Source organism: Zea mays, chromosome 6, assembly GCF_902167145.1.
Source record: "Zea mays cultivar B73 chromosome 6, Zm-B73-REFERENCE-NAM-5.0, whole genome shotgun sequence".
NCBI classification, from domain to species: Eukaryota; Viridiplantae; Streptophyta; class Magnoliopsida; order Poales; family Poaceae; genus Zea; species Zea mays.
In genome coordinates, this window is record NC_050101.1 from 170553947 (window position 1) to 170625524 (window position 71578).

General features: G+C 49.9%; 2 protein-coding genes and 1 pseudogene across 2 annotated transcripts; 1 reads left to right on the plus strand and 2 right to left on the minus strand.

The window, feature by feature from the left end:
- Positions 1-19428: 19428 nt before the first annotated feature.
- Positions 19429-35919, minus strand: LOC109940583 (meiotic recombination protein DMC1 homolog B). The gene is made up of 8 exons (XM_023300427.1): positions 35853-35919; positions 35194-35270; positions 34761-34872; positions 34417-34494; positions 20372-20429; positions 20197-20282; positions 19937-20103; positions 19429-19473 (listed from the first exon to the last, which is right to left on the minus strand). Exons 1-8 carry the CDS (start codon positions 35917-35919, stop codon positions 19429-19431), a joined length of 690 nt encoding a protein of 229 aa, XP_023156195.1.
- A 2865-nt stretch (positions 35920-38784) lies between these two features.
- On the minus strand, positions 38785-40114 carry LOC100283251 (seed specific protein Bn15D17A). Its single transcript, NM_001156153.2, has one exon. It carries the CDS (start codon positions 39994-39996, stop codon positions 39034-39036), a length of 963 nt encoding a protein of 320 aa, NP_001149625.2. The 5' UTR covers positions 39997-40114; the 3' UTR covers positions 38785-39033.
- A 27311-nt stretch (positions 40115-67425) lies between these two features.
- On the plus strand, positions 67426-68132 carry LOC103630613 (F-box/LRR-repeat protein 12-like; annotated as a pseudogene).
- The last annotated feature ends 3446 nt before the right edge of the window (positions 68133-71578 follow it).

Consider the following 71578-nt stretch of genomic DNA (forward strand, 5'->3'; position numbering starts at 1 on the left):
GACCTTGGAGCGTGTTGGAGAAAACTCCGCCCGCGATGGCTGAGGACGCAACTGGGGAGCGTTGCCTTTAAATGGAGGGTGACCCCTTGAAAGGCAACCATGTCTTCGCGCTCCCCTCATGCATCGCGTCTTTCCACCTTCCGAGCCCCCGGATGGGGGACACTCGCAGTTCTTCCGCCTTGTCGTTGGAGGAACGCAACTTCGCGGAAGTTGGTACCTTTCAGCCATCGTTCGGCTTCAAGGATTTTCATCAGGCAGCCCAACCGCATCCCCTCGCCGGTGGTCACCCAAGACGGTGACCACCAGCTCCTGGGTGGGGAGAAGCAAGCCGGGCTGTGATCTTGGTCCCGCCCTCAGCCTCAAGGATCTTCATCATCCTTGCTGGGGCGGAGAGCGAGGTGAGCCGGGGCTCTATCTCCCGCACGGGTCGGCTGGCCACCTCCTTTTCCAGCTTCTGGTGGTGGAAACCATCCTCCAGCTCTGCGGAGGAGGCGTCCTCCAGCCATGCCGGGGAAGGCGAACTGTTGCTGCCCAGCTAGGATGCAACATTCCGTCCTCCTCCTCGCTTTCGTGGCGAGGACGAGAGCGAGGACCTGCCGGTGCGCTTTGGAGCGGCCCACGCTCGCCGGTGCGGCGTTGGTGGAGAGGCGGACGCTGCCGTCGGTGCTGACGTGGTGGCAGCTGGAGGAAGCTTCCCCATCGTCGAGGCCGTCAGCGTCGTCTACGGACCGACCTCCGGCTCTTTGGCTTTAATGTCTGGTTCGCGTCCCTTGAGTAGGGACGCGAACGAGAGCCTTCCGGTGGCTGCGTCCGTCCTGGGACCATGGCTGCTGCTGCAGAGGTCGCTGGCGAGTCGCCCGGAGCTTGTCGCCCGGCAGGCTCCCCGGTGTGGAGGCTGTTTATACCCGCGGGGACGGAACCGGAGTTCCGCTTGTAATGACACCTTGAGTGCCGGTGTCTGTTCATTGTGGCTGTCGGGGCCTGAACATGTATGTATTTTCGGCACGGAGCCGTGTTTTTTCCTCATTTCGAGCACTAGGACTCGCCTGTCGGCTAACTGAACCGCTTAACCAAGTGTGAGTTGCCTCGTGCGAAGGTGACGAGTGAGGTATCTATATCCCGGAGGTGTAGGAGTCCCTCGGCTCGGTCGGCCTTGCCGCCCGAGGCTTCTCTTGCTTAGTTAAAGGAAATCCTCGGCCGCTCTTCGATGAGCCGAAGCCGGAGGCAGCGGTGTCAGTGTGGACAGAGGCAGAGTTGGCTCGAAAAGAAGACTCCGTCGGCCGGAGCCTGGCCGGGCCGTCCACCGGCGGGACCGACGCCGGAGTCGAGTTGTCGAGGCCACGAGCCGGGCTGACGTCCTCGGGGGACAGCTGGCTGAGGCTTCGGGGTGGCCGGCCGAGCCGTCTGCTCGGGCCGGATTCCTGGAGAAGACCCTGGCGGCGATGGCCCGGGCGCGGTGCTGATGTCGTCCTCCGGAGTGGAGATCTTCCGACCGCGTTGCCGTCCGAGGCTCGGTCGGACTTTGCCGAAGGTGTAGTTGACGCCGAGGGTGCTGCTGCTCCCCCTCCGTCAAGGTCCGAGCCTGCAGGATCGATTTATCTTGTAGCGTGCGTATGTTTTATGCGGCCGCCGAGGCCCAAACATAATGTCGTCGTGTTGTAAAGCTACGTTTCTTTTCCTCTTGTTTCGAGTGTCTGGACTTATTTGTCGGTAACAAAATTGTTTGTCCGAGCGAGAGTTACTTTTCACGGAAGGTGATGAGTGAGGTATCCGTATCCCGGAGGCGTAGGAGTCCCTCGGCTCGGTCGACCTTGCCGCTTACGTGTACTCTTACTCGTCCGTAGGATTCTGCTATCGATATAGTCGAGAAGGCCCGAAAAATTGTTTCGGCAGAAGAGTTTTCGAGCGTGAAGACTTGTTCGGTCCGCGAAGTCACCTATCCGAGCGTGAGTTACTTATCGCAGAAGGTGATGAGTGAGGTATCCGTATCCCGGAGGCGTAGGAGTCCCTCGGCTCGGTCAGCCTTGGCTGCTTACGTGTACTCCGTCGTTTTCAGGATCCCACTTTCGAAGTAGTCGAAAAGCACGAAAGACATTCTGACAGAAAAGATCTTTTCCGAGGAAAATTTTGACGCGGAGGGGGTTCCCCCCTTCTAGCCCCCGAGGGAGGGTCGGGCTTTGCCGAGGCAAGGCTGACCCTTCCTTGATGGTTAGACTTTGTGTGTGAACGAAGTGTACGAACGACTTGAAAGCATCTTAAGGGTAGAAGCGACGTAGCTGTCGGATGTTCCAGGCGTTGCTGTAGACCTCGCCTTGACTGTTGGCTAGCTTGTACGTCCCGGGCTTCAGAACCTTGGCGATGACGAACGGCCCTTCCCAGGGAGGCGTGAGCTTGTGCCGCCCTCGGGCGTCTTGCCGCAGCCGAAGCACCAAGTCGCCCACCTGGAGGTCTCGGGACCGAACCCCTCGGGCGTGGTAGCGTCGCAGGGACTGCTGGTACCGCGCCGAGTGTAGTAAGGCCATGTCCCGAGCCTCTTCTAGCTGGTCCAGTGAGTCTTCTCGGTTAGCTCGATTGCTTTGGTCGTCGTAGGCCCTCGTCCTTGGGGAACCGTATTCTAAGTCTGTGGGCAAGATGGCCTCGGCCCCATAGACTAGAAAGAACGGTGTGAAGCCCGTGGCTCGGCTCGGCGTTGTCCTCAGACTCCAGACCACCGAGGGGAGCTCCTTCATCCATCGCTTGCCGAATTTGTTGAGGTCGTTGTAGATCCGCGGCTTGAGCCCTTGTAGAATCATGCCGTTGGCACGCTCTACTTGCCCATTCGTCATGGGGTGAGCCACGGCGGCCCAGTCCACCCGGATGTGGTGATCCTCGCAGAAGTCCAGGAACTTTCTGCCGGTGAACTGGGTGCCGTTGTCGGTGATGATGGAGTTTGGGACCCCAAAGTGATGGATGATGTTGGTGAAGAACGCCACCGCCTGTTCGGACCTGATGCTGTTTAGGGGTCGGACCTCGATCCACTTGGAGAATTTGTCGATGGCGACCAGCAGGTGCGTGTAGCCCCCGGGTGCCTTCTGCAAGGGGCTGACGAGGTCCAGCCCCCACACAACAAACGGCCAGGTGATGGGTATCGTATGCAGGGCCTGAGCGGGCAAGTGTGTCCTCGCATAGAACTGACACCCTTGGCAGGTGCGGACAATTCTAGTGGCGTCGGCCACCACGGTCGGCCAGTAGAAACCTTGTCGGAAGGCGTTTCCAACAAGGGCTCGAGGCGCTGCGTGATGACCGCAAGCCCCCGAGTGTATTTCTTGTAAGAGCTCCTGGCCTTCGGCGATGGATATGCATCGCTGGAGGATGCCTGAGGGGCTGCGGTGGTAGAGCTCCTTCCCGTCCCCCAGCAAAACGAACGACTTGGCGCGCCGTGCCAACCGCCGAGCTTCGGCTCGGTCGAGGGGTAGCTCTCCTCGGTGGAGATATTGCAGGTACGAGGTCTGCCAGTTTCGATTAGGCGTGACCCCACTCCGCTCCTCTTCGACGCGCAGTGCCTCACCCTCGGGGGCCGAGGGTGCCTCGGGCCGAGCCGAGGGTACCTCGGACTGGGCCGAGGGTGCCTCGGGCTGAGCCGAGGCCTTCTCGGGCTCGGGTGCATCGTCGGTCTTGACGGAGGGTTGATGCAGGTCTCGGGAGAAGACGTCCGAGGGAACCGTTGTCCGCCCCGAGGCTATCTTAGCCAGCTCGTCCGCAGTCTCGTTGTATCGTTGGGCGATGTGGTTGAGCTCGAGCCCGTAGAACTTGTCTTCCAGGCGCCGAACCTCATCGCAGTAGGCTTCCATCTTTGAGTCGCGGCAGTGGGAGTTCTTCATGACTTGGTCGATGACGAGCTGCGAGTCACCGCGAGCGTCGAGGCGTCGGACCCCTAGCTCGATGGCGATGCGCAACCCATTGACCAGAGCCTCGTACTCAGCCACATTGTTGGACGCTGGGAAGTGGAGGCGTAGCACGTAGCGTAGGTGCTTCCCGAGGGGCGAGATGAAGAGCAGGCCCGCGCCTGCCCCTGTCTTCATCAGCGACCCGTCGAAAAACATGGTCCAGAGTTCCGGTTGGATCGGAGCTGTTGGGAGCTGGGTATCGACCCATTCAGCCACAAAGTCCGCCAAGACTTGGGACTTGATGGCCTTCCGAGGGGCGAACGAGATTGTCTCGCCCATGATTTCCACCACCCACTTTGCAATCCTACCCGAGGCCTCTTGGCACTGGATGATCTCCCCCAGGGGGAAGGATGACACCACAGTCACCGGATGAGACTCGAAGTAGTGTCGCAACTTCCGCCGTGTCAGGATCACCGCGTACAACAACTTCTGAATTTGTGGGTAGCGGATCTTGGTCTCGGACAGTACCTCACTGATGAAGTAGACTGGCCTCTGGACGGGCAATGCATGCGCCTCTTCTCGTCTCTCAACCACGATCGCGGCGCTGACCACCTGAGTGGTAGCGGCGACATAGATCAAGAGGGCTTCTCCGGCCGCGGGGGGCACCAAGATGGGCACGTTCGAGAGGAGCGCCTTCAGGTTCCCGAGGGCTTCCTCGGCCTCAGTGGTCCAAGTGAAGCACTCGGCCTTTCTTAAGAGGCGGTACAGAGGCAGGCCTCTTTCGCCGAGGCGCGAGATGAAACGGCTCAGAGCCGCAAGGCATCCCATGACCCTCTATACGCCTTTCAAGTCCTTGATGGGCCCCATGTCGGTGATGGCCGCGATTTTCTCCGGGTTGGCCTCGATGCCCCGCTCGGAGATGATGAACCCCAAGAGCATGCCTCGGGGGACTCCGAAGACGCACTTCTCGGGATTGAGCTTTATGCCTTTCGCCTTGAGACACCGGAATGTTGTTTCAAGGCCGGAAAGGAGGTCGAAGGCTTTCCTCGTCTTGACTACGATGTCATCGACGTAGGCCTCGACCATTCGACCAATGTGTTCGCCGAACACGTGGTTCATGCACCTTTGGTATGTCGCACCCGCATTCCTCAAACCGAACGACATGGTAACATAGCAGTACATGTCGAAAGGTGTGATGATAGAAGTCGCGAGCTGGTCGGACTCTTTCATCCTGATTTGGTGATACCCTGAGTAGGCATCGAGGAAAGACAGGGTTTCGCACCCAGCAGTGGAATCCACGATTTGATCGATGCGAGGCAGAGGGTAGGGAACTTTCGGACATGCTTTGTTTAGACCAGTGTAGTCTACACACATCCGCCATTTCCCTCCTTTCTTTCTCACAAGCACAGGGTTGGCAAGCCATTCGGGATGGAATACCTCTTTGATGAACCATGCCACCATTAGCTTGTGGATCTCCTCGCCTATGGCTCTGCGCTTTTCTTCGTCGAATCGGCGCAGAGGCTGCTTCACGGGTCGGGCTCCAGCTCGGATATCCAGCGAGTGCTCGACGACATCCCTCGGTATGCCGGGCATGTCCGAGGTACTCCACGCGAAAACGTCGGGGTTTGTGCGGAGAAAGTCGACGAGCACTGCTTCCTATTTGGGATCGAGCTCGGAGCCGATCTGGATCTGCTTGGAGGCGTTGTTGCTGGGGTCGAGAGGGATGGACTTAACCGTCTCCGCTGGCTCAAAGTTGCCGGCATGGCGCTTCACGTCTGGCGCCTCCTTGGAGAGGCTCTCCAGGTCGGCGATGAGGGCCTCGGATTCGGCGAGGGCCTCGGCGTACTCCACGCACTCCACGTCGCATTCGTACGCGTGTCGGTACGTGGGGCCGACGGTGATGACCCCGTTGGGGCCCGACATCTTGAGCTTGAGGTAGGTGTAGTTGGGGACGACCATGAACTTGGCGTAGCATGGCCTCCCCAACACCGCGTGGTAGGTTCCTCGGAACCCGACCACCTCGAACGTGAGGGTTTCCCTTCGGAAGTTGGAGGGAGTCCCGAAGCAGACGGGTAGATCGAGTTGTCCGAGGGGCTGGACGCGTTTCCCGGGGATGATCCCGTGGAAAGGCGTCGCGCCTGCCCGGACCGAGGACAGATCGATCCGTAGGAGCCCGAGGGTCTCGGCGTAGATGATGTTGAGGCTGCTGCCTCCGTCCATGAGGACCTTGGTGAGCCTGACGTTGCCGATGACGGGGTCGACAACGAGCGGGTATTTCCCCGGGCTCGGCACGCGGTCGGGATGGTCGCCCTGGTCGAAGGTGATGGGCTCATCGGACCAGTCTAGGTAGACTAGCGCCGCCACCTTTATCGAGCAGACCTCCCGACGCTCTTGCTTGCGGTGCCGAGCCGAGGCGTTCGCCACTTGCCCACCATAGATCATGAAGCAGTCGTGGACCTCGGGGAACTCCCCTGCCTTGTGATCTTCCTTCTTATCGTCGTCGCGGGCCCTGCCACCCTCCGCAGGTGGCCCGACCTTGTGAAAGTGGCGCCGAAGCATGGCGCACTCCTCAAGGGTGTGCTTGACGGGCCCTTGATGATAGGGGCATGGCTCCTTGAGCATCTTGTCGAAGAGATTGGCGCCTTCGGGAGGTTTCCGAGGGTTCTTGTACTCAGCGGCGGCGACAAGGTCCGCGTCGGCGGCGTCGCGTTTCGCGTGCGACTTCTTCTTGCCTTTCTTCTTGGTGCCGCGCTGAGTGGTCGCCTCGGGGACATCTTTCGGCTGGCGGCCCTGGGGCTGCTTATCCTTCCGGAAGATGGCCTCAACCGCCTCTTGGCCAGAGGCGAACTTGGTGGCGATGTCCATCAGCTCGCTCGCCCTGGTGGGGGTCTTGCGACCCAGCTTGCTCACCAGGTCGCGGCAGGTGGTGCCGGCGAGGAATGTGCCGATGACAACCGAGTCGGTGTCGTTGGGCAGCTCGGTGCGCTGCTTTGAGAATCGCCGGATGTAGTCCCGGAGAGACTCTCCCGGCTGCTGGCGGCAGCTTCGGAGATCCCAGGAGTTCCCAGGGCGCACGTACGTTCCCTGGAAGTTGCCGGCGAAGGCTTGGACCAGGTCGTCCCAGTTGGAGATCTGCCCCGGAGGCAGGTGCTCCAGCAAGGCTCGAGCGGTGTCGGAGAGGAACAGGGGGAGATTGCGGATGATGAGGTTGTCATCGTCCGTTCCACCCAGGTGGCAGGCCAGCCGGTAGTCCGCGAGCCACTGTTCCGGCCTCGTCTCCCCCGAGTACTTTTTGATAGTAGTCGGGGTTCGAAACTGGGTCGGGAACGACACCCGTCCTATGGCCCGACTGAAAGCCTGCAGATCAGGTGGTTCGGGCGAGGGACTCTGATCTTCCCCACTGTCGTAGCGTCCCCCACGCCTGAGGTGGTAGCCTCGGCGCACCTTCTCGTCGGGGTGGGCTCGACGGTTGCGATGATGGTGCTCGTTGCCGAGGCGACCCGGGGCCGCAGGCGCTGTGTTGCGCGTGCACCCGGTATGGACCGAGGCTTCCCGCATGAATCGGGAAGTCGCGGCGCGATGTTCCGAGGGGTACCCCTGCCTTCGGGAGACAGAGCTTTCGGCCCGTCGGACCGCGACATCCTCCAGGAGATTCTTGAGCTCTCCCTGGATACGCTGCCCCTCGGTGGTTGATGGCTCCGGCATCGCGCGGAGAAGTATTGCCGCTGCAGCCAGGTTCTGGCCGACCCCACTGGAAGCCGGTGGCGGCCTTGCCCTGACATCGTCGGCAATGCGGTGCTGGATGCCCTAGGGTAGATGACGCGCTTCTCCGGCCGGAGGTTGGCCTGCCCATTCCTGCCCGATGTCCCGGCGGAACGGCACAAGTGTTCCTGCTCCCTCGTCGAGCCTGGCCTGCATCTCGCGGATTTTCTCGAGCTGTGAGTCCTGACCCCCCGCAGGGACTGGGACCACAACTAGCTCCCGAAGGATGTCAACGCGAGGCGCAGGCCTAAAGGGATCACCGTTCTCCGGTATACCAAGATGGTTGCCTTCGCCGGGACCCCCTAGATCGACGCGGAAACATTCACGACTTGGGCCGCAGTCCTCGTCACCGAAGCTGCGGCTACCGTCGGAACAATTGGAGAGGCAGTAGTCGCATGCGGTCATGAAGTCCCGCATGGCACTGGTGTTACCAAGTCTGGAGAAGTCCCAACAAAAGTCGGGCTCGTGATCTTCCTCGGAACCCGAGGGCCCGTAGGTCGAGACGGCTATCAGCCGGTCCCAGGGTGACCGCATACCGTACCCCGGAGGGTTTGGACTCGCCTCTATGAAAGCGTCCACCGAAGCGAAGTCGCTTGGTGGGTCGAGGCTGAATCCAAAAGGCGCGAGATGGGAATCGGTCGGTACCTCTTGGTCGACGGGCGGTGACGAAGTCACGTCAGGGGCAGACTGCACCGTCGTCTCAGGTACGAGGGTGACGCCCAGCAAGTCGTTTGCGAGCGTGCTGGCGTCGTCCGTCCGCTTTGGCGTGTTGCGGGGAAACGGCGCTCGTCTTCGTCTCAGACGCGAAGTCGATGCCCGACGTGTCCCCCGTTGGGGCGCCGGCGCCGTCGACTCGCTCGACAGCCGACGAGGTGCCGCCTCCTGCTTGGCCTTGGTTGCCCCGCCTCCTCCTCCGTCGGTGGGGGAGGCGACGGGACAAACCCGAATGTTGTTCTTCCGCCACGTGGGGAAGACGTCGTCGATTCCGCCGCCGGCGGGCGGGTTGTCGGCCGCCATTGTCGCTGTCGCGCGGCAGGGGAAGGAGTATCATGTCGTAGCTGCCGTCGAGGGACATGAACTCAAGACTCCCGAAACGGAGCACCGACCTGGGCTGGAAAGGTTGCTGGAGACTACCCATCTGGAGCTTGATGGGAAGCTGTTCGTCAACACGCAGCAGGCCCCTACCTGGCGCGCCAACTATCGGCGTTTCGACCCCGGGGGGTCCCTGGACCGACGAGTAAATTGTTGCCACGTGCCCCAGCCCAGATGGGTCGGCGCGAGATGGAGCGCGAAGGGGGGAAAGCCGGAGGGAGATAGGCGTAAAAGGGGAAACCCGCGGCCTTCGTGTTTGTCCCGCGCCCAGGTCGGGTGCGCTTGCAGTAGGGGGTTACAAGCGTCCGCGCGGGAGGGAGCGAGAGGCTTACGCGCGCGCCGTCCCATCCTTCCCCGCGCGGCCAACCTTCCGTAAGAGGGCCCTGGGCCTTCCTTTCATAGGCGTAAGGAGAGGGTCCAGGTGTACAATGGGAGATGTAGCAGCGTGCTAACGTGTCTAGCAGAGAGGAGCTAGTGCCCTAAGTACATGCCGTCGTGGCAGCCAGAGAGGTTTTGGCACCCTGTTCGTGTGATGTCGTGGCCGTCGGAGGAGCGCTGGAGCCTTGCGGAAGGACAGCTGTCGGGGCTGTCGAGTCCTTGCTGACGTCTCCTTGCTTCCGTAAGGGGACTGAGAGCCGCCGTCGTCATGGAGCATGCGGGGCGCCATCATTATTTGTTTTACCGGGGCGAGCCAGATGGGACGCCGGTCTTGTTCCCCGTAGCCAGAGCTAACTAGGGGTAGGGTAATGATGGCCCCTCCTATGTCGTGGCCGGTCCGAGTCCTGGGTAGGGCGAGGCGGAGGCTCCTCCGAGGTCGAGGTCGAGTCTGTCTTCCAAGGTCGAGGGCGAGTCCGAGCCTTGGGGTCGGGCGAGGCGGAGTTCGTCGTCTTCCGGGGCCGAGGCCGAGTCTGAGCCCTGGGGTCGGGTGAGGCGGAGTTTGTCGTCTTCCGGGGCCGAGGTCGAGTCCGAGCCCTGGGGTCGGGCGAGGCGGAGTTCGTCGTCTTCCGGGGCCGAGGCCGAGTCCGAGCCCTGGGGTCGGGCGAGGCGGAGTTCGTCGTCTTCCGGGGCCGAGGCCGAGTCCGAGCCCTGGGATCGGGCGAGGCGGAGCTTCCTATGGCGCCCGAGGCCGGGCTTGGCTGCTGTCAGCCTCACTCTGTCGAGTGGCACAGCAGTCGGAGCGGCGCAGGCGGCGCTGTCCTCTTGTCAGGCCGGTCAGTGGAGCGGCGAAGTGACCGCGGTCACTTCGGCTCTGTCGACTGAAGGGCGTGCGTCAGGATAAGGTGTCAGGCCATCTTTGCATTAAATGCTCCTGCGATACAGTCGGTCGTCGTGGCGATTTGGCCAAGGTTGCTTCTTGGCGAAGACCGGGCCTCGGGCGAGCCGAAGGTGTGTCCGCTGCTTGAGGGGGCTCTCGGGCGAGACGTAGATCCTCTGGGGTCGGCTGCCCTTGCCCGAGGCTGGGCTCGGGCGAGGCGAGATCATGTCTTTGAGTGGACCGAGCCTTGACTTAATCGCACCCATCAGGCCTTTGCAGCTTTGTGCTGATGGGGGTTACCAGCTGAGATTAGGAGTCTTGGGGGTACCCCTAATTATGGTCCCCGACAGATTTATCCTGCAAAAAGAATACCCAAGTGAAGCGGGAAAAGTCATCAACAATTACAAGACCATACTTACTTCCCCCGATGCTGAGGTAGGCAACGGGTCCAAAAAGATCCATGTGAAGAAGCTCCAGTGGTCTTGATGTTGTCATCACATTCTTGTTGTGATGAGTGCTTCCCACCTGTTTCCCTGCCTAACAAGTTGCACAAGGTCTATCTTTCTCGAAGCAGACATTGGTTAGTCCTAACACATGTTCTCCCTTTAGAAGTTTATGAAGGTTCTTCATCCCAACATGTGCTAGACGGTGATGCCACAGCCAGCCCATGCTAGTCTTAGCTATTAAGCATGCATCTAGATCGGCCTCCTCTTTCGAAAAATCAACTAAGTAGATTTTGCCATCTAATACACTCTTAAACATTAATGAACCATCACTCCTTCTAAAGACAGAAACATCTATATTTGTAAATAGAAAATTATAACCCATGTTACATAATTGACTTGCAGACAATAAGTTGTACCCGAGCGATTCAACTAAGAACACATTTGAGATAGAATGCTCGGATGTAATGGCTATCTTTCCCAATCCTTTAACTTTGCCTTGGTTCCCATCTCCAAAGATGATCGAATCCTGGGAATCCTTGTTCTTGACGTAGGAGGTGAACATCTTCTTCTCCCCCGTCATGTGGTTTGTGCATCCGCTGTCAATAATCTAGCTTGAGCCCCCGGATGCATAAACCTGCAAGACAAGTTACGCTTGGGTTTTAGGTACCCAACTCTTGTTGGGTCCTACAACGTTAGTTACAATAGCCTTTGGAACCCAAATGCAAGTTTTGTCTCCCTTGCATTTGGATCCCAACTTTCTAGCAACTACTTTTTCATTCTTACATAAAGCGCAAATGAAGTATTGCAATCATGGTAAATGGTAGTAGATTCATTACACACTTTCCTAGGCACATGATGCACAACATGATTTCTCCTAGGCCTACTTCTATCATGCACAAAAGTAGAGCTAGAAGCAAACATAGCATGTGAATTAAAAGCATCGTAACTTCTTTTATAATGAGCATTCCTAGAAAACTTTCTATCATAAATGTAAGCATGACATTTTTGTGAACTACTAGCCATAGGAGCCTTCCCTTTCTCCTTGTTGAGAACGGGAGCCTTTTGACTTGTTAAGTTCTTGGTTTCCTTTCGAAAACCAAGTCCATTCTTAATAGAGGGGTGTCTACCAATTGTGTAGGCATCCCTGACAAATTTTAACTTATCAAAATCATTTTTGCAAGTCTTAAGTTGAGCATTAAGATTTGCCACTTCATCATTCAAATTTGTAATAGCAATAAGATGTTCATTACATGCATCAATATCAAAGTCCTTACATCTATTACAAATACTAACATGCTCTACACATGAACTAGATTTATTAGCTTCCTCTAGCTTAGCATTTAAATCATCATTTAAACTCTTTAAATTAGATATAGTTTCATGGCAAGCAGATAACTCAGAGGATAGCATTTCATTCTTTTTAATCTCTAAAGCAAGAGATTTTTGCACACTGACACATTTATCATGCTCATCATATAAAATATCCTCTTGTTTTTCTAACAATCTATCTTTTTCATTTAAAGCATCAATTCACTCATTGATCTTTTCTACTTTAGTCCTATCTAATCCTTTAAATAGACTAGAGTAATCTACTTCATCATCGGAGGAATCCTCATCACTAGAAGTAGAGTACTTAGGGGTATCTCGAACACCTACCTTCTTTTCCTTAGCCATGAGGCAAGTGTGTCGTTCGTTGGGGAAGAGCGAAGACTTGTTGAAGGTCGAGGCTGTCAGTCCTTCATCGTTAGAGTCGGATGAAGAGCAGTCTGAATCCCATTCTTTGCCAAGATGCGCCTCGCCCTTTGCCTTCTTGTAAACCTTCTTCTTCTCCCTCTTCTCGTGCTTTTCTTGTTCCTGGTCATTGTCATTATCGGGGCATTGTGCTATAAAATGACCAGTCTTATCGCATTTGAAACAGGAGCGCTTTCCCTTTGTCTTATTCTTGTTGGGGTACTCCTTGGCTCCTTGCGTCCTTTTAGTGTGGTCTTGAAGCGCTTAATGATAAGCGCCATCTCATCTTCGTTGAGGTCTGCGACCTCCACTTGTGCCACCTTGCTTGGTAGCGTCTCCCTGTTGCTGGTTGCTTTGAGGGCAACGATTTGAGGCTCGTGAATGGGTAGTGGACCGTTTAGAGCATTGTCCACATATCGAGCCTCCTTCACCATCATGCGTCTGCTCACAAACTTCCCAAGAATCTCCTCGGGCGTCATCTTGGTGTACCTGGGATTCTCACGAATAAGGTTGACAAGATGGGGGTCAATTACCGTAAATGACCTTAGCATTAGTCGGACGACGTCGTGGTCCGTCCATCTTGTGCTTCCATAGCTTCTAATCTTATTGACCAGGGTCTTGAGCCTATTGTATGTTTGTGTTGGCTCCTCTCCCCTGATCATCGCGAACCTTTCTAGCTCGCCTTCCACCAACTCCATTTTGGTGATCATGGTGGCGTCGTTTCCCTCATGTGATATCTTGAGGGTGTCCCATATTTGCTTGGCGTTGTCCAAGCACCTTGTTGTATTCATCCCTGCACAAGGATGCTAGCAAAACAGTAGTAGCTTGTGCATTCTTATGAATTTGCTCATTTATGAAAACGGGATTGTCAGTACTATCAAAATGCATTCCGTTTTCAACAATCTCCCAAATACTAGGATGGAGAGAAAATAAGTGACTACGCATTTTGTGACTCCAAAAAGAATAGTCTTCTCCATCAAAGTGTGGAGGTTTCCCAAGTGGAATTGATAGCAAATGAGCATTAGAATTAAATGGAATACGAGAACAATCAAATGAATAGTTTTGATTCACCAGTTTTTTTCTTTGACGAGGAATCATCGTCATCGTCGTGTGGTGAAGAAGACGAGGCATCACTGTCGTAGTAGATGATCTTCTTGATGCGCCTCTTCTTCTTCCCATCCTTCTTCTTGTGACTCGAGCTAGAGTCAGTGGGCTTGTCGTCTCTTGGCTCGTTGAAGAGGGACTCCTTCTCCTTATCGTTGACCATCATCCCCTATCCCTTAGGATCCATCTCTTCGGGCGGTTAGTCCCTTAAGTGAAGAGAACGGCTCTGATACCAATTGAGAGCACCTAGAGGGGGGGGGGGGGTGAATAGGTGATCCTGTAAAATTCAACACTAATAGCCACAAAACTCAGTTATGAAAGTTAGAACGGCTAAGTAGCTTGAAGCGAGTTCGTGTGAACACAGACAATCAAAGAGAAAGCACACAAGAGACATGCGATTTTTATCCCATGGTTCGGCCAAGTAATACTTGCCTACTTCCACGTTGTGGCGTCCCAATGGACGAGGGTTGCACTCAACCCCTTTCAAGTGATCCGATGATCAACTTGAATACCACAATTTTTCCTTTCTTAGTCTTTCTCCCGTTTGTGAGGAATCTCCACAACTTGGAGCCTCTCGTCCTTACAATGATGATCACAAAAGAAGCACAGAAGTAAGGGAGGGGAGAGCAACACACACAAGACTCAAATCCACAGCACAATCACGCACACAAGTCACAACTTGAGCTCAAAACACAACGCACGGAGTTCACAACTCAAATGGAGCTCAAGTCACTATCTCAAAGAATCGAATTCGTGAAGTTGGAGTCTTGGAGTCTTAGAATGTTTGTTGTAAGCTTGGGTGGCTCCTCCATGTGCCTAGGGGTCCCTTTTATAGCCCCAAGGCAGCTAGGAGCTGTTGGAGGCCAACAAGGAAAGCCATCCTTGCCTTCTGTCGAGTGGCGCACCGGACAGTCTGGTGCGCCATCGGACAGTCACTCTAGACGGTCTGGTGCCGATCTCCTTCCTTTTCTGGTGCAGATGACCGTTGTAGCTTCGGGCCTGATGGCACACCGGACAGTCCGGTGCCCCTTGCCAACTGTTGGCGCGGGCCACGTGTCGCCCGCGGATTGCGCGGCCGACCGTTGCGCTGGCGACCGTTGGCTCACCGGACAGTCCGGTGCACCACCGAACAGTCCGGTGAATTATAGCCGTACGCCGCCGATTTTTCCCGAGAGTGGCATGTTCACCGGAGGCTGGCCTGGCGCACCGGACAGTCCGATGTGCCAAGTCGAGCTGGACTTCGGCTGCACCCAGCCAAGTCTTTTGTAATTCTTTTCTTTTCTTCTTTTCTCTATTTCTAGCACTTAGCCAATATATGTTAGTACTCAAAACAATGTACTAAGTCTAGAAACATACCTTGTTACATGATTTGCACTTCTTGCTTGTTTGGCACATAATCACTCACTTAATATGTGTTGGATACTTAATCACCAAAACATTATAGAAATGGCCCAAGGGCACATTTCCCTTTCAGATGCGTTTATCTGCTCTTGTGCTTCGAGTTACAACTCCCATTGTAAAGGCTAGCGGGAGGCTCCGAGTTTATAGAGTACCTTGCGAAGACTTCGGTCTCTCAATCAAGAAGAAGAGAGGAATCAAGCTCGATTTATGTAATCGCTTGAGAGGGTTGAAAGAGACTCGGTCCCTTAGGACACCTCAACATAGACATAGGTTTCATTTGGAAATCGAACTCCGGTAAACAAATGACTGTGTTCTTTGCGTTTGTTTTGTTTCCCCTCCCCCTCTCTTAAGTTATCTTGCTTGATCTTTGTTCAATCTCTCATGATGCTCTCTAAGTTTAATTCCACATTCAAAAGATCAACAAGTGCGGGAAGAACTTATCTCACTACTCCGATTATAATCCCTCTCGTTCTAACGCATAATCAGGATCAAAGTTTTTGTTATTAAGTGTTAACTTTCTGGTTTCACCTATTCATCCCCCTCTAGGCGACTTTCATACCTATGTGAAACACTTAGAGCATAAACAACATCGGTGCATGTACATAATATGACTTATATGATGGTCCAACCACGGAGGTATATGGAATGATACTCACCCTTTTCCGCTCATCAGGTGTCAAAGCACAATGAGTATCACTTAGGGCAATGCCATGTGACACTAGCAAGAAATCTTACTTGGAGTCCTACATATTGAATTTTTAATACCTTGTTATTGTACATACTTTGGCTTAATCCAATTAGTATTTTGACCCATCTCTATAAATTTTAATGTCCCAAATATAAGCTGTCTATCCCGAATCTTTCATAGCGAAGCTATTTCTAAATGAAGACTTAATAACTTGTAATATGGGAATATCATTTCTAATCAACAATATGTCATCCTTTGCCTTGCCCTTGCCCTTCATAAAGCATTTCCACTTCTTACTATTCTTCTAAACTACCATCACATGATTAGAGTTCTTTTTAATGCTCTCATTGGTTGTCTTAAGAATTTCATGCAACTCAACCAAGGTCTTTTCCATGCTATCCATATGAAAGTTCAAAATGAATGGCTCATAGCTTAGAGGGAGAGATAGGAAGATCACATCCATAACCAACATTAAGAAGAGCGAAACCAAGCATGTCATGGCTCTCGACGTAACCTATCATCTTGATTACATGAGGACCGATTGGATCTTCTTTAGCTAGCTTGCATGAAAATGTGGACTTGAAGCTCTAATGTCTCTCAACCCTTGCTTTGTTCATGAACATGTCATGGAGTCTCACAATCATAGTGTGGGAATCAACATGCTTATATTGCTTTTGAAGCTTAGAAGACATGGTGACAAGAATGAGGTACATAACGTCGAGGGAGTCATTCATGTGCTTCTCATAGGTACTTCGGTCACATCACTTGCATTCTTTGCTAGCTCATGAGGATAGAGAGTCTCAAGAACATACTCCTCTTACTTGAGAACAATTCTCAAGTTATGGTACCAATCAATAAAGTTTGTTTCAGTGAGTTTTGTTTGTCAAGAATTGGTGGCAAGTTAAAACCGATAGGAGTATTAGGTGCCATCACTACAACAAAATAAAAGGCAAAGTTTAGCACTATGTATACTTTAATATTTTAATAAAAGATTCTCCCCACTATATGTTTTGTAATCGACTAATCATCTTCCTCTAACAATATATAGTGGACAAGATTCATGTTTAATAAGTTGTATTGAGCTTTGGCAACACATCTAGAAACATAATGATATAGGTAAGCAATATTTACTAATCATATCCGATGTGACTCTTGTCTGTTGGGTGGTATCCAATGCCCTTGCTCCTAACATCAAGCCCAAGTCACAAATCCGATTTGATAGACTGTTTAAGGAAACCAACACTATACATGCAGATGTCTGATATCCATTCTATTAGATTAAACTAATCGATGGCACTCTTCTTTGCCTGGCCAACAAAGTGATGATTAGAATCATTGCAGGCACAACAATTCGAAGGATATCAAAATGCACTCTTAGTTTTTCTAAGGGAAACTATTGTATCACATTTAGCGCATGGAGAAAAAGTAAGATAGTAATTAAAATCACTTATAATCATATTAAATGTAAGATAGTATGTCCCTTTACCATGTTGATCTCTGTCGAGGATTTTTTGATAGTGCTTTGCTATGGGTACGCACAAGATCTAAGAACTGAAAGTAATAACATAGGAGGCACAAGGTTTACACTGGTTAAGGCTCTCTTCAGAAATAATACCCTATATTTAGTTTACCGGTGCCTATCTTATGTTTGTTGCCACTACCCCTTGGGGCGCCTCATCCTTACTTTTATAATCGAAGGAATGAGTCTGCTACAAAAAAGGGCTTGAATCCTTATCTAGGTTACAAGATCTATTCCTATCTTTTAATCCCCTTATACATATAATGGAAACATACAAATAAGGTAATCTTCCGATCGACCAATTTCTCTCCTGATTTGAGATCCTGAGTACTCTATCCGAGTTTGAGTTGTTGGCGGAATCTAAGTTATAGGCAGAGTCTGAGTCGATCCTACAAATCAGCTTCTCAAATATTGAAGTGCTCATCGATATATAAGCTGTTTGATTTGAGGGATGAGCTAGTACAGCATCTTCTCACTCTCACTTTTTTTGTTTGGTTTGTGGAATAGATTGAGTTGTCCATCATCACCTCATTCCTTATAGTTATTTAGTGAGTACTAATATGAGGAATGGGGTCATCCCACCAAATTTGAGGAATTGACCCATGATGCACCACCACATTTTAGATGGAGTGATTCCTTAAACCAAACACCCCAATAGTGGAAGAACATGTCCTTCTCAAGTTTATCGCTAATCAAGTTTATCGCTAATCAACACATATGCAAGGATAAAGCATAACTAGGTGAGTGCACGTGCATTGCAACAGAAACATATAGGGGGTGTTTGGTTTGAGGAATCACTTCATCCAAAATATGGTGGTGCATCATGGGTTCATTCCTAGAATTTGGTGGGATGACCCCATTCCTCATATTAGTACTAACTAACTATGATGAATGAGGTGATGATGGATCAACTCATTCCATTCCACAAACCAAACAAAAAAAGTGAGGGGTGAGAAGATAATGGACTAGCTCATTCCTCAAACCAAACAACCTAATAATACCATAGTTAAGTGTACGTGCGTTGTGATTGCACATAATTGCAAACCGGAGCTTTTCAAACGTAAATGCTGCTACTTTGTTCATTGTTTGACATCAACCATTTTTGTTTTTGGGTCGCACAACCATAACAAACAGTATTTTGTCACCGTAAAATATGTGTGGCAAATTATCGCCGTAACACTAATATTATATTGACCGCAAATTTCTTTGGAGAAGGCATCACAATGTAGAGGTATTGGACAACCAATAAGGTAATTTACTACAGTATAAAGTACAATTCTTTAAGCCATACCATCTGCGGATGAGTCAATTAGGATGTAGAATGCATAAATATAAGCTTCCGGATCTGCAAGGGTAGGAGCATTGTGTTAACTTGGTTCTAGCAAGATTTCATGATAAAGTAATAAGTAATTGCTGATAAAACAGAAGAATGGTCCTTTGGTTGTGTTTTCTCCTATAAAAAAGATCTACCTGTTTTATAGTAACTAAATGACAAGGTACCACTGAAGGTTTTCATACAGGCAGAGCCAGGTGAAGAAAAATAACATATAGTTTTTTGCAATCATAATGAAATCACAAATGAGAAAAGGCACATTGTTGTACTTTTTTGGTGTTTCTTTCAAACAAACACAACTGGACATGATGTGAACTGAAAACATCGAAAAACACCTTGCCTACCAGCTACCACACACAACATAAAAAGGATCCAAAGCTACCTAACCCCAAACCAAACAAATCGAATCCATGGATGCTCACCTAGGCAAGCAAAGGAGATCTGAAGGAGACAAGTTGTATTCCAGCTTCTGTGCCTAGCGCTCTCCTCTATATTCTGAGGTCATTAACTGGTTTCGCAAAGCTCAAGATTTTATGGCTGCACATCGAAGCGGGTGGGCAGAAGACGCGGACGACGATGGCTGTTTCCATGGAGCGGGTGAACTGCGGGTTAGTTTGTAGAAAATGGAAGGGGGTTTTGGGCTCGTTCTATCACTCGGTGCTGCTACAAGTTTTTGGATTTAGAATTCAGTTTTTTTATTTTTAGTGAAGTTCAACATCTGATGATATTCAGATTTTAGATTTCTTTGATGCAGCTGAACATCTAATGATAGGAAAGGTGATCGAAACATTGGATTACTGAGCAAAATGGGAAATTGATCAAGATGGTAAGCTCAAGTGTTTGGCTTCAATGCTGGGAATTCCCAGCTGTGATAGGTGTTGCAGCTCCTAACCTTGGTGAGATCAGCCTGTCCAACAACCAGCTTATTTATACACAAGCATGGAGATGAGCATGCTTAAACAACTACATTAGATGGTCTCTGCCTAGTGCCTAGCACTCATTTGGGAAAGCAAAGGACATGGTAACATACTCCCTCCATAAGGAAACATGTAATCTGTTGCAAAAACTACCCAGTGGGAGGCCTAAGCAACATAGAGTTTTTCCTACGTCAATGATAAAACAGAGTACACCACTGCTGTAACTTCGCTCGATGTGTACCTATGCAAGCTATGTGAACTTCACTGCAGAAACATGAACAATCTTGGGCAGAAACTTTGGCTCAAAACCCAAATCAGTCTTTTACGTCCATGATTCCACCTGATGTAACCTGGAAAATGTGATATTAGTCAAGGGAAACAAGTTATGTGTATCACACATTGATAGCTTGTATCATCTAAAACAATCATTCAGTCATGGAAGTTAGCGCTTAGCAGGAAAGGTTCACTATTCGCGTGATTGGTTGCCCGGACGAATATATCCAGACCCATTGCATGTCGTTGACCATGTTGCAGCCGTTGAATGGTTTCCTGCATGCAGGGAGGATAGCTTCTACGCGCAGATACAACCCAAGCAAAAAAACACATATTGCCTGCATGCGTAGAGATACGGAGACAGAGCTTCGCTAGCCGTGCAGGCCGACGCGAGCCGGGCTCCCTCCAGCCAAGAAACCAATCACGAGGTATCAGTAGAGTTTGGTATGCAAGGAATGAAGGAAATATAGCTAGATTTTGGCAAGCTGTGAAAGTAAGGCGACCATTAGCACAGGTAGTAAACATGGACAAACAAAGCAAAAAGGATATAGCTTCTCCTTCAGGAAGGTTAGGTGCATCGAAGATCTTGCAGACACATTGCTTGCCTTTTCCTTTCCTCAGCATCAATCTGATGATGGCAGCATGTGCCAACACGTGGCCGCCTACTGGTTTCTTTGGATCGGTTATGAACATGCCACCACCTGGATCAGCAATCACTGTAACACAAAAGGGAGACAGCTAAGAATTTGGAACTCATTGACCTATAAACTCTTGGAATTGATACAGTGCTAAATAACAACAAAGCCCACCTTGGTTGGTGATGTACACTGCAACATTGAATTCCTCGGCAATCTTGGTAAGGCGGGACAACATCTGTGCTATCTTTTGCTGCAATATCACAACAGATATATACACACATAAGCAAGCGTCATTTTTACGAGCTGCCTACTGCCATTGAAATGAATTGAAGAGAATAACTGGCACTCTGCTAGTTCACCCCTGCCACTGAAATCAACACGGAACAGTGCAATCACAGTGTCGGGGACCATAATTAGGGGTACCCCCAAGACTCCTAATCTCAGCTGGTAACCCCCATCAGCACAAAGCTGCAAAGGCCTGATGGGTGCGATTAAGTCAAGGCTCGGTCCACTCAAGGGACACGATCTCGCCTCGCCCGAGCCCAGCCTCGGGCAAGGGCAGCCGACCCTGGAGGATTTACGTCTCGCCCGAGGACCCCCTCCAGCAACGGACACACCTTCGGTTCGCCCGAGGCCCAATCTTCGCCAAGAAGCAACCTTGGCCAAGTCGCCACGCCGACCGACCATATCGCAGGAGCATTTAATGCAAAGGTGGCCTGACACCTTATCCTGACGCGCGCCTTTAAGTCGACTGAGCCGAAGTGACCGTCATCACTTCGCCGCTTCACTGACCAGCCTGACAAGAAGACAGCGCCGCCCGTGCCGCTCCGACTGCTGTGCCACTCGACAGAGTGAGGCTGACAGCAGCCAAGTCCAGCCTCAGGCGCCATAGGAAGCTCCGCCTCGCCCGACCCAGGGCTCGGACTCGGGCTCAGCCCCAGAAGACTGCGAACTCTGCCTCGCCCGACCCAGGGCTCGGACTCAGGCTCAGCCCTGGAAGACGACGAACTTCGCCTCACCCGACCCAGGGCTCGGACTCGGGCTCGGCCCCGGAAGACGACGAACTCCGCCTCGCCCGACCCAGGGCTCGGACTCGGGCTCAGCCCCGGAAGACGACGAACTCCGCCTCGCCCGACCTAGGGCTCGGACTCGGGCTCAGCCCCGGAAGACGACGAACTCCGCCTCGCCCGACCCAGGGCTCGGACTCGGGCTCAGCCCCAGAAGACGACAAACTCCGCCTCGCCCGACCCAGGGCTCGGACTCGGGCTCGACCCTGGCCTCAGCCGACGGTCTCCGCCTCGCCCGACCCAGGGGCTCGGCCTCGACCTCGACCTCGGAAGATAGACTCGACCTCGACCTCGGAGGAGCCTCCACCTCGCCCAACCCAGGGCTCGGACCGACCACGTCACAGGAGGCGCCATCGTTACCCTACCCCAAGCCAACTCAGGCTACGGGGAACAAGACCGGCGTCCCATCTGGCTCGCCCCGGTAAACAGGTAATGATGGCGCCCCGCATGCTCCATGACGACGGCGGCTCTCAGCCCCCTTACGGAAGCAAGGAGACGTCAGCAAGGACTCGACAGTCCTGACAGCTGTCCTTCCGCCAGGCTCCAGCGCTCCTCCGACGGCCACGACACCACACGAACCGGGTGCCAAAACCTCTCCGGCTGCCACGACGGCATGTACTTAGGGCACTAGCTCTTCTCCGCTAGACACGTTAGCACACTGCTACACCTCCCATTGTACACCTGGATCCTCTCCTTACGCCTATAAAAGGAAGGTCCAGGGCCCTCTTACAGAGGGTTGGCCGTGCGGGGAAGGACGGGACGGCGCTCGCGTAAGCCTCTCGCTCCCTCCCGCGTGGACGCTTGTAACCCCCTACTGCAAGCGCACCCGACCTGGGCGCGGGACAAACACGAAGGCCGTGGGTTTCCCCTTTTATGCCTGTCTCCCTCCGGCTCCATTTCCCCCCTTCGCGCTCTGTCTCGCGCCGACCCATCTGGGCTGGGGCACGCGGCGACAATTTACTCGTCGGTCCAGGGACTCCCTAGGTTCAAAACGTCGACAGTTGGCGCGCCAGGTAGGGGCCTGCTGCGTGTTGACGAACAGCTTCCCGTCAAGCTCCAGATGGGTAGTCTCCAGCAACCTTTCCAGCCCGGGACGGTGCTCCATTTCAGGAGTCTTGAGTTCAAGTCCCTCGACGGCAGCTGCGACATGATACTCCTTCCCCCACCGCGCGACAGCGACAATGGCGGCCGACAACCCGCCTGCCGGCGGCGGAATCGACGACGCCTTCCCCACGTGGCGGAAGAACAACATTCGGGTTTGTCCCGTCGCCCCCCCCCCCCCCCCCGACGATGGAGGAGGAGGCGGGGCAACCAAGGCCAGGCAGGAGGCGGCACCTCGTCGGCTGTCGAGCGAGTCGACGGCGCCGGCGCCCCAGCGGGGGACATGTCGGGCATCGACTTCGCGACTGAGACGAAGACGAGCGCCGTCTCCCCGCAACACGCCAACTCCAAGCAAACGAACGACGCCAGCACGCTCGCGAGGGACTTGCTGGGCGTCACCCTCGTACCCGAGACGACGGTGCAGTCTGCCCCTGACGCGACTTCGTCACCGCCCGTCGACCAAAAGGTACCGATCGACTCCCATCTTGTGCCTTTTGGATTCAGCCTCAACCCACCGAGCGACTTCGCTTCGGTGGATGCTCTCACAAAGGCAAGTCCAAACCCTCCGGGGTATCGTATGCAGTCACCCTAGGACCGGTTGACAGCCGTCTCGACCTACGGGCCCTCGGGTTCCGAGGAAGATGACGAGCCCGACTTTTGTTGGGATTTCTCCGGACTTGGCAACCCCAGTGCCATGCGGGACTTCATGACCGCATGCGACTACTACCTTTCTGACTGTTCCGACGGTAGCCGCAGCCTCGGCGACGAGGACTGCGGCCCAAGTCGTGAATGTTTCCACGTCGATCTAGGGGGTCCCGGCGAAGGCAACCATCTTGGTATACCGGAGAACGGTGATCCCCCTAGGCCTGCGCCTCACGTTGACATCCTTCGGGAGCTAGCTGTGGTCCCCGTCCCGACGGGGGGTCATGACCCACAGCTCGAGCAAATCCGCGAGATGCAGGCCAGACTCGATGAGGGAGCAGGAACACTTGAGCCGTTCCGCCGGGACGTCGGGCAGGAATGGGCGGGCCAACCTCCGGCCGGAGAAGCGCGTCATCTACCCCAGGGCATCTAGCACCGCATCGCCGATGACGTCAGGGCAAGGCCGCCACCGGCTTCCAGCGGGGTCGGCCAGAACCTGGCTGCAGCGGCAATACTCCTCCGCGCGATGCCGGAGCCATCAACCAACGAGGGGCGGCGTATCCAGGGAGAGCTCAAGAATCTCCTGGAGGATGCCGCGGTTCGACGGGCCGAAAGCTCTGCCTCCCGAAGGCAGGGGTACCCCTCGGAGCATCGCGCCGCGACTTCCCGATTCATGCGGGAAGCCTCGGTCCACACCGGGCGCACGCGCAACATAGCGCCTGCGGCCCCGGGACGCCTCGGCAACGAGCACCATCACTGCGACCGTCGAGCCCACCACGATGAAAAGGTGCGCCGAGGCTACCACCCCAGGCGTGGGGGACGCTACGACAGCGGGGAGGATTGGAGTCCCTCGCCCGAACCACCCGGTCCGCAGGCTTTCAGCCGGGCCATACGACGGGCGCCGTTCCCGACCCGGTTCCGAACCCTGACTACTATCACAAAGTACTCGGGGGAGACGAGACCGGAGCTGTGGCTCGCGGACTACCGGCTGGCCTGCCACCTGGGTGGAACGGACGATGACAACCTCATCATCCGCAACCTCCCCCTGTTCCTCTCCGACACAGCTCGAGCCTGGCTGGAGCACCTGCCTCCGAGGCAGATCTCCAACTGGGACGACCTGGTTCAAGCCTTCGCCGGCAACTTCCAGGGCACATACGTGCGCCCTGGAAACTCCTGGGATCTCCGAAGCTGCCGCCAGCAGCCGGGAGAGTCTCTCCGGGACTACATCCGGCGATTCTCGAAGCAGCGCACCGAGCTGCCCAACGTCACCGACTCGGATGTCATCGGCGTGTTCCTCGCCGGCACCACCTGCCGCGACCTGGTGAGCAAGCTGGGTCGCAAAACCTCCACCAGGGCGAGCGAGCTGATGGACATCGCCACCAAGTTCGCCTCTGGCCAGGAGGCGGTTGAGGCCATCTTCCGGAAGGACAAGCAGCCCCAGGGCCGCCAACCGGAAGATGTCCCCGAGGCGTCCACTCAGCGTGGCACCAAGAAGAAGGGCAAGAAGAAGTCACAAGCGAAACGCGACGCCGCCGACGTGGACCTTGTCGCCGCCGCCGAGTACAAGAACCCTCGGAAACCTCCCGGAGGTGCCAACCTCTTCGACAAAATGCTCAAGGAGCCGTGCCCCTATCATCAGGGGCCCGTCAAGCACACCCTTGAGGAATGCGCCATGCTTCGGCGCCACTTTCACAAGGCCGGGCCACCTGCGGAAGGTGGCAGGGCCCACGACGATGATAAGGAGGATCAGAAGGCAGGAGAGTTCCCCGAGGTCCACGACTGCTTCATGATCTACGGTGGGCAAGTGGCGAACGCCTCGGCTCGACACCACAAGCAAGAGCGTCGAGAGGTCTGCTCGGTAAAGGTGGCGGCACCAGTCTACCTAGACTGGTCCGACAAGCCCATCACCTTCGACCAGGGCGACCATCCCGACCGCGTGCCGAGCCCGGGGAAATACCCGCTCGTTGTCAACCCCATCATCGGCAACGTCAGGCTCACCAAGGTCCTCATGGACGGAGGCAGCAGCCTCAACATCATCTACGCCGAGACCCTCGGGCTCCTGCGGATCGGTCTGTCCTCGGTCCGGGCAGGCGCTGCGCCTTTTCACGGATCATCCCCGGGAAACGCGTCCAGCCCCTCGGACAACTCGATCTACCCGTCTGCTTTGGGACACCCTCCAACTTCCGAAGGGAGACCCTCACGTTCGAGGTGGTCGGGTTCCGAGGAACCTACCACGCGGTGTTGGGGAGGCCATGCTACGCCAAGTTCATGGCCGTCCCCAACTATACCTACCTCAAGCTCAAGATGTCGGGCCCCAACGGGGTCATCACCGTCGGCCCCACGTACCGACACGCGTACGAATGCGACGTGGAGTGCGTGGAGTACGCCGAGGCCCTCGCCGAATCCAAGGCCCTCATCGCCGACCTGGAGAGCCTCTCCAAGGAGGCGCCAGACGTGAAGCGACATGGCGGCAACTTCGAGCCAGCGGAGACGGTTAAGTCCGTCCCCCTCGACCCCAGCAACGACGCCTCCAAGCTGATCCGGATCGGCTCCGAGCTCGACCCCAAATAGGAAGCAGTGCTCGTCGACTTTCTCCACGCAAACGCCGACGTTTTCGTGTGGAGTCCCTCGGACATGCCTGGCATACCGAGGGATGTCGCTGAGCACTCGCTGGATATCCGAGCTGGAGCCCGACCCGTGAAGCAGCCTCTGCGCCGATTCAACGAAGAAAAGCACAGAGCCATAGGCGAGGAGATTCACAAGGTAATGGCGGCGGGGTTCATCAAAGAGGTAGTCCATCCCGAATGGCTTGCCAACCCCTTGCTTGTGAGAAAGAAAGGAGGGAAATGGTGGATGTGTGTAGACTACACTGGTCTAAACAAAGCATGTCCAAAAGTTCCCTACCCTATGCCTCGCATCGATCAAATCGTGGATTCCACTGCTGGGTGCGAAACCCTGTCTTTCCTCGATGCCTACTCAGGGTATCACCAAATCAGGATGAAAGAGTCCGACCAGCTCGCGACTTCTTTCATCACACCCTTCGGCATGTACTGCTATGTTACCATGTCGTTCGGTTTGAGGAATGCGGGTGCGACATACCAAAGGTGCATGAACCACGTGTTCGGCGAACACATTGGTCGAACGGTTGAGGCCTATGTCAATGACATCGTAGTCAAGACGAGGAAAGCCTACGACCTCCTTTCCGACCTTGAAGTGACATTCCGATGTCTCAAGGCGAAAGGCATAAAACTCAATCCAGAGAAGTGTGTCTTCAGGGTCCCCCGAGGCATGCTCTTGGGGTTCATCGTCTCCGAGCGGGGCATCGAGGCCAACCTGGAGAAAATCGCGGCCATCACCAATATGGGGCCCATCAAGGACTTGAAAGGCGTATAGAGGGTCACGGGATGCCTTGCGGCTCTGAGCCGTTTCATCTCACGCCTCGGCGAAAGAGGCTTGCCTCTGTACCGCCTCTTATGGAAGGCCGAGTGCTTCACTTGGACCCCTGAGGCCGAGGAAGCCCTCGGGAACCTGAAGGCGCTCCTCACGAACGCGCCCATCTTGGTGCCTCCCACCGCTGGAGAAGCCCTCTTGATCTACGTCGCCGCTACCACTCAGGTGGTTAGCGCCGCGATCGTGGTTGAGAGACGAGAAGAGGGGCATGCATTGCTCATCCAGAAGCCAGTCTACTTCATCAGTGAGGTACTGTCTGAGACCAAGATCCGCTACCCACAAATTCAGAAGCTGTTGTACGCGGTGATCCTGACGCGGCGGAAGTTGCGACACTACTTCAAGTCTCATCCGGTAACTGTGGTGTCATCCTTCCCCGTGGGGGAGATCATCCAGTGCCGAGAGGCCATGGGTAGAATTGCTAAGTGGGTAGTGGAAATCATGGGCGAGACAATCTCGTTCGCCCCTCGGAAGGCCATCAAGTCCCAAGTCTTGGCAGACTTTGTGGCTGAATGGGTCGATACCCAGCTCCCGACAGCTCCGATCCAACCGGAACTCTCGACCATGTTTTTCGACGGGTCGCTGATGAAGACAGGGGCAGGCACGGGCCTGCTCTTCATCTCGCCCTTCGGGAAGCACCTACGCTACGTGCTACGCATCCACTTCCCGGCGTCCAACAATGTGGCCGAGTACGAGGCTCTGGTCAACGGGTTGCGCATTGCCATCGAGCTAGGGGTCCGACGCCTCGACGCTCGCGGTGACTCGCAGCTCGTCATCGACCAAGTCATGAAGAACTCCCACTGCCGCGACCCGAAGATGGAAGCCTACTGCGATGAGGTTCGGCGCCTGGAGGACAAGTTCTACGGGCTCAAGCTCAACCACATCGCCCGACGCTACAACGAGACTGCAGACGAGCTGGCTAAGATAGCCTCGGGGCGAACAACGGTTCCTCCGGACATCTTCTTCCGAGACCTGCATCAACCCTCTGTCAAGACCGACGACACGCCCGAGCCCGAGAAGGCCTCGGCCCAGTCCGAGGCACCCTTGGCTCAGTCCGAGGCACCCTCGGCTTAGCCCGAGGCACCCTCGGCCCCCGAAGGTGAGGCACTATGCGTCGAGGAGGGGCGGAGCGGGGTCACGCCTAATCGAAACTAGCAGACCCCGTACCTGCAATATCTCCACCGAGGAGAGCTACCCCTCGACCGAGCCGAAGCTCGGCGATTGGCGTGGCACGCCAAGTCGTTCGTCTTGCTGGGAGACGGGAAGGAGCTCTACCACCGCAGCCCCTCGGGCGTCCTCCAGCGATGCATTTCCATCGCCGAAGGCCTGGAGCTCTTACAAGAGATACACTCGGGGGCTTGCGGCCATCACGCAGCGCCTCGGGCCCTTGTTGGAAACGCCTTCTGACAAGGTTTCTACTGGCCGACCGCGGTGGCCGACGCCACTAGAATTGTCCGCACCTGCGAAGGGTGTCAGTTCTATGTGAAGCAGACACACCTGCCCGCTCAGACTCTGCAGACCATACCCATCACCTGGCCGTTTGCTGTGTGGAGTCTGGACCTCGTCGGCCCCTTGCAGAAGGCACCTGGGGGCTACACGCACCTGCTGGTCGCCATCGACAAATTCTCCAAGTGGATCGAGGTCCGACCCCTAAACAGCATCAGGTCCGAACAGGCGGTGGCGTTCTTCACCAACATCATCCATCGTTTTGGGGTCCTGAACTCCATCATCGCCGACAACGGCACCCAGTTCACCGGCAGAAAGTTCCTGGACTTCTGCGAGGATCATCACATTCGGGTGGACTGGGCCGCCGTGGCTCACCCCATGACGAATGGGCAAGTAGAGCGTGCCAATGGCATGATTCCGCAAGGGCTCAAGCCTCGGATCTACAACAACCTCAACAAGTTCGGCAGGCGATGGATGAAGGAGCTCCCCTCGGTGGTCTGGAGTCTGAGGACAACGCCGAGCCGAGCCACGAGCTTCACACCGTTCTTTCTAGTCTATGGACCGAGGCCATCTTGCCCACAGACTTAGAATACGGTTCCCCGAGGACGAGGGCCTACGACGACCAAAGCCATCGAGCTAACCAAGAAGACTCACTGGACTAGCTGGAAGAGGCTCGGGACATGGCCTTACTACACTCGGCGCAGTACCAGTAGTCCCTGCGACGCTACCACACCCGAGGGGTTCGGTCCCGAGACCTCCCGGTGGGCGACTTGGTGCTTCGGCTGCGACAAGGCGCCCGAGGGCGGCACAAGCTCACGCCTCCCTGGGAAGGGGCGTTCGTCATCGCCAAGGTTCTGAAGCCCGGGACGTACAAGCTGGCCAACAGTCAAGGCGAGGTCTACAGCAACGCTTGGAACATCCGATAGCTACGTCGCTTCTACCCTTAAGATGCTTTCAAGTCGTTCGTACACTTCGTTCACACACAAAGTCTAGTCATCAAGGAAGGGTCAGCCTTGCCTCGGCAAGGCCCGATCCTCCCTCGTGGGCTAGAAGGGTGGAACCCCCTCTGCGTCAAAATTTTCCTCGGAAAAGATCTTTTCTGCCAGAATGTCTTTCGTGCTTTTCGACTGCTTCGAAAGTGGGATCCTGAAAACGACGGAGTACACGTAAGCAGCCAAGGCTGACCGAGCCGAGCGACTCCTACGCCTCTGGGATACGGATACCTCACTCATCACCTTCTGCGATAAGTAACTCACGCTCGGATAAGTGATTCCGCGGACCGAACAAGTCTTCACGCTCGAAAACTTTTCTGTCGAAACGATTTTTCGGGCCTTCTCGACTATGTCGATAGCAGAATCCTACGGACGAGTAAGAGTACGCGTAAGCAGCAAGGCTGGCCGAGCCGAGGGACTCCTACGCCTCCGGGATACGGATACCTCACTCATCACCTTCCGTGAAAAGTAACTCTCGCCCGGACAAACAATTCTGTTACCGACAAATAAGTCCAGATACTCGAAACAAGAGGAAAAGAAACACAGCTTTACAACACGACGACAGTATGTTTGGGCCTCGGTGGCCGCGGAAAACATACGCACACTACAAGACAAACCGATCCTGCAGGCTCGGACCTTGACAGTTGAAGGGAGCAGCGGCACCCTCGGCGTCAACTAAACCTTCGGCAAAGTCCGACCTAGCCTCGGACGGCAACACGGTCGAAGGATCTTCGCTCCGAAGGACGACATCAGCACCACGCCCGGGCCATCGCCGCCAGGGTCTTCTCCAGGAATCCGGCCCGAGCAGACGGCTCGACCGGCCACCCCGAACCTCAGCCAGCTGTCCCCCGAGGACACCAGCCCGGCTCGTGGCCTCGGCAACTCGACTCCGGCGCTGGTCCCGCCAGTGGACAGCCTGGCCAGGCTCCGGCCGACGAAGTCTCCTTTTCGAGCCAACTCTGCCTCTGTCCACGCTGACACCGCTACCTCCGGCTTCGGCTCATCGAAGAGCGGCCGAGGGTTCCTTTAACTAAGCAAGAGAAGCCTCGGGCAGCAAGGCCGACCGAGCCGAGGGACTCCTACGCTTCCGGGATACGGATACCTCACTCGTCACCTTCGCACGAGGCAACTCACGCTTGGTGAAGCGGTTCAGATAGCTGACAGGCGAGTCCTAGTGCTCGAAATAAGGAAAAGACACGGCTCCGTGCCGAAAATACATACATGTTTAGGCCCCGACAGCCACAATGAACAAGACACCGGCACTTAAGGTGCCATTACAAACGGAACTCCGGTTCCGTCCCCGCGCGTATGAACAACCCCCACACCGGGGAGCCTGCGGGGCGACAAGCTCCGGGCGACTCGCCAGCGACCTCTGTAGCAGCAGCCATGGTCCCAGGACGGACGCAGCCACCGGAAGGCTCTCGTTCGCGTCCCCGCTCAAGGGACACGAACCAGACATTAAAGCCAAAGAGCCGAAGGTCGGTCCGTAGGCGGCGTTGACGGCCTCGACGGTGGGGAAGCTTCCTCCAGCTGCCACCACGTCAGCACCGACGGCGGCGTCCGCCTCTCCACCAACGCCCCACCGGCGAGCGCGGGCCGCTCCAAAGCGCACAGGCAGGTCCTCGCTCCCGTCCTCGCCACGAAAGCGAGGAGGAGGACAGAATGTTGCATCCTAGCTGGGCAGCAACAGTTTGCCTTCCCTGGCATGGCTGGAGGACGCCTCCCCCGTAGAGCTGGAGGATGGTTTCCACCACCAGAAGCTGGAAGAGGAGGTGGCCAGCCGACCCGTGCGGGAGGTAGAGCTCCGGCTCGCCTCGCTCTCCGCCCCAGCCAGGATGATGATGATCCTTGAGGCTGAGGGCGGGACCAAGATCGCAGCCCGGCTTGCTTCTCCCCACCCAGGAGCTGGTGGTCACCGTCTTGGGTGACCCCCGGCGAGGGGATGCGGCCGGGCTGCCTGATGAAAATCCTTGAAGTCGAACGATGGCTGAAAGGTACAAACTTCCGCGAAGTTGCGTTCCTCCAACGACAAGGCGGAAGGATTGCGAGTGTTCCCCATCCGGGGGCTCGGAAGGTGGAAAGACGCGATGCATAAGGGAGCGCGAAGACATGGTTGCCTTTCAAGGGGGTCGCCCTCCTTTTAAAGGCAACTCTCCCCACTTGCGTCCTCAGCCATCGCGGGCTGAGTCTTCTCCAACACGCTCCAAGGTCCTCCCCCTACGACACGGGGGCTGGGTCCCACGCGTCATGCAAAGCTGGCCCAGGGCAGAAGAAGCCAAGCCGCCACGCGCGGTGCGCGCAACTGCCCAGCGGTTACAAGCATTCCTCCACTTTCGCCCAGACCAGCGGGCGAAAGGGCGGACAACCATGCAGGCGGCATGCAACCGCGCCGAGTGGGCGCGCCCCTTCGACTCCAACGCGCCCAGCATGGAGGCCTAGGCCCACACGTCATGCAACCGGAGCGCCGGTTGCTACGTGCGAGCAACTGCACCGCCCCTCACGCCACTACCGTGCCTCCTTGACTGCGGAACCAGTACCGCGACTCGAGGCGACCCTGCGTATGACCCAACAGTGCCAGCCAGGCACATCGATCACGGGTCAGTCAGCCGCGGGAGGAGGCGCGACGGTCGATACGGCCGAAAATGGGCCGACAGTAATGGCGGTGGCAGGCGGGCGGAAGCAGCGGTCACGTCGTCAGCCAAGCTCACGTCCCATCCGGGAACAGCAAGGGAGCCCTCCCTCACGGCGTGAAGACGGCGCGCCTGTGTTCCGTTCCTCGAACGGCTCGCACACGCGCAACGGCTGCCCCGTAAACCACTCGTCCCGTCGCATTAACTCTGCGGCAGGACAGGCGGCACCTTTGGCAGGAGAAGCGGGCGACGCTTCACCTTCGCCATAATGATCGCGTCAAAAAAAAGGTGTGCCACGTCATTCGATTTCGTATCCTTTTCCTTTTCCTCTTTCTCTCTCTTACAACAGGGACCGGGAAAGGGGGATACCCCGAAAGGGATCCTTCTCCGCGAAGGAAATGGGCCCTGAGCCCCCCTACTGATCAGAGGTTCGAAGGCTGGCCCCTCGGAGGGGTTCAACAGCCGCCTCAGAGCGCTCGGGCTCCGCGCTCGCTACTGTTCAGAGGTTCGAAGGCTGGCCCCTCGGAAGGGTTCAACGGCCGCCTCAGGCCACTCGGGCTCCACGCCCACTACTGATCAGGGGTTCGTAGGCTGGCCCTCGAATGGTTCACAGCCGCCTCAGACGCAGAGCGAGGGATGGCCCTGGGTACGTTCGATACATAACCAAGGCTCAGGCTACGCTCTCGAGGTACCCTAGGACATTTTCGAGACCAGCGGGAACGATCTTGTAACGGAATCCCATCAGAGGGAGGCATCGAGCCCTCGGACCCCGTCAAAAGGGGACCGGGTCCGGCAGATCACCCGCAGGTACTTTTGGAGCGCGCCTCCGGGCCTCTAGCCGACCCCTAACAAATGGGGCACGGGCGTCCACTCGGATTACCCGTTAGCAGCTCACTGGAGACACCATGTTCGGCGCCCTCCAAGGGCAACATGGCGCTTTTCCCCCCTCCTCCTTGCGGAAAGGCGACGCAGGGGCGTATGTAAAAAAGTCGAGTCTGTCCTTGACCGCCCTCTCGCTCTGTGCGGAGGCTCAGGGGCTACTCTCGCAAACCCGGCTCCGGCCAAACCGTTGACAGCGTCAACATACCAGCCCGAGAACTTGGGACCCGACCGTGCACCCGGGCTACGGCCAGCTCGCATGAGGGAACAACCAGACCGACCGAAGCATCGCGAAACGCATTAAGACCTCGAAGGAGTCAAACCACTCCTCCGAGGCCTCGGGGGCTACACCCGGCGGGTGCGCTCGCGCGCACCCACCGGAACGAAACGCAACCGAGAAAGGCCGGTCCCCTTGCAAAAAAGTGCGACAAAAGCCTCCAAGCGAGTATTAACACTCCCTTCGAGGCTCGGGGGCTACTGTCGGGGACCATAATTAGGGATACCCCCAAGACTCCTAATCTCAGCTGGTAACCCCCATCAGCACAAAGCTGCAAAGGCCTGATGGGTGCGATTAAGTCAAGGCCCGGTCCACTCAAGGGACACGATCTCGCCTCGCCCGAGCCCAGCCTCGGGCAAGGGCAGCCGACCCCGGAGGATTTACGTCTCGCCCGAGGACCCCCTCCAGCAACGGACACACCTTCGGTTCGCCCGAGGCCCAGTCTTCGCCAAGAAGCAACCTTGGCCAAGTCGCCACGCCAACCGACCATATCGCAGGAGCATTTAATGCAAAGGTGGCCTGACACCTTATCCTGACGCGCGCCTTTAAGTCGACTGAGCCGAAGTGACCGCCGTCACTTCGCCGCTTCACTGACCAGCCTGACAAGAAGACAGCGCCGCCCGCGCCACTCCGACTGTTGTGCCACTCGACAGAGTGAGGCTGACAGCAGCCAAGTCCGGCCTCAGGCGCCATAGGAAGCTCCGCCTCGCCCAACCCAGGGCTCGGACTCGGGCTTAGCCCCGAAAGACGGCGAACTCCGCCTCGCCCGACCCAGGGCTCGGACTCGGGCTCAGCCCCGGAAGACGACGAACTCCGCCTCGCCCGACCCAGGGCTCGGACTCGGGCTCGGCCCCGGAAGACGACGAACTCCGCCTCGCCCGACCCAGGGCTCGGACTCGGGCTCAGCCCCGGAAGACGACGAACTCCGCCTCGCCCGACCCAGGGCTCGGACTCGGGCTCAGCCCCGGAAGACGACGAACTCCGCCTCGCCCGACCCAAGGCTCGGACTCGGGCTCGGCCCTGGCCTCAGCCGACGGTCTCCGCCTCGCCCGACCCAGGGGCTCGGCCTCAACCTCGGCCTCGGAAGACAGACTCGACCTCGACCTCGGAGGAGCCTCCACCTCGCCCAACCCAGGGCTCGGACCGACCACGTCACAGGAGGCGCCATCATTACCCTACCCCAAGCCAACTCAGGCTACGGGGAACAAGACCGGCGTCCCATCTGGCTCGCCCCAGTAAACAGGTAATGATGGCGCCTCGCATGCTCCATGATGACGGCGGCTCTCAGCCCCCTTACGGAAGCAAGGAGACGTCAGCAAGGACTCGACAGGCCCGACAGCTGTCCTTCCGCCAGGCTCCAGCGCTCCTCCGACGGCCACGACACCACACGAACCGGGTGCCAAAACCTCTCCGGCTGCCACGACGGCATGTACTTAGGGCACTATCTCTTCTCCGCTAGACACGTTAGCACACTGCTACACCTCCCATTGTACACCTGGATCCTCTCCTTACGCCTATAAAAGGAAGGTCCAGGGCCCTCTTACAAAGGGTTGGCCGCGCGGGGAAGGACGGGACAGCGCTCGCGTAAGCCTCTCGCTCCCTCCCGCGTGGACGCTTGTAACCCCCTACTGCAAGCTCACCCGACCTGGGCGCGGGACAAACACGAAGGCCGTGGGTTTCCCCTTTTACGCCTGTCTTCCTCCGGCTCCATTTCCCCCCTTCGCGCTCCGTGTCGCGCCGACCCATCTGGGCTGGGGCACGCGGCGACAATTTACTCGTCGGTCCAGGGACCCCCCGCGAAACGCCGACACACAGAATCCACAATCGTTTTCCAGGACAACAGAAATACCACATGAGCAGTTGAGCACAACTCAGATTTATAGAAACGAATGCACTTTACACTTTCAGTCCTACCAGAAGCTTGAAAGGTTCTTCAGCCATTATGGCAGCAAGGCCCATGAGTAATAAACTTGGGTATGACCCATGAACTGGACCATTTCGGTCTAAACAAAAGCACTAAAATTCAAAGTCTATCATAGAGCCCTACATAGAGCCCAAACATGAAACAATTCATTCAGCTATAACAAAAAATCAGATGCAACTGGCAACAATCAAAATTTATGAATAATCACAAACCTCGTATATTCTATTGATTCGAAAATGTAGGCAAACAAAAGTATCCTTTTCATTTATCATTCCGCAGGTAGACACTTACCTGTGTTTCATGCGTATTTGAAATTGCAGAGGGTCTTGCCGTCCGTGTCCACGCGGAACGGGCCTATCTCCTGGAAGGCTCCGATTCCAAACGAAGAGCAGCCAGGCCCTGCAGAAATGCACTCCGTCCCATTAGTACCACTGCCATCTACCTGGGGTGAATTTATAGCTATAAATAAACGCGATCAATGCTACCCATTTCCACTGGACAGTGGTATATACCTTTTCTCATTCAGACTTCCAAAACTAACCAATTTATTTTCAAATCATTGAAATTAAAACAACCAAAGCTAACTTAAGAAAAAAAATGTTGGCACATCTAGATGCAGACATAAAAAGATATGAGTTTGCAAGCCCAAGACGACCCCAGTCCAACGAAACATTCTCATCATTGGGACCTCCTTTGTTTCCAAATTTCTTGAGCAGCCCAAGAACAAAATCAGAAAGGGGTGATTCCCAGAAACGATTGAGACCTTACTGATGATACCAAACAAGTGGTAAGGTCCAACAGCGTTCTCATCAACTATTTGCTCCCTGGGCCTCTGAATTGCTGCAGAAAGATAACACACACTTAGTTTTTAATCATATTTCTGCTAGCATCATCAGTGGTTAGTAAGTACTGTATAGTATCAAAAGTGAGTAAAAATACAACACGACACTAAAGGCTTTGTTTCGAGTCAGGATTGAACATTTGGCCATGAAAGAACTTCATGTATGTTATCTAATATGTTAAAATTGCAAGAATGGATTTCCTAAAATGGCTGTAATATCACCCTTGTTAAATTACTGCAATGCTCCTTGTCTTATCCTACTGAAATGTATTCCGAAAAGAGAGAGATGCATTTGATAAGCAGAAGTAATATTGAGTCCATGAATGCAGTGATAGTATGTTTTATAGAAAATGCAGTGATAGTATGACCATATCAGTAACTCATTGATAGATGATAGAGCACTCAAGAAATTCACTGACAGAAATTAGATTACATAGTAAGTCGCATCCTATTCGAGTGCAACTCGCTTAAAAATAATGGTTAAATTCGCCAACATGGTGGTTGCCAGCATAGCGGAGAGATCACCACCCAAATCATGAAAACGGCGTTTCCATGACCCACCAAAAGCAAATTGCACTTACCAAGCTGGTGGAGGCTCTCCACCTTGTTGATAATGGAGCAGAACTTATAAGAGTCCACACTTGTCATCCCATCCTTCTAATCTACACACCAACATAACCGGTCCTGCTGCCTTTGTGTCTGTATGGCCCTAGAAACACAGAATCAAAGTTCAGGAGACTTGAGTACAGATCATGCCACCCATGTTCGCCCAATCTCTCATCGGTTTGTGCCAAGAGGCAGTGCATGATGGTATATGACAAAAAGCATGCAAAGGAGCACGCGACATGGGCATTGAGCTGCAAGTACCTAAGGGCCATAAGAAGCTTCATTTTGTCTGAATTCTTATCAGCACTAACAATGGTTCATCCAAAAAATAGTGCATATTGAACAAAGAGCATTACCTCTCAATCTGCTTTCTATGTCAGAACAATTGAAAGTCCTCTCATGAGTCTCATCAAGAACAATCACCTTGTACTTCTCTCAAAGTGGGTCTACCATTGCTTCTCTTAGAAGCATACCATCTGTCTGATGTCTGATAGGAAGCAGTAGTGTTCAACAGAACATGATTAGATCAGAACACCTAAAAAGAAAAGAAACATAAACTCCATATCAATCTACCAAAAGGCTACTGCCACTAATGATATTCGTAAATGAAAGATAAAAAATAAAAAGGATTATCTGAGAACAGTTTGTGGCTGTTGCAATCCTTAAATTGAATGTTGTAACCCACTTCTTCCCCAAGAGTAACATCCATCTCCTCTGCCACACGCCTAAAGACTGAGAATGTTGCGACCCTCCGAGGATGGGTGCAGGCAACCATGGATGAAAAGCCCATTATCAAGTGTCAACTCCACTTGACAAAAGGTGCAAAACACAACAAACAGGAAACAAAAGAACATCCTGCAATTTTTTCCACTTGACAGCAAAAACTGCAAGCAGCAAAAACAACAAACTCTATACCACTTGACAACCAGACTGCATTTTTTCCACAAAACGTGCAAAAACAACAAACAATTAAAATTAACCTTGTTCTTAGTTAGTTTCTTTTCATCACAAATTTATACCAGTAAATGAGCTTCCCACATTGCTGCAGCCTTATATACCTCACAAGTTTTTACAGTATGGTATAAGGCATCAAATATGGTAATAACTATATAGCCTTGTTAATTTTATTAATCAACTTGAAGAGATGGGTATACAGTATGGTACCATGGAAATGCTATATAGTTAAAATGCGACATTGAACTGGAGCATATGTTGGTGGTATAGAATGGATAGGTCATAGACATATTTTGTGCTTTAAGATAAACATTCTTGCTGATTTAGCCTTGCAAAATAATATATTTTCTTTTGTAGTTCATAGGAGCAAAGAGATCCAAGAAAATCAAGACAAGTGGGTATCTAAAATCAAGACATGTCTGGTAATGAGAAGCTAACCAGATTTGGAATCCCACAATGTTCTAAACACAAATGAATACCAGACGATGCTTTGCTGCTACAACAAATTTTGAAAAATCGCAAATTTACAACAAAGTGGTTAGAATCATATATGGAAGTCTAAACAATTACAGATCCTTGGCAACAAAGTTAGATCAGGTCCCTGTTCTCTAAACCAAGGAGGTAACACACAGATGCAGAATCAGACATGGGACTGGATCCATGAGCTTTGGTGTTACCTGAGCGGGAGCAGATGAGAGCAGTTGCGAGTATCTGCGAACCACCACCACGTATCAATGAAGCAGTCAAGACGCCATCTCCACGGCTGGAGAAGCAATAGGGGGATTTAGGCCACTCACGGCATGAGGTAGGTGCTGAACGTGTACCACACCAGGATGTAGAACCCGGTCTTGGGCACAACAATAGGCGCCAGCGAGGTGCGCTCCGCACGCTCCATCGACTCAAGCTTGGTGGTAGACTCACTGGGCTGAAGCCTCCCGCCCGAGATGGCACATCCCCGCACGGTCCATCGGCAAGCTTACGACGGCGAGAGTCGGGCACGGGTGGAGGCGCCGCGAGCGAGAGGCTTATCTTCTCCTCCAATCGGACCTAGTACACTTGAAATTGGTTCGGATCTGAATAAAAATGGCTTAATCGCGCCGGTGCCGAGGCCCTCACCAGTCACCACCCCCTCCCCCCTTGCGTCTGTCCCCGCTTGCCGCCACCGCCGCTGCCCGCTCGCGATCCTTCCCCTTTTTAACGCTCCCGCGGCCCGCATCGTGCTCCCTTTTGTCGTCGCTACCTTCGTGGCCGTACTCGCAGGTTCTCCTCGCTCCTCAATCTCCACGCCTAGGCGCGGCGTTCGCGGGATCTAGGCGCGGGACGGTGCCCCCGACGGTCGATGGCACGGGCGGCGCTCCAGTGTTGGGCACAACAACAGGCGTCTAGCTGCCTCACCGTAGATGAATGAAACATACCAAGCGACGGCGGCATAGCGGGGGTCAGGTGTTGAGGAGGCGGAGGAACTCCGCTGCGGTGAGGCTGACAGCGCGGTGGTGAAGCTGTGTTAAGGTTTAGGTGGAGCAGAACCTACATCTCGCGGGGATCCAGGGCTGGCGGGGCTAGCGTCACCGAGGGTTGGGGTTAGGGGCGTGGACGGGGCCTAGGAGACAGGGCTCGCGTTGATGGCGGATCGGCGTTGATGGCGGGGAGCAGAGGGGAGGAGGGTGAGGGATCCACGACGCGACAACCAAACTTGGCAGAACCGTGCACCAAAGTGACTGTGGACGCCTACACTGTTCTTAAGCAGTAGTAGAGATAAGACAATTCCCAACAATCGTATTTATCATCATCTCCATATTTAAACTTCACTCTACAAAAAATTTAATCCACAATGTAAATTAGTGTTTTGTGTAACCATATGATTAAGCTGCTACAAAAGCCTAACACCGTGTTTGGTTAATAATGAGATTGTAGAATAAGATTCTAAAAATGAGTCCGGAAACAATCAGGGCCTATCATCAAATTTTTTAATAGCTTATAATCTCATATGGAATTGCAAAACTCCTATTATGACGACGCTAAAACTGTGCAGTTCATCAGCCTTTACAATTACAGCCAAGAAAAGAAAATGAAAAAAACAAAACCTAGGAAATAGTCGGCTGCTCGGCGTCCAAAACCTTTTCTTTAAGCAAACACCGCAATGGTTGCAAAACTGCACTTGGTGTGCCACTGTGCCTTGTGAAATGAGATGACCTCCTCTGCTCAGGCGGCTGGCAGCTGCAGCCGCAGGCCGATGAGGCTCGACGCGGCGCTCAAGCCGCTCGAGTCGCAGCACGACAGCCTCGGCTGCTGCCTGACGACTGGCTCGAAGCCGAGCGTGAGTTCCAGCCTGACCTCCTCACCCTCCTGGTCCGCCACCAGCGCCTGGCTCTGGCTGCTGACCGGCGGCTCGGCCTCGGCCTGGCTCACGTGGGAGGCGGCCTCCACGTCGGTGTCCTCCTCCGACCCCTGCGGCTGCAGGTGGTGGTGGTGGTCGTGGCTGCCGGCGGACTCCTCGCCGTGCTCAAGCTCGACGACCATCGGCACCGGTTCCAGCTCCAGCTCCTCCGTCTCCTGCTGATGCTGCCTCTGAGTAGGGCTGGGCGACGCGCGCTCGTTGCTGCTAGCCTTTCCCTTGAGGGGTTTCGCCTTGCAGGCGTTGGAAGACGAGCCGGCGCGCTTGAACCTCCTGCGGCCGCCGCCGCGCGCGACGCGGAGGAGGTCGGCGGCGGCGACGGCGTCGGGATCCCTGGCGACGTGGCGGATATCGTAGGCGGCCGGCGGCGCGGCTGGCCTGCTGGCGCCGAGCAGCGGCGCCGGGGCGGCGGCGGCCTCGGAGCCGGCGTCGACCTGCACGACGGGGTCGCCCTTGAGCACGGCCTCGACGGCGTCGACGCAGCTCTGCCACCGGCGCGACCAGAGCAGGCCGACGGAGCCGTAGACGGGGTTGACGATGCGGCCGCACGCCTCGTAGAGCAGGGAGCGGAAGACGGCCGGGCGGGCGGCGTCGTCGGGCGCGGCGGCCAGCAGGTTGAGCAGCCCCGCGCGGCCGTAGAACTTGGCGAGGAAGACGGTGGCGTTTGCCTGCGCCTCGGGGCTGTCGATCCACTGCAGGCAGGGGCGGATGGTGCAGGCGTCGCTGCAGCCCTTGCGCAGGACGCGGCAGCCGTTGCAGCTCATCCGCATCTTCGGTCGGTCGGTCGGTCCTCTCCTCCCGGCGGTGGTGGTGATGGTGGGCGCACAGATCGCGAGCTTGCTACTGTGTGCTGCTAACCTATACGAATCCGGCCGCGCCCAAGTTGTTGGAGAGGGAGGGAGTGGGTGTGCGGTTTTTATAAGCGGAGACCGGAGAGAGCAGTGGGTTGGGCGCCTGTGGTTTTGGAGAGGCGGGGGAAGGCGGATTCGGCTCCACCCGCCGCGTGGTTCCTGTCCTGCCCGCCCCCCTTTGCAAGAAGCCGCGTCCGAGGAAAGGATTCTATTACAAACTGGAGGCGGGCGCACGTGGACTGGCAGCCGCGCCAAGCTAGCGGGGGGAACTTGGAAAAGGCCGGAAGAAACGTGGGGGCGAGCCAAACGGAAAGGCAAAGGGAAACCAGGCGGTTGGGTGGAGGAGGGCTCCCGGTTTTGTGGAAATCGTACAGCGACGCCCCTGTTTCCGCTGCCTCTGTGGGCGGGAGCCAATACCGTGGGCGGGTTCTGGATTTGGTCCCCTCCTACCCACCGTCTCGTCTCTCGCCAATCCCCTGCATCAACGTTGATGTTGACCTTGTCCAACCGGAAGGAATGAGCCTATGAATGACTGGATATCCATTCTTTCCCTAGGCATATGTGGCAGATTTGGTACAAATCAAACTATGTTAGATTTAATTAAGTACATAAAAGTCCTATTGATAATTATACTGTATGATATGATACTCTATTCTACAGTTAATTTAATACTTCATCCGTACTCGAATATTTATCATCCGCTAGTTTATTTTTAACTAAAATACGATAAATAAAAAAAACGAAGGGAGTAGTACTTATTTCTATTTTATATTCATAAAATTTTGGTTTTCTATTTTACACTTTTCATTCTAAAATATCCGATAGCAGGTTCTATGTGGGTGTGTTACTCAGGTTGGCAATTCTCTTTTGTCTAAAAAATGTTTTCAAACCTGACAACTTTTCCGGCAAGTCTTTCTAGTTAAAGTAACAAGTAGAAAAATTCATCTTTTTTTATTTGGTATAGCGTAGCAAAAACACCAAATACTAAGGGAGGTTTAAATACACTATAGCTAATAGTTAGTGGCTAAAATTAGTTGAGACATCTAAACACCCTAGCTAATAGTTTAGCTATTAGCTATTTTTGGTAAATTAGTTAATAGTTAGGTAGCTATTTATTAACTAGCTAATTTGACTAACAATTTTTAAACAACTAACTATTAGTTTTAGTTCATCCAAACGGGTAACCAAGAGTAAGTCGTAAGACCATAGGATATGTCTATAGAGTCATGACACCACAAATTTGACACATATTTTTTTATAGGTGGCAATTACGCCAGTGGTCCTGTTTTAGAGAATAATTGTAGATTTATCCATGTTTTCTAGACTTTGCTTCGATGCTTCTGTTTTTTTAAACAAAACTATTGTATGTCTCTCCTCCGTTAGTTGTACTTGATGGTATTAAGTCTTAATAAATAAGACAAGGAACAATTGTGTCATTGCCTCTATTTTAGAGTGTAACTCTTGTTTTACTCCTATTTTTAGACTTTATGTGTTTTTATGACAATTCAATTTATTTCCGCAAAAAATCAAAATATTTTGGACAGCTAAAAAATATTATGACAAACTATTCAAATTGATGCCAGGAGGTAAAATAATTTAAATTGTTGACAAAATAATTTGTCAAGTTATTATTTTGGAAATAATTTAGATTATTGTAAAATAAGTTGAATTGTTGTCAAAATAATTTAAAATGTTGTGTAAATAACTTGAATTGTCATAAAACATGTAAGTCTAAAAAATAGGGTAGAACTATAATTACATTCTAAAACGGGGGCACTAGCACAATTATCTCTTGTCCTTTTATTAATACTTAACCCATTAAGTGCAACTAACCGCACTGGCACATTTATCTAAAACACATATAATCACACTCTGAAACAGGGGCACTGGAATAATTATCTAAAAACGCATATATAATTACACTCTAAAGCAGGGGCACTAGCACAATTATCTCTTATCAATTTATTAAGAATCAACACCATTAAGTACAACTAACGGAGTAGAGACATATGTCACACCCGGGCTTTAAGAAATAAAGCCGGGTGTATCTCATACATGCGACAAAGAAGACAACACATATAATAACAGAGTGTATAGAGATAAATGTCACAATAATCAGAGTACTTATTACATAGCGGAAGACTTACAAAAATAAAAGATGAATATAACAGGATCTAAAATATATCCTTGGCGCCAGAAAGCTGACTGAGAGACGCCACCTAAATCAAGTCGAAAGCCTCAGTATTAGGCAGCTCCTCTTCGACCACCTGTTCTTCTCCTGCGGGGGTGTGAGACAGCAAGAGTGAGCTCACACATGTTCATCGCTCAACAAGTTGTGGGTAATAATGTGCATGAACTCACCAAAGGTGGTAGTTCATGTGAAGTGTAAGGCTGATCAATAAGATAAAGGTTGAAGCAGAGCATTGCTTTTATATGTTGGTCAAAATTTTATTAACAGTTACTAAGTGTAAGTAAATACCAAACCATAGTAATAATAAGTAAAAGTAATAATAAAATAATCCCAATGCAATGAAATGACAAATTGAGTTTAAGTTCCATAAATTAATCATGTGAGTGTCCGAGTCGCTCATGGCCGTGAGCACGGCTAGTATACCAGTTTTACACTCTGGAGAGGTTGCGCATCTTTACCCACAAGTCGTGTTACCCATTTACCACGGAGTTGATTAGACCCCATACACCTCTACCAAGGAAGCGAGACAGGGTACCACTACGAGGCCTTTACAAAGTTCCACTAGCTTCAGAAAACCCGCTACAGTTTATAGGAAGCTCCAGTGCAGGAATCTTTCGCGTGACCGCCATCGCAGCAAAATCAACCCAAGGACCTCCCTACACTGACTACTCCCCTACTGCCCTTGCCCCTTGCGGGTAAGGTAGTCATCCACTAGCTTTCCTAGTTAATCAGCCAAGGGCGTCCCATTAAACCCTTGTGGTAGCACTGTTTTCCCGGGTAGTTCTTCATGTTCCCATTAACATAATGACCTTATCATGAACAGTAATAATAAACAGATAATAAAAAGTATAACAATGAGTGATGAATATCTCTACACCCAAAGCCACATAAAGCAATAGTATGTACTACCCAAAAATTTTGTAGTAAAACCAGTGGTGAAACAAGGTATAAAGATAGTCAAAATCTATGGTAACCTATTGGGTCCCAGCAAAATTAACCTATACAGATCATTATAAATAATAAAAACATGAATGGGTAAAAGTAAGTGATCAAGGGCACAACTTGCCTTCAACGAGCTCCTGCTCAGCAACTTCTACTAGTTGAGGCCCTGGATCCTTTGTAGCTTGCTCGTCTACTCGCATCAACACAATACATACATAGTATAACAAAATTTAACATCACACCAAACATGTAGATAAAATACACAATAATAATCTAGACATTAAAATAAGATCATAGGAACTAGAATCATTAAATTTGGAGTTATAGATTTTAAGTTATGAATTTCTAAAGGTTATATGTATTTAATATAAGATTAAGTACTAGATAAATTTTAATGTGTCTTTCATGTCAAAACAGTGACACTAATGGATGGACAATAATATTACAAAAAATTAGGAACTAGAATGGACCAATTTGGAGTTCATATGGATTTTCTACAATTTAAACAAGTTTCTGTAATTAATTTAATACTAAAAATCTATTTTTAAATTAGTTTCTCTGGTTTTTCTTTTCTCTAGGCTGGGCCTCAATATCTGGAAAACACAGGGGTTCTGGCGCAAAAGAAACCGAGACACAGAGGCTCACCCGAGGGGACTGTGGGTTGGTTTCCTGAAAACAGAGGGGCCTAGGTGCAAAACTGCGCCCGCGAAGAGGTATTGCCTGATCCAAACCATCAGATCTAAACCGACGGCTGTTGGGGACTTGTTCTCAAATGCTATGAATCAAGAACAAGGCAACATAAAATGTTAAATGTTAATATCCTTCGTCCTTCTAAGCATTATTTCCCTAAGGATATAATGATTTTCGGACGAAGGTTATGAAGGACATATCTTCATCAGCATAAAATATAATAATGAAGAAGGAATCATATGAAACATAAAGATAACATAAACAGTTGTGTACTATTGTCGACTCATTTCCATTTTATTATGATGGAAAGATAAAAATGATATCAAATTATAAGTGTACCTTCAGCTCGTGAGAAGGTAAAAGCACAAGTGTGACGCAAAAGCCAATGCCAAATCAGCGTGAACAGTACGGGGATACTGTTCACCTATTTAGGCATGGGTCGCAGCCCACGCAAAATTACATTAATGCCCTTTACATTTATCAATAACTCTATGATAATTCTTCGAGGTCTAATCTGTTTTTTCATCTTTAAGTCGGTTTCCTTTTCCGCCGCTATTCTGAAGCTCTTCTACACACAGCTTCGGCTCTGCGCCAACCTTCGTGTTCTTTGTGCTTCTTCGTACCGTGGCTCTGATCCGAGTCCGAAGATACCTGTTAATGTACTTTACTCCAGAAACATTGTTAAATCATGTTTTTGAGGACCTTCGGAAGCCGAAGGCCCCCAACAACGGCCCAGATTAGACTTCTAACACTTTGAACTGGTATTCACTCTCAACCGTCGGATGCACGATCCGCGGTCACGATTTTTAAATGCTCCAATCTACTCGTGTGCGCACGATTTGGATCCAACGGTCGAGCACAGCCCTAGCCAAACCGAGCCACATATTTGATCTGGACTGTCCATCTCAAAGCCTACAGCCAGATCACTACTCTGAACCGATCAAATCAAAGCCGCTCAGATAGGATCGAGTGGCCAGCACGTGTTCTACTCCCCGGCCGACCGAACGGACGGCGGCGCCGCCCTGGTGGTCAAAACTCGTCGGCGAACCCCACTGACCGGCGCATCCAAGCACTATCCCCCTGATTCTACCAGCGCAAAATGATAAGGGCAGCCGCGCGAGCACGGATGGTGCAGACTCACCGACGCTTGTGGCGTTGAATTCCCTGGCGACGGTGAGGTGCGGCACCGCGGCGGATGTAAGGCTTTGGCGAGCGATTCACCAGCGTCTGGTCACCCAAGTCACGCGAGAAAGTTCCAGAACCAAGAGGTATACCCTGGCGACGGTCCCCGATCACAACCCGAGGCCGAAACGGCGACATGACCACGAATCTGTCGTGGCGGCGGGACTATCTGAAAGGGAAATGTGCCCTTGGGCCATTTCTATAAGATTTTGGTGATTAAGTGCCCAACACACATTAAGGGAATGAGTATATGCCAAAGGGTGGACAAAGTGCAAATCAATACAAAGGTATGATTCTAGACTTAGTACATTGGTTTTTGTGTACTAACATATTTGTCTAAGTGCTAGAATCAGAGAAAAGACAATTGGAAAAGACTTGGCTCGAGTAGCCAAGATTCTGCTCAGTCTGGGTGCACCGGACTGTCCGGTGGTGCACCGGACAGTGTCCGGTGCGCCAGGCTGGCTCTGGTGAAAAGGCCGCTCTCGGGATTTCGTCGGCGGCGTACGGCTAAAATTCACCGGACTGTCCGGTGAACCAACGGTCGGCCGCGCAATCCGCGCGTGACGCGTGGCCTGGCCAACGGTCTGAAGGGGGCACCGGACTGTCCGGTGTGCACCGGACAGTGTTCGGTGCGCCAACGGCTCCAAACCTTCAACGGTCGGCTACGCCAGAACAGGAAAGAAATCCGCACCGGACTGTCCGATGCGCCAGTCGACAGAAGGCAAGAATTGCCTTCCTGGAATGCTCTCAACGGCTCCTAGCTGCCTTGGGGCTATAAAAGGGACCCCTAGGCGCATGGAGGAAGACACCAAGCACACTTCGAGCATTCTTGATCATTCACACTTCGTCTTTGCGCAGTCGTTTGACATTCTTAGTGATTTGAGCTCCGTTCTAGTGAGAACTTTGTGATATTCATTTGAGCTCAAGTCTTGGCCTTGTGTGTGTGCGTATTACTGTGGACTTGTGTGTGTTGCTCATCCCATCCTTACTTCCGTGTTCATTTGTGATCATCTTTTGTAAGGGCGAGAGACTCCAAGTTGTGGAGATTCCTCGCAAACGGGGTATAGTGAAAGGAAAAGAAATACCGTGGTATCAAGTGGATCTTTGGATCACTTGAGAGGGGTTGATTGCAACCCTCGTCCGTTGGGACGCCACAACGTGGAGTAGGCAAGTGTTGAACTTGGCCGAACCACGGGATAAACCAATGTGCCTCTCTGTGTTGATATCCTTGTGGTTATTGTGTTTTGCAAGAACTCCTTTCTAGCCACTTGGCTTTATTGCTCTAACACTTAATCAAGTTTGTGGCATTAAGTTTTAAGTTTTTACAGGATCACCTATTCACCCCCCCTCTAGGTGCTCCCAATTGGTATCAGAGTCGTTCTTTTCAAGGAAGGGACTAATCACCCGAAGAGATAGATCCTAACGGAAAGGGGATGGTGGTCAACGACAATGAGAAGGAGTCCATCTTCAACGAGCCAAGGGACGACAAAATCAATGACTCCGGCTCGAGTCAAAAGAAGAAAGATGGAAAGAAGAAGAGGCGCATCAGGAAGGTTGTCTACTATGACAGCGATGAATCTTCCTCTTCTCAAAAGGACGACGAATACGAGGAGAAAAAGAAAACGGTTAACTCGAACTTTTCCTTTGATTACTCTCGTATTCTACATAATTCCAATGCTCATTTGCTTTCTATTCCACTTGGTAAACCTCCTCACTTTGATGGAGAGGACTACAGATTTTGGAGTCACAAAATGCGTAGTCATTTGTTCTCTCTTCATCCAAGTATATGGGAGATAGTAGAAAACAGAATGCAATTTGATAGTTCAGATAATTCTATGTTTATCAATGAACAAATCCATAAGAATGCACAAGCTACTACTGTTCTTCTAGCATCCTTGTGCATGGAAGAATACAATAAGGTGAGCGGCTTGGACAATGCCAAGCAGATCTGGGACACCCTTAAGATCTCACATGAGGGGAACGACGTCACCATGCTCACCAAGATGGAGTTGGTGGAAGGCGAACTAGGAAGGTTCGCAATGATCAGGGGGAGGAGCCAACCCAAACGTACAACAGGCTAAAGACCCTCGTCAACAAAATAAGGAGCTATGGAAGCACGCGATGGACGGACCACGACGTCGTCCGACTTATGCTAAGGTCTTTCATCGTCCTTGATCCTCATCTTGTTAACTCTATTCGTGAGAATCCTAGGTACACCAAGATGACGCCCGAGGAAATACTTGGAAAGTTTGTAAGCGGGCGGATGATGATCAAGGAGGCAAGATACGTTGATGATGCGTTGAATGGCCCAATCCACGAGCCTCAAACCGTTGCTCTCAAAGCAACGAGGAGCAGGGAGGCGCTACCTAGCAAGATGGCAAGTTGAGGTGGTCGGGCTTAACGAGGAAGAAATGGACCTCATCATCAAGCGTTTCAAGACGACGCTCAAAGGTCGCAAGGAGCATCCCAACAAGAGCAGGACGAAGGGAAAGCGCTCCTGCTTCAAGTGTGGTAAGGTTGGTCACTTTATTGCTAATTGTCCCAATAATGATAGTGACCAGGATCAAGAAAAGAAGAGGGAAAAGAAGAAGAACTACAAGAAGGCTAAGGGCGAGGCACACCTTGGCAAGGAGTGGAACTCGGATTGTTCATCATCAGACTCCGACGACGAAGGACTCGCCGCCTCGGCCTTCACCAAATCGTCCCTCTTCCCCAACGAGCATCACACATGCCTAATGGCAAAGGAGAAGAAGGTAAGTACTCGAAATAATACTACGTATGCTTCTTCAAGTGATGATGAATCTAGTGATGATGAAATAGACTATGCATGTTTATTCAAAGGATTAGATAGAACTAAAATTGATAAGATCAATGAGTTGATTGATGCTTTGAATGAGAAAATAGACTTTTAGAAAAGCAAGAAGATCTTTTATATGAAGAGCATGATAAATTTGTAAGTGCGCAAAATTCTCTTGCTTTAGAAGTTAAAAGAAATGAAATGCTTTCTCGTGAATTGTCTACATGCCATGAATCCATTTCTAGCTTAAAGAGTATCAATGATGACTTGAATGCTAAGTTAGAAATAGCTAATAAATCAACCTCTTGTGAAGAACATGTTGTGATTTGCAATAGGTGTAAGGATTTTAATGTTGATGCTTGTAGTGAACACCTAGTTGCCATTTCTAAATTAAATGATGAAGTGACTAGTCTTAATGCTCAACTTAAGACTAGCAAAAATGAATTCGATAAATTAAAATTTGCAAGGGATGCCTACACGATTGGTAGACACCCCTCAATTAAGGATGGGCTTGGCTTTAAGAGGGAAGCCAAGAACCTTGAAAGGATCACGATGCCCAAGAGGGGGGGGTGAATTGGGCTTTTCTAAAAAATCAACACTAATTAAAACCTAAGCAAGAGCTAAACAAGAGCCCAACTTCACCCCAACAACTAGCACTAGAAATATAATACTAGAAATGTAACAAAGCTAAGATAATACTACAAATACTTGCTAAACAAATATACAATGTAAAGTGCTTGAATTAAGTGCGGAATGTAAAGCAAAGTTTAGAGGACTCCTCCAATTTTTCCCGAGGTATCGAAGAGTCGGCACTCTCCACTAGTCCTCGTTGGAGCACCCGCGCAAGGGTATCGCTCCCCCTTGGTCCTCGCAAGAACCAAGTGCTCACTACGAGATGATCCTTTGCCACTCCGGCGCGGTGGATCCCTCGAGACCGCTTACAAACTTGAGTCGGGTCACCAACAAGATCTTCACGGTGATCACCGAGCTCCCAACGCCACCAAGCCGTCTAGGTGATGCCGATCACCAAGAGTAACAAGCCGTAGACTTTCGCTTGACCAAGAGAAGCCTAATGCAAGTGGTGTGTGCTCTAGGTGGCTCTCACTAGCGCTAATGAGGAACAAGCGCGGATTATGATTCTCTAATCTCCTCACTAGGCTTTTGGTGCTTGCAATGCTCTACCAATGTGCTGGAATAAATGTGAAGTGCAAGACATTGAATATGGTGGGTGGAGGGGGTATAAATAGCCCTCACCCACCAACTAGCCGTTACAGGCACTTTACTGCGTGATGGCGCACCGGACAGTCCGGTGCGCCACCGGTGCGCCAACGGTGCGCCAACGGTCACTTCCAACGGCTAGTTCTGACAGGGAGCCGTTGGACTCATGGCGCACCGGACAGTGAACAGTCCACTGTCCGGTGCACACCGGACAGTCCGGTGCGGTGTCCGGTGTGCCACTAAAATTCAACTCTGAACGCTGCGCTCTCGGGTTTCTGCGAAGGGAAAACACTGCCGTGGACCAGCCTGGCCCCATCTGGCAGAGGGTGCACCGGACAGTCCGGTGCACATCGGACAGTCCGGTGCCCCTAAGCCAAAAACCCTATCTCTTGTTTTTCAGCTGATTTTCAAATCGGTTTTCGCTTTAACTTGTGTGTGAGTTCTAGAGTGACACCTAGCACTGTATATGAGTGTGATTGTGCACCAACACTACACTAGAACTCTCTTGGTCAAACTACTCATCGACAACCCCTCTTTATAGTACGGCTAAAAGAGAATAAAAGACCTAACTAAATCGCGAGTGTTCACATCTCCTTGACACTCGGACTCCGTAGACCTTCACCTTTTGTTCCGTCGTTTTAGCCGTCGCTTCGAGTTCTTATTTCCGGGATTGTTTTCACCGTTTTAGTACTTCTACCTGTCATGCGACCTAACTTACCATTTGTCTCTGCAAAACACACGTTAGTCACATTTAATATTACGTTGTCATTAATCACTAAAACCAACCAGGGGCCTAGATGCTTTCAATCTCCCCCTTTTTGGTGATTGATGACAACCCTACAAGTTTTGTGAGAGTAGTTTGTTTTGAAGATTCTGTCAATAGAAAGAATGGTTAGTTATACTCAGTAATCTTTGACAGAAAGAATGTGTACCATAATAATAAGAGTGAGCGCATACACATCATAAGATTCTTGTTCATATAAAAGAGAAGGTAAATTAATGAAACAAGAGCTAGAAGACTGGTGATATGATATAAAGTGAAAACATAATACACACAGTCAATCATACGCAACGAGAGTATATGACGAGTTTGAGAGCCAAAAACATCAAGCTAGTACAGAGAGTAGCAGGCACATATATTACATCAAAATGACTCTGACTCTCTACTAACTCTCTAACTCCCCCTAGCTCTCACAACTCATATCTCTCCCCCTTTGGCGTCAAACACCAAAAGGGACCTGAAACTAAACATCTGAAGCAGGAGGAGGTGGCGGGGGCGCATCCGGTCGAGGTCGAGGTAGCAGAGCGAACGCCGACGGAGGGTCAGAGTCAGTCTCGGATCCAGGATCTGCGGTAGAAGCTGGAGCTGGTACTGACTCGGACGGAGGCCGCGCTGCAGGAGCTACCGGAACAGAAGCGGTCACAGATACTGCCACAGCGGTAGTGGTAACAGCAGATGCTGGTGGCACTGGCGGCTGCGGACAGACAGAGCTGAGAACCGGAGAGGTGAACGCCAAAGTGACCGGCCGGAGCGGAGAGGTACCAACAGGGGGTCCAGACAAGATCGAAGGCACCACTGGAGCGTGAAGCGGAGGAGGCGGAGCAGACTGAACCGGAGGTGCGGAGATACCAGAATGCTGAAGCATGAGAGTCATGAATGCCCTATTCTCTGCCCGATCCTGAAGTAGCTGCTGCTGAAGAGCATCCTGCCTGTCCTGCATGCTCTGAAACATCGAGAGCATCCTGTCGGATAAACGGGCCTGCTCGGCTGCCAGGAGAGCCTGCTGCTGGGTGAGAGTCTGCTGCTGCTGGGTGAGAGTCTGAAGAATCGAAGCAAGGGCAGGGTCCATAGCCTGAGGATGAGGAGGGGCAGCACTAGAACTCCCAGCCTCATGATCATGTGAGCGTGGAGGCATAGGAGGCGGAGGAGGAACCCCAAAATCATCATCATCATCATCAGCAGCAGCTGTACCCAGTGTGTCAAACTGACGTAGAGCGGCATCCTCGGCCTGAGAGTCAAACACAGAAGCAGAAGCTGGCACTGGAATCTCAGGAGCAGGGCGGTAAGATCCAAACACAAGGCGTGAGGCCTCAAGAGTGCTCTGAAATCGAGGTGGCTGAATCAGCTGCGCAAAGATGTGGCACAAGTAGTGAGCATAAGGTAGCTGCCGACGAGCACGAATCCCATCCAGAACTGTGTCCTCGATCTCACAGATCAGAAAGTCCACAACATCAAACTCAGAGTGGGATACCAGGGCACCAAGGAGCCAAAGCTGAATATGAGTGGTAGCCTCCCTGTATCCCATCCTCGGCAGGAGTGTCCGTCTGATGAGCTCATATAAGTACTTCGCTGCTGTAGTAAAGTCTGCTGGAGAACGTCGCGACCCATCTGTGAAAGGCGGGCGAAACAGAGTCGCGACGTGAGCTGTCCCTGGAGCCACACCGCCGTGAGGGCGACGAGGAGGGTCAGAAGAGCCGTAGCAGAGGCTGTGAAGGCGAGTCGTCGACTCAGGGAATCCAAATAGCTGACGGATCTGACTGGCAGTGATCGTGACATCCTCTCGCTCAAAGCGGAACCTCATCCATTGATGATCCGGGTCAATCCAAACAGAGGCGTAGAAGACTCGGACCCACTCCTCAACGTATCTGCCGCTGATAGTCAGAAGGGTCAAGAGGCCAGGCAGATAGGAGAGATGCGCCTCAGAGACAGCACCGGCTGCAAGCAGAAAAGCTGGAAGATCCAAAAGGCGGTGCACTCGCAGAGCTATCTGAGCAGACATCTGAGCTCTGAAGAAGGACTCCTGAATCCGTGTGCTGAAAAGAACACCTGCTGCTGGGTCTCTCTGAGCTGGTAGCCAAGTCTCCACGGGTACGTACCTGAACCGATGTACCCGTGCTGCAGTAGCACGCTGAAGATCAAACAGACGAGGATCCGAAACCAGAGGACGGACCTCAGTCTCATCACGCTCCCGGAAGCGAGGTGGAGGGACAGGAGGAGCCGAAGCGGGAGCGGGAGCAGGGGAAGTAGTGGAAGCTGGCGTAGAGGAGGTAGTGGGTATGGCTGTGGAGGTGGATGGAGCAATAGGAGTGACGGGAGCAGGCAGAGTGGGTGGCGGAGTGGAAGCGGAGGTGTGAGGGGAGGAGCGAGACCGGGAGGTGAGACGACGAGCACAGAATGCAATCTGATCGGATGGAACATGCGGCTGATCTCCAAGTGCTGCCTGCGCAGCGGCTGCTGCAGCTGCTGCCGCTGCACGAGCCTCTCTGTCCGTACGCCGCTTCTTGCGGCCTTCTTGCTGCTCCAAATACACAGTCTTGCCCTTCACCTGCCTGAAGGGGCGACGAGGGTCCTCATCGTCGCCACCCCCTGACGCCGACGCATTCTTCGTGCGCGGCATCCTGATCTGAAGTCTGCATATTAGAGAGAGTGACTAAGCACAGAGCAACAGTGACCGATAGATTTAGCAAAGAGTGAGATATCTACCTGGAAAGCTCACACGAGAGGTGACGATCCGGGCAGGACGGGAGACGGCACACGGTCACACAAGGTCACTGAAATGACAGAAGAGGTGAGCATGTATTAGTCACATAGTCATAAGCATATGAAATGTGAATAAATACATACACAGAGAGATATGGCACGAGACGGGACGATCAAGAAGTCAAACGACGTTTGACAGACAAATAGTGACATAGGAGGTTTGGAATTCGAAATGAGGCACGAAATGATATGGAATTGAGCCGATACTTCACGAATAGGTTTATATAGGTGAATATGAGTGAAGTGTGTGCTTGGTTTGAATTTAGGCGAAGAAAAAGGAATTAGGGCACTCGGCTCAGAAACGATTGCTCAAAACGGGAATTTTGGTGAAATTTAAGCCTGGGATCTCGGATTGGCGTGAAATTTGGCAAGTAGGTTACTGGAAGTGTTGTGAAGATGCCTGAAAAATTTGGGTTCAATTGGAGCAAGTTTCGCTGGTTTGGGCATTTCACCGAGCATGTGGCATGCGGGGAGCTAGGGTTTTGGTGAAACGACCATTTGAGGTGGGAATGCCCTCCCGAAGGAGCTAAAAACTTGCAGGGATACACAATAGAGATATTTGAACTCATTTCACCAGAGGGATTTGCAGGATTTGACAGGAAAATGAGAGAAGGTCAATGGGGGAAATAGAGTGCCACACTGCTGCAGACAGAGCACAGAGAGGGAGAGGAAACAGGGGAGGAAGAGGAGAGCCTGCTCACCGAGAGGGAGAGGACGGTCGCCGGAGGGTCGCCGCCGGTGAGGGGAGATCGCCGGGAGGGGAGAAATCGCCAAGAACAGAGGTCAGCTGGCGGCCGGCTGGGAAATAAAAGAGGTCTCTGGCTCGGTCGGGCTGGAGACCGTTTTTTTAAAAACGCGATATGGGCGCACCGGACAGCCTACAGTGCCTGTCCGGTGCACACCGGACAGCGCACAGTAGCTGTCCGGTGAACCACCGGACAGCGCACAAGAGAATTGGATTATAGCGCGCGGCTGCCGGTGCACCGGACATTGCACAGTGCAGTGTCCGGTGCACACCGGACTGTCCGGTGAGCCCAGACAGAGGGGAGTTTGGAAAATTTTGAATTTTTCTATCTAACTCCTAACCAAACCAAATCCCAACTTATAATCACACAAAATAACACTTGTTGGGACAGGTATTGGCACCCTCATATACTTTTCAAAATATTTTGCCATAGGCTAGATAATTTTTAGAGAAAATAGGCAAATGGTGAAATTTGCATTTTGGTTTGCACTAGGGGTTATCAAGAGGGATTTGAGTTTTGAATACTCCCCCTAAGTGCAGTACCTCATGCATATTTCAAGAACCAATAATTGCATGAAAAGTAAGAATTTAAGTGCTAAAAGCTTAAAACCTAAGACTTGTCAGGTTTGACCCGAGTTAAGCTTTTTCACTCGCTTTGTTGGCGGTTATCTCAACTAGGTTAGACAAGTCCTAGATGCAATACAAGGAATATAAATATGCAATGCAAGTGACAACACCATTTTACATTTTACATAAAATTTCTGAGATCAAGAATATTTAGTTCATTCCTCAACATGCAAAAGCGGGTCTTATCAAGTGGCTTAGTGAAAATATCCGCTAATTGATCTTCCGACCTCACTCCTTCTAAAAAGATATCTCCTTTAGCAACATGATCTCTAAGGAAGTGATGACGGATATCAATGTGCTTGGTGCGAGAGTGTTGTACAGGATTATTAGCAATTTTAACAGCACTCTCATTATCACACAACAAAGGTACCTTTTCTAGAACTACGCCATAGTCTAGAAGAGTTTGTTTCATATATAAAATCTGTGTGCAACAAGCACCTGCGGCAATGTATTCTGCTTCGGCAGTTGACAAGGCAACACTATTTTGCTTTTTGGATGTCCATGAAACTAGTGATCTACCAAGCAGATGGCATCCCCCAGAAGTACTTTTCCTATCAATTTTGCAACCGGCATAATCCGAATCGGAATAGCCAATTAAATCAAAAGTAGCTCCTTTGGGATACCACAGACCAACGCTTGTGGTGTGCCTGAGATACCTAAGAATTCTCTTAACAGCGCGAAGGTGAGCTTTCTTAGGATTAGATTGAAATCTAGCACACATGCAGACACTAAACATAATATCGGGCCTAGATGCGGTAAGATATAATAAACTACCAATCATAGAACGGTAGAGAGTTTGATTAACCAGGTTACCTCCCTCATCTAAGTCGAGATGTCCATTTGTAGGCATGGGGGTCTTGATTGGTTTGCACTTCTCCATGTTGAACCTTTTCAACAAGTCTTTGGTATACTTCTCTTGTGAGAGAAAGTTACCATCTTTCATTTGCTTGACTTGAAAGCCGAGGAAGTATGTTAGCTCACCAATCATTGACATCTCGAACTCCTTCGACATCAACTCACCAAATTCCTTGCAATGATAGTCATTTGTCGAGCCAAAGATTATATCATCAACATATACTTGACAAATGAAAATATCACCGTTATGTTTCTTTGTGAAGAGAGTTGTGTCGACGGTCCCGATTTTGAAGCCCTTTTCGATGAGGAAGTCGCGAAGACGCTCATACCAAGCCCTTGGAGCTTGCTTTAGCCCATAAAGCGCCTTGGACAACCTGTAAGCATGGTTAGGATATCTAGGGTCTTCAAATCCAGGCGGTTGCTCAACATATATAAGTTCATTTATGAAGCCATTTAAAAATGCACTTTTTACATCCATTTGATAAAGTTTTATATCATAGCATGATGCATATGCAAGTAGGATACGGATGGCTTCCAGTCGAGCAACCGGTGCAAAGGTCTCTCCAAAATCTAAGCCTTCAACTTGAGAAAATCCCTTTGCGACAAGTCTTGCCTTGTTTCTTACAATCACACCTTGATCATCTTGCTTGTTTCTGAACACCCACTTTGTTCCAATGATTCTTGCATCTTGTGGGGGCTTCTCCAGGGTCCAAACTTCGTTACGGGTGAAGTTGTTAAGTTCTTCATGCATGGCATTCACCCAGTCCGGATCCTGTAGCGCCTCATCTATACAAGTAGGCTCAACACAAGAAACAAAAGAGTGATGTTCAATAAAATTAGCATGTTTATGTGATCGAGTAATAACCCCTTGTGAAGGACTCCCGATGATTTGGTTTTGAGGATGAGCTTGAAGTAGTGATGAGTTTCTCCTGTCAACCACTTGGGAAGAAGATCCTGGAGCATCAACATCTTCGGCTTGTACCCTTGCTTGTTCATGAGAGACAAATGTATCTTCATTTGCATGCCTCTCATCTTTTTCATCATCTTGTGGTACATTTGATGAAGAAGGCATGTCAATGATTTGCACCTCTTCTTCATCTTCTTTTGGTTTGATAGCTCCAATAGGCATGTTCTTCATTGCTTCCCTAAGTGGCTCATCACCTACATCATCAAGATTTTCAAGTGCTCCTTGGGAGCCATTAGTCTCATCAAATTCCACATCATATGTTTCTTCTACCACGCCAGTGGCATGGTTGAATACTCGATATGCTTTGGACTTTAATGAATAACCCAAAAGAAAACCAATATCACAACGTCTTTGAAACTTCCCTAGGTGATGGCGTTTCTTGTAGATGTAGCATTTGCACCCAAATACCCGGAAGAAGGAGACGTCTGGCTTTTTCCCATTTAGTAGTTCATAAGGAGTCTTCGCAAGTAGCCGGTGAGGAAATAGCCTGTTTGATGCATAACAAGCAGTGTTGACAGCTTCGGCCCAAAACCTCTCCGGTGTGTTATACTCATCAATCATAGTTCTTGCAAGGGTGATCAAGGTCCTATTTTTCCTTTCAACAACTCCATTTTGTTGAGGTGTATATGTGGCAGATACTTCATGCTTGATCCCAATTTCATCACAGTACTCATGAATGTTGGTGTTGTCAAATTCTTTGCCATTGTCACTTCTAATCTTCTTAATCTTGCAATCAAATTCATTTTGTGCTTTCTTGGCAAACTTCTTGAATATAGATGCAACTTCAGATTTATCATGGAGAAAGAACACCCAAGTGTATCTTGAGAAGTCATCAACAATCACTAGACAGTAGAGGTTGCCACCGGCACTGACATAATTTGTAGGTCCAAATAAATCCATGTGAAGTAGTTCCAGTGGCCTTGATGTTGACATGAAAGCTTTAGTAGGATGTGTATTAGCAACTTGCTTTCCAGCTTGACATGCACTGCATGGCTTGTCTTTTTCAAACACCACATCCTTTAAACCTCTAACCATATCTTTCTTTAATACCTTCTTGAGTGTGCTCATCCCAACATGTGCAAGCCTCCTATGCCAAAGCCATCCAAGAGAAGCTTTGGTGAAGAGGCAAGTTCTTAAGTCTGCATCTTCTGAAGTGAAATCCACTAAGTAGAGGTTGTTGTATCTAAATCCCTTGAATACCATTGATTCATCATCCATTTTTGTTACAATAACCTCTGATGGAGTGAATAAGCATTGAAGTCCAAGATCACAGAGTTGTCCCACTGATAATAAATTGAAGCTCAAAGGTGCAACTAAGAGAACATTTGATATTGATAAATCATTTGAGATTGCCACCTTGCCAAGTCCTTGCACTTTTCCTTTTGAGTTGTCTCCAAATGTGATTTTATCTTGACCATCAACATTCTCATCTAGTGAGGTGAACATCCGTGGGTTGCCTGTCATATGTTGTGTGCATCCACTGTCAATAACCCAATGGCTCCCACCGGTCTTGTAGTTCACCTACATTCACAGACAATTCAAGCTTGAGTTTTGAGGGCCCTATATTGCATAGGACCAGTGACTCTCTCAATTAAGGACTTTGCCACCCAGATTTGTCTAGGTCTACTCTTATTTGGTGGACCTAGGAATGTAACCTTAATCTTTCCATTTGCAACCTTTCTTAGAACATAGTGAGCATTGAAAGCAAATGGTCTTGAGTGCTTAGGCAAGGGAGTTGGTGGTTTAGCTTTGCAGTTGTGGGCAAAATGACCTTCATTTCCACACTCAAAGCATTTGATAGGCTTGTGAGTCTGCTTTGGCTTGTATTGAGTGATAGCTTTCTTTTGCACAAAAGCATTGTATCCAATACCACTCTTGTTATTTTTCATAACAGTGTTCATAAGCAGCTCATTTTGGAGGTATTGACCCTTGTTGAACTTTTGCACACTTGTTGCAAGATGTTCATTTTCACTTTTTAGTTTCTTGACCTCATTCTTAAGCCTTTGATTATCCACTGCCAACTCATTGTTGAAATCATTGTTCTCAATAGCAACTTTTCCTCTAGTAGTTGCATCAGTCAAGTAATTCTTCAATTTTTGGTTGTCTAAAGTCAGGACTTCAACTTTTTCAGTCAATTCAGCATGTAGACTAGTTTGCTCTTCTTGAATCAAATCATCACATGAGGTTGCTACATCAAGCTTAACAACAGGGTTAAAAGCCTCATGTGTTTTGCAAGATAAAAGTTCATTTTCAACAAGAAGATTGTCATGATCAAATTTAATTTGAGTATAGTCTTCCTTGATCTTTACTAGTCTATTTTGCAACTCCCTATTAGCTTCATTTAATTTGTCATATTTTTCCTTAGCATTTTTTAGGGAGTTTGTGAGCTCATTTACAGTTGATGACATAGTTTTATTTTCTTCTTTTATTTCATCACTAGCCTTTATAACTATGTCATACTTGGCATTTAAAGATTCATTTTCATTTTTCAACCTATCACATTTAGCTTTTGACTTTCTAATGATTTGAGTATATTCTTTAAGTAAGTCAGCTAACTCATCATATGAAGGTGAAGCAAATTCTTCATCACTATCACTATCACTATCATCATCAATATTAATATCATTTTGTACCTTTCGTTCACCCCTAGCCATGAGGCATAGGTGAGAAGTGGATGATGGCGATGGTGGTGGTGAAGAGAAGTCCCCGGCGATGGCCGCAACTTTTTCATCATTCTCTTCTTCACTTGAAGAAGACCCACTTGATGATTCGATGTCGGTGAGCCAGTCGCCAACAATATATGCCTTTCCATTCTTCTTCTTGTGGAACCTCTTTTGCTTCCCATCCTTCCTCTTGAAGAATTTCTTTTCCTTCTTTTCATCATCGTTGTCATCTTCCTTCTTGCCCTTGAACTTGTTCTTCTTGGGCTTGTTGCATTGATGAGCAAGATGACCAAGCTCACCACAGTTGTAACAGTCCATCTCAGAAATGGGCTTTCTTTTGTTGGAAAAGAACTTCTTCTTTCTTGAATCAAATTTGATGCCTTCTCTATTTAGCTTCTTCAACATCTTGGTGGTCTTCCTTACCATCAAGGCAATGTTTGCATCAAGGTCATCATCACTTGAGGATTCTTCCTCAACTTGTATTTTTGCTTTTCCTTTTCTTTCATGATTTGCTTTGAGAGCCAAATCCTTTCTTTTGGAAGATGATTCTTCTTTGTCGTTGATGTGCATGTACATTTCATGGGCATTGATCTTTCCCAAAATTTGTGTAGGTGTGGTAACTGAAAGATCCATTTGATGTAGCACAGTGACAATGTGTCCATATTTGTCTATTGGGAGGACACTGAGAATCTTCCTCACAACATCCGGTTGTGAGATTTGAGTAAGCCCCAATCCATTGACTTCCTCTACAAGAATATTAAGTCGTGAGTACATAGCATTTGCATTTTCATTAGTAAGCATTTCAAAGGAATTTAACTTTCGCATGGCTATGTGATATCTTTCCTCACGTTCACTTCTGGTTCCTTCATGTAGAGCACAAATGTCCATCCACAAATCATGAGCATTTTTATGATTCCTTACTCTATTGAACACATCTTTGCAAAGGCCTCTAAAAAGGGTGTTTTTGGCCTTAGCATTCCATTTCTCATAATTGAACTCATCACCTACAAGATTTGTGGGATCTCTAGGTTCGGGGAACCCTTGTGTGGCGGCTTTATAGACACCAATGTCTATAGCCTCTAAGTATGCTTCCATACGAATTTTCCAATAAGGAAAATCGTCACCATCAAAAACGGGAGGAGGTCCATCCCCACCGGACATCGTAACTCTAGCGGTTAAGCTAATCTATGAGCAACAAGGCTCCGATACCAATTGAAAGGATCACGATGCCCAAGAGGGGGGGTGAATTGGGCTTTTCTAAAAAATCAACACTAATTAAAACCTAAGCAAGAGCTAAACAAGAGCCCAACTTCACCCCAACAACTAGCACTAGAAATATAATACTAGAAATGTAACAAAGCTAAGATAATACTACAAATACTTGCTAAACAAATATACAATGTAAAGTGCTTGAATTAAGTGCGGAATGTAAAGCAAAGTTTAGAGGACTCCTCCAATTTTTCCCGAGGTATCGAAGAGTCGGCACTCTCCACTAGTCCTCGTTGGAGCACCCGCGCAAGGGTATCGCTCCCCCTTGGTCCTCGCAAGAACCAAGTGCTCACTACGATATGATCCTTTGCCACTCCGGCGCGGTGGATCCCTCGATACCGCTTACAAACTTGAGTCGGGTCACCAACAAGATCTTCACGGTGATCACCGAGCTCCCAACGCCACCAAGCCGTCTAGGTGATGCCGATCACCAAGAGTAACAAGCCGTAGACTTTCGCTTGACCAAGAGAAGCCTAATGCAAGTGGTGTGTGCTCTAGGTGGCTCTCACTAGCGCTAATGAGGAACAAGCGCGGATTATGATTCTCTAATCTCCTCACTAGGCTTTTGGTGCTTGCAATGCTCTACCAATGTGCTGGAATAAATGTGAAGTGCAAGACATTGAATATGGTGGGTGGAGGGGGTATAAATAGCCCTCACCCACCAACTAGCCGTTACAGCCACTTTACTGCGTGATGGCGCACCGGACAGTCCGGTGCGCCACCGGTGCGCCAACGGTGCGCCACCGGTGCGCCAACGGTCACTTCCAACGGCTAGTTCTGACAGGGAGCCGTTGGACTCATGGCGCACCGGACAGTGAACAGTCCACTGTCCGGTGCACACCGGACAGTCCGGTGCGGTGTCCGGTGTGCCACTAAAATTCAACTCTAAACGCTGCGCTCTCGGGTTTCTGCGAAGGGAAAACACTGTCGTGGACCAGCCTGGCCCCATCTGGCAGAGGGTGCACCGGACAGTCCGGTGCACACCGGACAGTCCGGTGCCCCTAAGCCAGAAACCCTATCTCTTGTTTTTCAGCTGATTTTCAAATCGGTTTTCGCTTTAACTTGTGTGTGAGTTCTAGAGTGACACCTAGCACTGTATATGAGTGTGATTGTGCACCAACACTACACTAGAACTCTCTTGGTCAAACTACTCATCGACAACCCCTCTTTATAGTACGGCTAAAAGAGAATAAAAGACCTAACTAAATCGCGAGTGTTCACATCTCCTTGACACTCGGACTCCATAGACCTTCACCTTTTGTTCCGTCGTTTTAGCCGTCGCTTCGAGTTCTTATTTCCGGGATTGTTTTCACCGTTTTAGTACTTCTACCTGTCATGCGACCTAACTTACCATTTGTCTCTGCAAAACACACGTTAGTCACATTTAATATTACGTTGTCATTAATCACTAAAACCAACCAGGGGCCTAGATGCTTTCAAACCTAACAAGTCATAAGGCTCCCATCTCCACCAAGGAGAAAGGGAAGGCCCCTATGGCTAATAGTGCTCAAAAGAATCATGCATTTATTTATGATAGGAAATTTTCTAGAAATGTTCATCATGATAGGAGTTGTAATGCTTGTGATTCAAATGCAATGTTTGCTTCAAGTTCTTCCTATGTGCATGGTAGAGATATGCCTAGGAAAAATGTCATTCATCATATGCCTAGGAGAAATGTTGCTCAGGTTCCTAGGAAAATAGTTAATGAACCTTCTACAATTTATCATGCTTGCAATGCTTCCTTTGCAATTTGTAGAAAGGATAAGAAGGTGATTGCTAGGAAATTAGGGGCAAAATGCAAGGGGGATAAAACTTGCATTTGGGTCCCTAAGACCATTGTTACTAACCTGGTAGGACCCAACAAGAGTTGGGTACCTAAGACCCAAGCCTAAATTGCCTTGCAGGTTTATGCATCCGGGGGCTCAAGCTGGATTATCGATAGCGGATGCACAAACCACATGACGGGGGAGAAGAAGATGTTCACCTCCTACTAGGGCTGGACGAAATACTCGTGGCTCGATAACTCGCTCGACTCGGCTCGTTAGTAGCTCGGCTCGACTCGGCTCGTTTTAATTTTGTAGCGAGCCAAGCTAGCATTCTAGCTTGGTTCTCTAATGAGCCAGCTCGGGTTAGCTCATGAGCTAGCTCGCGAGCCAAACGAGCCAAGCCACAACACAAGTTTGGCTAGTCGTTGGTGTCGTCTCATCTCTCATAGTCTTGTTTTCTCGTAGTTATGATCTCCGATATGGACATGTGTGGACGTGCCATATGCTTAAATATTTGCATTATTGCATGGCTACATACCTACATTGTATATTTAATATTTGATTATTGGTTATGGTTTTGTGAACTTTGTTTCTAGCAGCATATGATGTTAGTATTGTGCAATGAAATGTTACATGTTTGTGGAATAGATGATGAATTGCTTTATAATGATGCTTGTTGTTATCTTATTATAATAAGGGTTTGTAAATATGTAAGTTAATACATATTTGGTGATTTAATTTAATATTAAAAGTTAGAAGCTAGGACGATGATATGATAATAATATCATAAATTTTTTGGGTTTGTAGTGTTAAACACTTAAAATATGATTTTTCGGTTATATATATGTTTATGTACATAGATCTTTGTATTTAGTTGTGTAGCTCGCGAGCCTAACGAGCTGGCTCGAGCTTCCTAACGAGTCGAGTCGAGCCAGATGTTTAGCTCGTTAGTATAACGAGCCGAGCCGAGCTGGCTCGTTACAGTAACGAGCCATAACGAGCCGAGCTGGCTCGATATCCACCCCTACCTCCTACGTCAAGAACAAGGATTCCCAAGATTCAATCATATTCGGTGATGGGAACCAAGGCAAGGTTAAAGGACTAGAAAAAATAGCAATTTCATCCGAGCATTCCATTTCTAATGTGTTTTTAGTAGAATCGCTCGGATATAACTTGTTGTCTGTTAGTCAACTTTGTAATATGGGATATAATTGCTTATTCACAAATGTAGATGTGTCTGTCTTTAGAAAGAGTGATGGTTCATTAGCTTTTAAGGGTGTACTAGACGACAAACTCTATTTAGTTGATTTTGCAAAAGAGGAGGCCGGTCTAGATGCATGCTTAATTGCTAAGACTAGCATGGGCTGGTTGTGGCATCGCCGTCTAGCACATGTGGGGATGAAGAACCTTCACAAGCTTCTAAAGGGAGAACATGTGTTAGGTCTAACAAATGTAAATTTCGAAAAAAATAGACCTTGTGCAGCTTGTCAAGCAGGTAAACAGGTGGGAAGCTCTCATCATATCAAAAATGTGATGACCACGTCAAGACCTTTGGAGTTACTTCATATGGACCTCTTCGAACCCGTCGCTTACATAAGCATAGGAAGAAGTAAGTATGGTCTTGTTATAGTTGATGATTTTTCCCGCTTCACTTGGGTATTCTTTTTGCAGGATAAATCTGAAACCCAAGGGACCCTCAAGCGTTTCCTAAGGAGATCTCAAAATGAGTTTGAGCTCAAGGTGAATAAGATAAGGAGCGACAACGGGTCCGAGTTCAAGAACCTTCAAGTGGAGGAGTACCTTGAGGAGGAAGGAATCAAGCATGAGTTCTCCGCTCCCTACACACCACATCAAAACAGTGTGGTAGAGAGGAAGAACAGGACGCTCATCGATATGGCAAGGACGATGCTTGGAGAGTTCAAGACGCCCGAGCGGTTTTGGTCGGAAGCCATGAACACGGCTTGCCACGCCATAAACCGGGTCTACCTTCATCGCCTCCTCAAGAAGACTTCGTATGAGCTTCTAACCGATAACAAACCCAATGTTTCGTACTTTCGTGTATTTGGGAGTAAATGCTACATTCTAGTGAAGAAAGGTAGGAATTCTAAATTTGCTCCCAAAGTTGTAGAAGGATTTTTGTTAGGTTATGACTCAAATACAAAGGCGTATAGGGTCTTCAACAAATCATCGGGTTTGGTTGAAGTCTCTAGCGACGTTGTATTTGATGAGACTAATGGCTCTCCAAGAGAGCAAGTTGTTGATCTTGATGATATAGATGAAGAAGATGTTCCAACGGCCGCCATACGCACCATGGCAATTGGAGATGTGCGACCACAGGAACAAACGGAGCAAGATCAACCTTCTTCCTCAACAATGGTGCAACCTCCAACTCAAGATGATGAACAGGTTCATCAAGAAGAGGCGTGTGATCAAGGGGGAGCACAAGTTGATCATGTTATGGAGGAAGAAGCACCTCAAGCCACTACAAGAGAAAAGTGTATCAACGACCAGAAAATAACGACCACCTGTAATATGTGGTTGTGAGGAGTCTCGGCAGCACAGTGCAAGCTCTGTCCAATCCAACCGACGACCAAAAACATGTCATCGTTAGCGAGCTGACCTCTGTGGTCGTTAAAAATAAAATCCAACGTTGCCTTCACGACGACCATACTGATTGGCGCCAATACCTACCTCTCCCCGCGCGTAAACAGAAAAAGAATTAACACGATCTAAAACAACCCCGCCTGAATCGAAGCAGGGGCAGCCACAACGTCTTCCTCCTCCCCTCTCGTTCCCTGTTAATAGATCAATCTGCGCAGCACGGACAGCCACATCGTCTTCCTCGTCCCCTCTGTAATTCCTAGCCAGCCACCACGTCTTCCTCCTACCCTCTATAATTCCTAGGTCAAAGGGAGCAGGGGCAGCCATCCCCCATCCCTTCCCTTCCAGGTCGCAACCATCTTCCTCCTCCCCTCTATAATTTTTAGGTCAAACAGAGCAAGGGCGGGCATCCCCCATCACGTCCCTTCCAGGTGAGCTCGTTTTCCTCCCCCTTCCTGATTCTTTTGTTCAGATATCTCCGACGGTCTTTCCTTTGCATCCAGAATCATGTAGTAAATCATGTAGTAGGGCGCTGGTTGAACTGCTCCTCCTACCAATGATAATAATCCTAGAGGCACCGACTAGATGCATTCGTGCCAATTCAAAAAGGCAGCATGTCCAGAATTGTTATGCAGTGGCCCAGAATTGTTAGAAGTGGTAGCTGCAATGATCTTCCCTCCTCCCTAGAACAACATCCCCCTCATCCGATGTGCCCCTAATTTATATTTTGGAACCACACAAGGCAGTTCGTCCAAGCAAAAGGGTGTTCCTGCTGTAATCTTCAGAGAATATATGTTAATTAGTTAGATTACACAAGTTTATATGTTAATTGTGAGGCATAGTGGCTGATATGTGAGAAGTGTATACAGAAATTACTTGTATCAAATGGGAATTCAGACCATTGTGGTTGTGGTTGAGATCAAAATCTACTACAGTATTTAGTTTAATTAGTGATGCTGCTAGAACAATTTACTTTTCAGTGTTGTGTTTCAGTTAATATTATTCATGGATATCAGTTTCAGTTTATATCATATATTTCCTGTTGACTGGCACCTTACTATTTAAAAAATGTCACTCCATTGTTTGAATTATACCTTGAGATCTCTGATTCTCTGATGCATGTGTTTTGGAGCTGAATTCTTTTATGGTGTTTGTCACCTTGGAACACAGAATCATATTGATCTTTGCTTTCCTTTGCATTGCTCAACATCATACTCATTTACTGTACCATTTTTATCAGCTTGCAGTCATACTAATCAGAATTGTTATTGTTCTTTTTCAGATTCATATTGTAGAGCAGCTATGTCTGTGTTTGTCATCTTGGAACACAAAATCCCTACTACTCTCCCCCCATAAGGTGTGTGCACTCCTTAACAACAATCTGTTGTGAAATTACACTGATATTTGCCCGTGCGTTAGGACCAATTGCCCCATCTGTTAGGACCAAATGATTGACCCATGTTTTTGTTATTGTAGTATATTACAGCCTCATGCTAAATAACGTGTTTTCTACTAGAAGCCATCACATGTCCCTCCAACAAACTGCAAGTAAACACACTAGCACAAATAATTGGCTCATATTTCACAAATAATGTTACTAACAAAGACGTGGGTTGGACAAGCAGCCTAATTGGCTCATATTTCACAAATAATGTTACGTTACTACCAGGAAGCAGAAATAAATCGCTATGTACTGCATATATTATGTTTAAATATTTAACATTCTCATCAACAGGACCATCTTCAGCACAATTAAGCAAAAGATGCCCTTAGGAGACATTTTATTGATGAATCATGATCATGGAATATATAGAAGCGATTGTATAAAATTTGTCTTGTAGCACACACTATCTATATTTATTTAATTTCCACCAGAGAGAGCAAAAACTCAAATATGCAAAAGTTCAGTCGTGTACAGAAGGAAAACATCAATTTTCAAGAGAAAGGAAAGGAGACTCTAGAACATACTTTCCTATGCATCCTGCTGCAACTTCTAATGCCAGGCCACTTAAGTTTCTGCTTAATTCTAATCTATGTGAGCAATTCAGCATAATTCTGCCCACATATCTATGTGAGCAATTCAGCATAATTCTGCCCACGTATCTCTGAAAAATTACGAGTTTCTGCTTCTTCTGATCTGCTCTATTCCATGTGGTGGAACATAATGCCTAGATATTCTCAAAAGACACTATTCTCAACAGATTAAGTAGTAGTTAGACAAAAAGTTCTAGTATACGATCATCTAGCAGATTTAAACGATGGTATTCATCATAAATCTTCAGATGGTTTAGTAGATGTAAATTAGAGTAAATGTTTAAGAGTGAATGATATATGAATCTATTTTGACAACAAATATATTGCCACATGGACAATAATGATATCTGGTTTTGCTTATAATGGACAGTTTAGAGAAGCCCTTTTGGTCTACAATGATATGTGCAGAGAAGAAGTCACACTGGATGATACAGTCTTTGTTGCTGCACTTGGTGCTTGTGCTCATGGAGGTTTGTTGCAAGAAGGTTGGAGCATCTTTAATCAAATGGTTGGGTACTGTCGCATTGTTCCAAGAATGGAGCACTATGGATGCATAGTGAACCTACTTGGTCGAGCTGGTAAGTTACAAGAGGCAGTTCGATTTATTGAAAGCATGCCTCTTAAGCCTGGTGCATTTCTAGAATACTTGAAGTGCTTCCTTCGGCAAAGAAACCTTTGCTTTTTGGGAAGTATAGTAGGGTTCTCAATCGCCTTCAGGTAAAACTTTCATCTTTTGTTTACTACAGTTTTTTTTTTATTTTATTGAAAACCAGTATTTTAGATCAGCGCTTTCTCCAAATTTAGATCAGAAATTTAGAATATGTGCACTCCAGCTCTACTGGTAATAGAATATGTGCCATTTTCACCCTCAATCTTATTATTTGGCCCAATATTTATTCTGACCCAATCATCATTTTATTCCAAAAAATAGATAACATGACCTCAAGGCCACCAGTCTCAGGGTCTTGTACGGCATCAGTTAATTCCAATCAAATGCAGACAATTGCAAGGTAAAGGGAGAAAAGGACCCTTCTGTGATACATTCAAAGGATCTGTGCTGTTTGTTTATTTATATTTTTTTTGCTGGCACACTTATGTTTACTTTAAAGCAATTTTCTGTTTTCCTTCACATAATCTTGTTGTGACTTGTGATGTATACTTTTTTTGTTACTGCTGGTGCTTTCGCCATGTTGAGTAATCAGTAAACATCCAAGGACAACTAAGTATATTTTTTAACCATATATTTGTATATTTCTAAACCTTGGTTCTTGCATGGGCATTACAGACCAAGGGGTTTCTACAATCTTCAGCAATTGTCCAAACATCTGCACGCTAATCGTTACAGGTTGTAGGCGTCTGTCCGGTGCTGGATTCAGAGGTTGTTCAAGTTCATTGAGTTACCTTGAAGCCGAGTCTTGCATGCTTTCTCCAGACGGTTTTTTGGATATAGCTAGTGGCAGTGGACTCAAGTATCTGAACTTGTAGAAGTTAAGAAGCTCCACTGGTCTGGATGGCCTTGGTAACCTTGCGCTCGCTAAAAGCCTCTGCATTCTGAATCTCAGGATCTGTCGCTACCTCACAGACGATTCCGTGGCAGCAATAGCCGGTGGGTGCCCGTTGCTTGAGGAGTGGAACCTTGCTCTTTGCCATGGGGTCCATCTACCTAGCTGGTCTGCGATCGCGTTGTACTACAGTAAGCTAATTAAGAGTGCTGCATGTGAACCGCTGTCGGCACATCTGCGACCAGAGCTTGCTGGCCCTCAGTAATGGTTGTCCGCGCCTTGAAGTTGTGCATATCAATGGCCGTGCCAAGGTCACCAACAATGGCCTGGCCTTGTTTACCCTTTCCAGGCCCCACGTGAACCTTAGGGTGTATGAAGTTATGTCCATTGGCCCTTCCATTGAGAATTTGTTCTGATTGCATTGAGGTGAAATTGTTAGTTAGGTTTTCAAAGTTTGGGATTAAAAGTTCCTCTGCAGCTATTTACATGTACATGTAACTTCTGTTTGTATATATTTTTAACAAGAGAAATCGATAGGGATCTCTCCTGCTGACATCGTCGTTAAAAATGGAGTCATATATTTTCAGCCGAACAATATTAGCATTGTGTTGGTGAATGGTGACCAGCTTACTGATTTCTACCACTGTACAGGGCATTCTGGATCCAGCATTCTTGAAGCATGTTCAACCTGTCTCCATATGCCCGTGCAGCAAGAGCGTCCCAGTCGTGAGACTGCCTGATGGAAGCCAACGTATCAGCATGGAAGTTGTGCTGGAGATGCTGATGGAAGTTGAGGCCACCATATACGGTGTGAGGCACGCCGGAGTCTATGGCAGGGAGAAGAAAAGTCCTAGTGTGATCATTGCTGTAAAGATTTTTCAGATTTTATACTATATGGAAATACATCTCATATGTAATAATCAGATTTGTTTTGGTTAATACAATTTATACTTGTTTCAAATGAGGTTCATATATGAGCTATGAAGTGTTTGTTGGTGCATGCTGAAATGAAATTTATTTTCCTGTCTTTGATATACTATTAATGTAATATGATTACAGATGCAGTTTTCAATACTATTGTAAGTGGACGTTAATGTTGACATGTGGTTGTTAATAGTCATGTCTGTTATAGCTAAAACCAAGGTTGTTGATGCCTCATATGTGGTCGCTAAAAGCTGCAAATTTGGTTGTTGATGATTTTTATGCGGTCGTTAATACCCCACAACTAACGACCATTATATATCTGGTCGTTAATCGAATAACGATCGGAATCTACATGTGGTCGTTACTACGATTCACGACGGAACATTTAACGACCATCGACGACCACATTTTTGTGGTCGTTGTTTACATTTGACGACCACATTTTGGCTATTAACGACCACATATCCTATCGTTAATACTCATTTCTCTTGTAGTGAGCCCCTCCAACTCAAGTTCGAGCGACGATTCAAAGGAATCATCCCGTCGACCAGATATTGGGTGATATTAGCAAGGGAGTAACTACTCACTCTAGATTAGTTAATTTTTGTGAGCATTACTCTTTTGTCTCTTCTATTGAGCCTTTCAGGGTAGAAGAGGCCTTGCTAGATCCGGACTGGGTGTTGGCCATGCAGGAGGAGCTCAACAATTTCAAGAGAAATAAAGTTTGGACACTGGTGCCACGTCCCAAGCAAAACGTTGTGGGAACCAAGTGGGTGTTCCGCAACAAACAAGACGAGCACGGAGTGGTGACAAGGAACAAGGCTAGACTTGTGGCAAAAGGTTATGCCCAAGTCGCAGGTTTGGACTTTGAGGAGACTTTTGCTCCTGTGGCTAGGCTAGAGTCAATTTGCATATTGTTAGCCTATGCCGCTCACCATTCTTTCAGGTTGTTCCAAATGGACGTGAAGAGCGCTTTCATCAACGGACCAATCAAGGAGGAGGTGTACGTGGAGCAACCCCCTGGCTTTGAGGATGAATGGTACCCCAACCATGTGTGTAAGCTCTCTAAGGCGCTCTATGGACTTAAGCAAGCCCCAAGAGCATGGTATGAATGCCTTAGAGACTTTTTAATTGCTAATGCTTTCAAGGTTGGGAAAGCCGATCCGACTTTATTCACCAAGACTTGTGATGGTGACTTATTTGTGTGCCAAATTTATGTCGATGACATAATATTTGGTTCTACTAACAAAAAGTCTTGTGAAGAGTTTAGCAGGGTGATGACTCAAATGTTTGAAATGTCGATGATGGGCAAGTTGAACTACTTCCTTGGGTTCCAAGTGAAGCAACTCAAGGACGACACTTTCATCTCCCAAACAAAGTACACGCAAGACTTGATCAAGCGGTTTGGGATGAAGGACTCCAAGCCCGCAAAGACTCCAATGGGAACCGACGGACACGTCGACCTCAACAAAGGAGGTAAGTCTGTTGATCAAAAAGCATACCGGTCTTTGATAGGTTCCTTACTTTACTTATGTGCTAGTAGACCGGATATTATGCTTAGTGTATGCATGTGTGCTAGATTTCAATCCGATCCAAGGGAGTGTCACTTAGTGGCCGTGAAGCGAATTCTTAGATATTTAGTCGCTACGCCTTGCTTCGAGATCTGGTATCCAAAGGGGTCTACCTTTGACTTAATTGGATATTCAGACTCCGATTATGCTGGATGTAAGGTTGATAGGAAGAGTACATAAGGGGCGTGCCAATTCTTAGGAAGGTCCCTGGTGTCTTGGAGTTCTAAGAAACAAACTTCCGTTGCCCTATCCACCGTTGAGGCCAAGTATGTTGCCGCAGGACAGTGTTGCGCACAACTACTTTGGATGAGGCAAACCCTCAGAGACTTTGGCTACAATCTGAGCAAAGTCCCACTCCTATGTGATAATGAGAGTGCAATCTGCATGACGGATAATCCTGTTGAACACAGCCGCACTAAGCACATAGACATCCGACATCACTTTTTGAGAGACCACTAGCAAAAGGGAGATATCGAAGTGTTTTATGTTAGCACCGAAAACCAGCTAGTCGATATCTTTACCAAGCCTCTAGATGAGTCAACCTTTTGCAGGCTGCGTAGTGAGCTAAATGTCTTAGATTCGCGGAACTTGGATTGATTTATAGCATACATGTGCTATTATGCCTTGATCATGTTCCTTATACAGTGTCCGGTGGTGCACCGGACTGTCCGGTGCGCCAGTCGACAGAAGGCAAGAATTGCCTTCCTGGAATGCTCTCAACGGCTCCTAGCTGCCTTGGGGCTATAAAAGGGACCCCTAGGCGCATGGAGGAAGGCACCAAGCACACTTTGAGCATTCTTGATCATTCACACTTCGTCTTTGCGCACTCGTTTGACATTCTTAGTGGTTTGAGCTCCGTTCTAGTGAGAACTTTGTGATATTCATTTGAGCTCAAGTCTTGGCCTTGTGTGTGTGCGTATTACTGTGGACTTGTGTGTGTTGCTCATCCCATCCTTACTTCCGTGTTCATTTGTGATCATCTTTTGTAAGGGCGAGAGACTCCAAGTTGTGGAGATTCCTCGCAAACGGGCTATAGTGAAAGGAAAAGAAATACCGAGGTATTCAAGTGGATCTTTGGATCATTTGAGAGGGGTTGATTGCAACCCTCGTCCGTTGGGACGCCACAACGTGGAGTAGGCAAGTGTTGAACTTGGCCGAACCACGGGATAAACCACTGTGCCTCTCTGTGTTGATATCCTTGTGGTTATTATGTTTTGCAAGAACTCCTTTCTAGCCACTTGGCTTTATTACTCTACCACTTAATCAAGTTTGTGGCATTAAGTTTTAAGTTTTTACAGGATCACCTATTCACCCCCCTCTAGGTGCTCTCACTATCTCCTTTTCTCTCTCTGCGTCGTTCCGCGCACACTCTCTACAATGGTGGTGGTCACGAGTGTAGGGGAAATAGGTTAGCCC

What these genes read in the sequence shown, in the direction of transcription:
- LOC109940583 (XM_023300427.1), bottom strand. Translation starts at nt 35,919, where the DNA reads ATGACAAGTGTGGACTCTTATAAGTTCTGCTCCATTATCAACAAGGTG. An exon ending in GGAGAGCCTCCACCAGCTTG is followed by an intron (nt 35,271 to 35,852) that starts GTAAGTGCAATT and finishes ATCTTTCTGCAG; the next exon opens with CAATTCAGAGGCCCAGGGAG. An exon ending in ACCTTTCAAGCTTCTGGTAG is followed by an intron (nt 20,430 to 34,416) that starts GACTGAAAGTGT and finishes TAATTATGGTCC; the next exon opens with CCGACACTGTGATTGCACTG.
- LOC100283251 (NM_001156153.2), bottom strand. Translation starts at nt 39,996, where the DNA reads ATGCGGATGAGCTGCAACGGCTGCCGCGTCCTGCGCAAGGGCTGCAGC.